General features: G+C 42.2%; 2 protein-coding genes across 3 annotated transcripts; one reads left to right on the forward strand and one right to left on the reverse strand.

Annotated features, from left to right (window-relative positions):
* Window positions 1-12,449: 12,449 nt before the first annotated feature.
* Window positions 12,450-23,376, reverse strand: spata2 (spermatogenesis associated 2). Of its 2 annotated transcripts, none has more exons than XM_060937150.1 (3): window positions 23,291-23,376; window positions 15,043-16,117; window positions 12,450-14,419 (listed from the first exon to the last, which is right to left on the reverse strand). In XM_060937150.1, exons 2-3 carry the CDS (start codon window positions 15,361-15,363, stop codon window positions 13,247-13,249), a joined length of 1,494 nt encoding a protein of 497 aa, XP_060793133.1. In that variant the 5' UTR covers window positions 15,364-16,117; window positions 23,291-23,376; the 3' UTR covers window positions 12,450-13,246. The 2 variants fall into 2 exon arrangements, with proteins under 2 accessions (XP_060793133.1, XP_060793132.1); XM_060937149.1 differs by lacking the exon at window positions 23,291-23,376 and adding an exon at window positions 22,841-22,926.
* A 68-nt stretch (window positions 23,377-23,444) lies between these two features.
* Window positions 23,445-38,963, forward strand: rnf114 (ring finger protein 114). Its single transcript, XM_060937151.1, has 7 exons — window positions 23,445-23,539; window positions 23,756-23,904; window positions 26,122-26,272; window positions 26,611-26,717; window positions 26,806-26,920; window positions 30,242-30,349; window positions 38,176-38,963. Exons 2-7 carry the CDS (start codon window positions 23,762-23,764, stop codon window positions 38,239-38,241), a joined length of 690 nt encoding a protein of 229 aa, XP_060793134.1. The 5' UTR covers window positions 23,445-23,539; window positions 23,756-23,761; the 3' UTR covers window positions 38,242-38,963.
* Window positions 38,964-72,089: the final 33,126 nt, after the last annotated feature.

The raw sequence follows: 72,089 nt of genomic DNA on the forward strand, positions 1-72,089 counted from the left end.
TCCTAGAAGAACCCATAGAGGCTCTAGAATTGGCCTTTTTTGCTCAGAGTGGAATAACTGGAGAACTTTCCATCACTGGGGTTTTAATATTACTGTGTGTCGTTAACTTCTACACTCATAAAACACAAAATATGGGTTCTTTAAAGGTGTATTGGACAATTAAAGGTGGAAACCACTTCCATGTAGAAAAGTTCTACATAGAACCTTTAAGGGTTCTTCCAGAGGTACAACCAAAGAACCCTTAAGGGTGTAGTTTTACATTCCAACCCAGAAGTGGAAAGTAGTTGACTTCACTCTTAGAAGAAAAAAAGATCAAATCTAGAACTTCAATTGTCCCTTTGGGAGAACTGTTAAAGGTTCTATGTGGAACCCTGAAACACAGCATTCCTCTTTCATAAAGAGTTCCAAACTCTGACTACCAAACTGAGGAACCCATTTCAAAGAGTGAATGCTTGAGTATCTCAAGTATTCGGGAGTTGGACACTCTGAGGATAAAGGGTTCTTCAAGGGTTCACTGGAAAAACAAGGGTTCCTAGTTCCTTAACTCTTCTTAAAAGGGTTTAACTTGGAACCCTTTCCGATATGAAAACGCCCAATCTTTACACAGGGCTCATCCGTTTTCAAATACTTCAAGAACCCTTGGGAGAGGAAAACTCTTTGCTGCAGGATTTTACACAGAACCTTTAAGGGTTCCACCAGAGAGCACTTGAGCTACTTCATTCTTAGAAGAAAGAAAGAAAGAAAGAAAGAAAGAAAGAAAGAAAGAAAGAAAGAAAGAAAGCACAACTTCATTCATCACACGCTTGTGAAATTCCTCTCTGCATTTAACCCATCTGAAGCAGTGAACGCACACGCACACACACACACACACACACACCCAGAGCAGTGGGCAGCCATGCTAACAGCGCCCGGGGAGCAGTCGGGAGTTTGGTGCCTCACTCAAGGGCACCTCAGCCCAAGGCCGTCCCATATTAACCTAACCACATGGCTTAGATAGATCAAATCTGGAACCCTTAACGGTTCTTCGATTGTCCGTTTGGGAGAACTGGAGAACACCGAGTTCCCTTTTCATAAAGAGTTCCAAACTAGGACCCTTTTCAGGAACCTTTTTCAAAGAGCGTATACTTAAGTATTATGAGTGTTCTAGCACCCTGGACAACAGGGAGGCGTCGTCTCTCGGAACAGAGGGTTTTTCAAGGGTTCTTAGTTCCTTGAACCAGTCAGAAATAACATTTCATCACAAACAGCTAAAAAGCAAAATTCTCAAACAGGAAATGAGGTCTTTTTTTTTTTTGGACAGAATTTTATTTTTGAAGTTATTTTATAAAATCATTGCTTTTTTAAATCATTTATAGACTTTTATTTATTAGATATTTATACAGATCCATATTTTCACCAACAAACATCTGGAGTCCTTTCAACACACCTCGGGTTCTTCATTACAGGAACACAAACAAGAGATGTGACTCTGTGTGTGTGTGTGTGTGTGTGTGTGTGTGTGTAACATCACAACTAGACAGAGAACCGAAAGAAAAGATGATGTGAGAGAAACACAGATCATGTTCTCACCTGCGAGTTCATCACACGGTCGGAAACGTGTCCGTGTTCCAGTTCCACGTGTGCTGATGTTCACGTCTCACGTCACCGTCGATCAGTGTTTAGGATTTCTCTCAACTTTACAAAATGACTCTTATTATTTTTATTATACGACACTTCTGCTTGGTAAGAATTCTTATTTCCCTGTGATCAGTCTCAGAGAACACGGTTGGTTCCTCACGGGTTCTTTAGAGGGTTAAACAGTTCTAGGTTCTTTTTCCCAGAGACAGAGAGAGAGAGAGAATACACAGGGAGGGAGGGAGAGACAGAGAGAGGTAAAAAGAGAGACAGCGAAAGAAAGACAGCGTGAAAGAGAGAGAGAGAAAAGAGAGACAGAAAGACAGGGAGGGAGAGATAGAGAAATAAAAAAGAGAGACAGCAAGAGAGCGACAGAGAGGGAAAGAGAGAGAGACAGAGAGAGGAGACAGACAGACAGAGAGGGAGGGAAGGAGAGACAGAGAGAGAGATGGGGAAAGAGAGACAGAGAGAGAGACAGACAGGGAGGGAAGGAGGGAGAGAGGCAAAGAGAAAGACAGACAGACAGACAGAGGGAGAGACAGGGGGAAGAGAATGTGAGAGAGAGAGAGAGACAGACAGACAGGGAGGGAGGGAGAGACAGACAGAGAAAGAGAGAGACAGACAGATAGGGAGGGAGGGAGAGAGAGAAAGAGAGGGGAAGAGACAGTGAGAGAGACAGACAGACAAGGAGGGAGACAGAGAGAGAGAGAGACAGACGGAGGGAGGCAAAGCGAGAGAAAGACAGAGACCGATAGGGAGGGAGGGAAAGACAGAGAGAGGCAAAGAGAGAGAGACAGAGGTGGGAAAGAGACAGAGAGAGAGAGACAGGGAGGGAGGGGAAGAAGACAGTGAGAGAGAGAGAGAGAGAGAGAGGGGGGGAAGAGACAGTGAGAGAGAGAGAGACAGACAGGGAGGGAGAGACAGAGAGAGGCAAAGAGAGAGACAGAGGGAGAAAGACAACGTGAGAGAGAGACAGACAGACAAGGAGGGAGAGAGATGGGGTAGGAGACAGTTAGAGAGACAGACAGACAAGGAGGGAGGGAGAGAGATGGAGGGGGGAAGAGAGAGAGAGACAGACAGGGAGTGAGAGACAGAGAGAGGCAAAGAGAGAGAGAGAGACAGAGGGAGAAAGAGACAATGTGAGAGAGAGACAGATGGAGGGAGGGAGAGAGAGACAGAAGGAGGGAGGGAGAGAGATGGAGGGGGGAAGAGACAGTGAGAGAGAGAGACAGAAAGAGACAACGTGAGAGAGAGACAGACGGAGGGAGGGAGAGAGATGGAGGGGGGGAAGAGACTGAGAGAGAGAGACAGGGAGGGAGGAAGAAAGAGAGAGAGAATCACTTCAGTGCTTGATTCAACACTGATGTCGGGGAAAAGTTGAAAGTTTCGCTGTTCACCCAGCTGCAGCGTAAACATAAAAAATAAATCAGAATCAGTTTCATCATTTTAATGCTGGAGCTTCATTAAAACACTCAGACTGAGACTGGGGGGAGGGAGGGGAGGGAGAGGGGAGGGGGAGGGGTGTGTATACGGGCGGCTGATGAACACGGTGCTGGTGAATTGATCAGAATTAACCCCGGACTTCTCAGCACTGTTAAACGGCAATTCGTTAAAACTCGGCTTGGATTAAAATCTGCTTTAAACTTTAACCTGTTTGAGTGAATCGTTGGTGGGGTGAAAGATCCTGAGAGCGGAAAGAAACCTCACTAACATCGCCATCACCATCACCCCCCTCTCGGGACTGAACGGAATCATTTCTTGACTGAGACTCATCGAAAGTTCTCTTGCGTTCTCCACAATGCCGAACCTTCGATCCTGTGGAATCAGTCGAGTGTTGGTGCTGGAGTTCCGAGGTTACAACAACTAACCAATCACTTTGGAATCCCACTCCGTACTCGGATCTCTGAAAGTTCCGAATGCTTTTCTGCCCAGAATTCCAGTCTAGACGTGTTCTTCGGCTCGGAACAGCGCCCTCGCACGCCCTGATGAAGCTCATTTACTGTACATCTGACTAACCTGTGAATTTGAGAAACATCTAAAGAAGATCTACGGTACACGTGTGATTAGTGACCGTACCGTCATTCATCTTCACTCTCACTAAAACAGGGAAATCTGGGAAAATTCGGTCGTGGGTGTCAATCACAGTGCCGCGAGCCAATCAGAGCATCAGTGATGCTTCCACAATGTATGTGGAAGAGGGTTGATAGCACTTTCCTCAGATGCTCCTTTTCGACCCAGAGGGAACGGGTTCTGGTCTTGTTCACGCAAACAAAAACAAAAAGGTTTGGAATCTGAAAAGTTGAAGGAAAATATAGCTTTTTTTCATGACATCAGTGGGCGTGTTATTAGCTTAGAGCGCAGCGCGATGAAGAATGCGACGGAAAAGGAAACCTCTTCAGGAAAAAAGATGCACACAACTCCGCCGTCTTTGATGACTGTTTACTCCTGTTGTGAATTGTGCCACGCCTTTCGTTCATGACACATTCTTGATTACAACGTTGATGGAAAAAAAAAATTGTGAAAACGTGCACCTGGTCACCAAGGTTCAAAGAATTTTGAACGGAAGCGGTTCAAGAAGGAGTATCTGTGTGGAAAAGGTTGGCTTCACGCATCTCCGAGGAAGCACGTGTTCATCTGAATGGATGCTGATCAACTCTCCCACTGCACTTTCTCCGTGTCTGAGATGGTGGTTTTCCGAGTTTCTGCTTGTTAATCCGTGTGTATGTATAAATAAACAAACAAACAAACAAACAATCCTCCAGCTTTGTTCAGCGCTCTGTGGTTCAGACGGACTCTCAGCTGCGGTTTCTGGTTTGTGCGATGAACACTCCTCACTGTGGCGCTGAGGTGACTATCATTTATTTATCTTTTAAACACCGCGCCAGCGTTGACAACGTAGGTGGTATAAACTCAATCCCAGCGTGAACACGGAGGCGGATTTCTCTCAACTGCGCAGGATGATCCTGCACGCCAAACTCCCCGTACACACTGGCTACTTTGGTGTATCATTAATTTCTGAGGACGCAAGCGCGGGATGCACATGGCAGCCATTTTGTGTTAATTTAGTGAAAAGCCCGTAGGAACTAAGTTTCGTACAATGCTAAACCAGATGCTAGTTGATGAAAATCAAAGTGAAGGACAGAAGATCGTCAGTTCAAACGATATTAACTGATTAGAAGCAACAATTTTATTTATAATGTTTTATTAATCCAATAGACCAGGGCTTTTCAAAGTGTGGGGCGCGCCTCCCCTAGGGGGCGCCAGAGTTCTTCAGGGGGGGCGCAATGTGAGGAAAAATAAACCAGAACAAGTTACTACATTTAGCGAACTTCAGCTAGCCTTTGCCAGAGACAAAATGGATCGATTTTTAGTAGCTAAAGCTACAGTGAGTGAGGAGACAGAGTCTGGGCCGAGCAAAAAAAGAAGGAAGTCTGACCACGATTATTTAAAGTTTGGATTTTCATGGACTGGATCTGAAGATGCTCCACTGCCACAGTGTGTTGTCCAGTGTTGGGCACGCTACTTTCAAAAAGTAATTAGTTATAGTTACTAGTTGCTTTTCCCAAAAAGTAACTGAGTTAGTAACGGAGTTACTTTGTCATAAAAGTAACTAATTACCAGGGAAAGTAATTATTCCGTTACATTTTGTCTCCCCCCCCCCCCCCCCCCCCCAAAAAAAAAAAAAAAAATCAAATTCAATTAATCATAATAAAAGTGAATGTTAAATGTGTTTAATGACTGAAATGGACACTTAACAGAACCAGTTAGTAACGTTATCTACACTATATTAATATTTTTGTGGGATAATGTGAGATAAGACATCTATCAAATTTAATATATTTTTGTAGTTATTAAAATTATGTTACTAATTACTGGCCACTGACGAGGACAAACGCTTTGTTCCTCGACATAATGTGCATTGCACGTAAACACTCTTGCCTTTTATTTCAAGTAATGAAAAGTAATGGCTGTATTTCCAGTGTGAAAGCGCAGTGCTGGGCTGACCGCTCGCCATCGCTGTGTCTTCTGATTGAAAGTGTGCGCAGTAGTGCAGTAGGCGTGGCCTACCTACATATGCTGTCCAAATCTACTCCGATTGGCTGACTATGCTGTTGTCTCGCGTCTCCCCGCCCCACACGAAAGCAGAGTAAAGAAAGGCTGAGCGAGCAGCGTGCCAGATGAGAACAGCTTTAATAAAGTAACGCGTAGTATTTTATTGTAACGGGAACGGCGTTATAATGATGTAAAAAGTAATTAGTTAGATTACTCATTACTAAAAAAAGTAACGCTGTTTATTTCTAACGCCGTTATTCCCATCACTGGTGTTGTCTGCCAAGAGGTGCTAGCTAACGATGCTATGAAATGTTTAAAATGTGTAAAAAAAAAAAAAGATGTTTTAAAAAAGCACAGATGTTTTAAATGTGTAAAAGAAAAAAAAAATGTGTACAACAACCATTTTTTTAAATACGAATGGAACATTAAGTATAGCAACAACAAAAATTGTAAGGGGGGGCGCTGTTGTTTATTTGCTCTCTGAGGGGGGGGCCGACTCTCCCACACTTTGAAACCCCCTGCAATAGACCATCAGTTGGGATTAACTGCCCACGATCAGGTCTCCGTCACATGATCTCAACAATCAGGCTCTTATTATAACGCTGGTTTTTTTATTCACGTTGCATGATTTGGATCGGGGCCGGTGACAGTTCACGCTTTTTCACTTTTTTTCCCACCCCAACTCCACCCTCGTAGCTTCAACACCACTCATCAATTTGCTTCGTCCACAAACTCGTATATACGTTGTTAGATCGATGATAAATATTTACACAACTTCATCAGGGTTCTGAACGAACTGAATAGAATTCCTGACGTCCGGAACATCGCGTTTGCACGTTAATAATCATCAAAATATATAACAGCTATTCCACGAAATTGAAATCGAGTCGTACGTGAGCTGATAGCGCTATACACCGTGTATGACGAGATTGAGTGGAATAACTGATTTATTCTATCCACATTCACTGGATTTTGAGAAACGGAGCATTTTATTTTTATGTTATAGTAAATGCGATACAGAAAAACTTTATATAAAATGTCCGACAAAATCGTTTCCACTTAGAATGTAAACAAACTGGCGAAATGACAGGAGCAATTTGTGAAAAATGCAAAAATAATAATTCTTGAAAAAATTTAATTTTAAAAAAAGATGTGTTCTTACCATCAAATACTTTCATTCCATAGTTTGTTGCTTTTTTTTTTGTAGTTTTGGGGTTTTTATTTCGTCCTTGGTTGCTTCAGCAACACGTGCCGCCATTTTGTTTTTCTCTATTCACTATATATGAACAGATATCCTGGCAGTAGAGTAGCCAATCAGAGCACGCAATTGCTCATATCCAGTGAATGTGGATAGAATAATCACTAACAGTCATTATCAGGGTGAAATACAGCTTTATTTTAGACATGTGATATATTTAAAAAAAAAAAAACAAAAAAACCACTTGATATATTAACATCTGCTTAGAAAATTAAATGCTGGTTCATGTTTTGTATTTTTAAAGCTGGGCGATACAATGGTACATCAGAACATCATGATCAGCGATATTGCAATACATTTTTTTGAGATATCGCTGGTATTTTAGTCATTTCATAACAATTACAGGATCAAACTGAAAGCAGAGGGTTAGACGTTAAAGCTTTTGCATTGAAATGTTACAACTGTAGAATTCTACTTATTCTAGATCATACTAAATAAAAACGTGGTCAAATTCAGATTTTCACGCGGCTGACCGTTATCGTGATCCTCATCGTGTGTTATAGAAATGTCCTCTAATACCGTTTTATGATATTTTGCTTGTTTTTGAGATGGTTGATGTTTCGGAATTCTAAGAACAAGTATAAAGTAAAATCTTTACTGATTGAGGTTTTGAAGGTTTCAGGGACGGCTTCGTCGTTAGAAAGTTCTAGAATGAATTATCTGTGAACATGTGAACACAGCATCAGTGCATGATGGTTATGGAAGAAAAATAAAGGTGTGTGTGTGTGTGTAAAGGAAATGTGCACAAACTTTAAATCACTTTGTCATCTACACAGCTGGGTTAATGAAAGAGAGATGAGCGAAGTGTCTGATGGTGAACTTGTCAGAGACGAGTTTCACCCCAATCACAATGATCCAGTCACCGTGGGAAATCACTTTTATTAGCGTCCTGATTCCTTTAAATCATCACTTATTCAGTTTCTGGTCGTATTTAATAAGCCGTCTTGTACGTGTCACGTTTGTTGCTTCTAATCAGTGTGACTTTTGTATGACGGCGTGTTCGAGCCATTTCAGGGAAAATAAATAAATAAACACACACAAATATACATACAGAGCTGAGGGACGGGGTAATATCCCAAGAACAACAAAAAAAACCTCAGAATTTCTGAGATTGACGTCATAAATTTACGAGAAAAATCTTGGATATTCTCTGGGATTATAAAGTCGGAAATGTACATCATCGTCGTCCCACAGACGCCACGGCTGAGCTCAGAGTTACAGGAAATGAAGTCCTTCCTCCTCGATCATGCGATTATAAAAGAATAAAATCACTAAGATATTTAACTCTGTTTCCCAGAACGCACTGCAGCCAGGAAGGCTGCGATTATCGTTTCAGAGAATGTCCGCGTCTTCTTCTCGGACTATTACCCCATCCTCAGCGCCACTTAAAAAAAAACAAAAAACAAAACCTGTTCTATGTTCGCACTTATGCACATTATATAACGAAATATTTTTCCCCCAAAGACGTGTGAACAAAAATTAACTCTCCGATTAACTAATCAGAGATGGAGATGTTTCTAATCCTAGTGCCTGGCTTTTTTATTACACTGGGGAACAATTTGAAAAAATTTTTCTGTTGAGTTAGATTTTTACGCTGATTTAAAACTAAAATTGGCATGCTGCTGATTCCAAAATCGCAGTCAGTTTTTTTCTAGCACGTCAAGTTTTTTCTCCACAGATAAGCAAAATTCCACTGATTAGCTGTAGGAAGACTATTTGAAGGTTATGGAAGAACGTTATCAGGGTAGATGGGATGTACATACTGTATGATGGCTGACTATTGTTGGGGCATCAAACGCGATAGTCCTCAAGTTGAACACTCCAGAAAGAGCTATAAACGTACATTTTTACCTTAACTACTCGCATGGGCGGCACGGTGGTGTAGTGGTTAGCACAGTTGCCTCACAGCAAGAAGGTCCGGGTTCGAGCCCCGTGGCCAGCGAGGGGCTTTCTGTGCGGAGTTTGCATGTTCTCCCCGTGTCTGCGTGGGTTTCCTCCGGGTGCTCCGGTTTCCCCCACAGTCCAAAGACATGCAGTTAGGCTGACGTGGGGCGGCCTTGGGCTGTGCCACCCTTGAGTAAGGTACCGAACCCCTGACTGCTCCCTGGGCGCTCTGGCGTGGCTGCCCACTGCTTCAGATGGGTTAAATGCAGAGGATGAATTTCACTGTGCTTGAAGTGTGCATGTGACGAATAAAGGTTGTTTCTTCTTGCACACACAATTTATAATTCCAGTAGCCAAATCCTTTGTAAAAACAGTGTTAAATAAACATTGCAGTCATGCCTGTTTCTTTCATTTTTTACTGTATGTCAATATTTGTAAATTTTTATCAGACAAGCACATATCTGTTAAGTACAGTATTTAAGAAAACGGGGATCCTATAGTTCAAAAACTTGACGTGATAGAGAAAAACTGAGATCAGTTTTGGATTCCGCACCCAAAAATGAGTTAAAAACAGCGGTCAGACCTAACTCAACAAAAATCGTGTTCCCCAGTGATATCATTATCATTTTGATATTACTCTCTCTGACTGATGCCACGCCCCTCACTTCACACTCCCACACCAACCCGGAGTCTGAGATTAACTTGTTTTTGGAGATAAACTGCTGATGAGAAACAAAAACAGACCGAAGGTGCCGCCTCCAGAGCGCCAGCTTAAACAAAAGCTGCTTCCGGTGATCGGAAATAAAGGAAACGGCAACAAAAGTGCAGAGGAAATGTTCGCTAAGGGATGTGTTCACACCGCCATTTCACACTCTATTAAAGATACCTCTGGAAAATGTGTTCATTTCCCCAGTTATCCCTCGTGATTATTCCTGCTATCGTTAATTTATTGAATCCTCTGGAAGGAGACGGGAGTGCGAGCGGTTCTACCGTTTCTCTTCCCAGCCCTGGCTAGTATCAGCTAGCTAACTGGTTCTCAAGATTAGATTTCGAATTCTTCTCCTCCTCAGGAACGCAGATCAGAAGTAACGATCAGCGTAACTCTACTGATCAGGACGCTGTTTATCTTCTCTTCACATACTGTTATGTCTTTATATTTATTTTAAACCAAACTGGAAAATCTTTTCCTTTCAACATGCTGTACGTCTCCTCAAATTCACTCGCTAACAAACAAGACTCATTTTTCATGAGGAGTTTTTTTTTTTTTTAAATTCATTTGCACCTCAACTTGCAACCTGATTGGTTGGGATGCTTTAAAAAAAAAAAGCACTTTTGGTACAAGCTGAAGTCAGTCTGGGCGATACGATGATATCAAGATTGTGATAAATTATGTCACAATAGACATTTCTGAGATATCCTGAGTACTGCGAGTGTGTTATGTAACTGAACACACCGATCCGATTATCAGCATCTGTATTGATCCAACACCAGGAAAAGACGACGGATCAGATATCAGAGAAGAAACCGGTTGTTCACTGCTGAATATCAGAATTCGCACTGTAATTGTTTACATATAAAAAGACTCGCCTGGTTTTTCTTTTGTTCAGATCAATTTGAATATCTCATCTCATTATCTGTAGGCGCTTTATCCTGTTCTACAGGGTCGCAGGCAAGCTGGATCCTATCCCAGCTGACTACGGGTGAAAGGCGGGGTTCACCCTGGACAAGTCGCCAGGTCATCACAGGGCTGACACATAGACACAGACAACCATTCACACTCACATTCACACCTACGCTCAATTTAGAGTCACCAGTTAACCTAACCTGCATGTCTTTGGACTGTGGGGGAAACCGGAGCACCCGGAGGAAACCCACGCGGACACGGGGAGAACATGCAAACTCCACACAGAAAGGCCCTCGCCGGCCACGGGGCTCGAACCCAGGACCTTCTTGCTGTGAGGCGACAGCGCTAACCACTACACCACCGTGCCACCCCAATTTGAATATATTTATCATTATTATTCTATCCACATTCACTGGATCACGTGCTCTGATTAGCTACTCTACTATAAGGATATCACCTCATATACCATGCATAGAGAAAAACAAAATGGCGGAGCATGTTGCTGAACCAACCGAGGACGAAGTAAAAACTTGACTCGAAAACAAAACCTCAAAAAATAATCTCAATATCCCCCACTGGTAACTCGGCCATAACTCTGGTAAAACGCAACCGAATTTGCAATATGCGTATTAACAACATATAACAAAGAATCCTGCCAAGTTTGGTGAAATTCCTCCAAAAATCGTGAGAGGAGTTTATTTCAGAAGGTGAGCACCCTTCCTGGGACGGACGGATGGTTGGACATCACCACGACATGATCCCCCTTCGGGCCTTTCAGCCAGTGGGGGATAAAATAAACAAAATATGGAATGAAAGTATTTGATGGTACGAACGTATCTTTTTTTTTTTTTTTAATTTTCAAGAATTATCTTCATCGCAATTTTCACAAATTGCTCCTGTCATTTCGCTGGTTTGTTTACATGATTTTGTCAGAAGTTTTGTATAAAGTTTTTATTTATTGAATTTGCAAAAAATAAAATGCTCCGTTTCTCCAAATCCAGTGAATGTGGATAGAATAAAACAGTTATTCCACTCAATCTCGTCGTACACGGATTATAGTTAACTGGGTGCTACGCGCCTCGTCGGCTATCAGCTCATGTATGGAATCAATTTTGTGCCAAAATGTTCATACAATACTTTTGAAATATCAAACAAAAACGACAAATCAAAATACAAAAAAAAAGTCAATTTTTTTAGACTGGCAAACAAATTATTCGTGTAATCGTGCAAAATATCAGTCTGTTACTCTTCAGAAACCTTTTAATTTTTGTTCCGCGTCTTTCTCAGTTTTGTTTGGCGTAATTCATTTTGGTTGCGATTCCAGCTTTCTCGTTTGCGCTCCCTGACTTTTTGCTTGCAGTTTTGGCACAAACTTCCCGTGTGGGCGGGCTGTCCAGGAATGCATTCCCATTGGCTAACTTGTGTTTGACTGACAGCTCCGCTCAGCCATTCCCTACTCGGATTCTGGCGGACTGTTTGACGAGTGAGCGATCCATTGACGGTAAACAAGGATGGAGTGGACTTCAGTGGTGATTATGATATGTCACTCGTCAAACAGTCCGCCAGAATCCGAGTAGGAAATGGCCGCAACAGCCTCCGGGGGAATGGCTGAGCGGAGCTGTCAGTCAAACACAAGTTAGCCAATGGGAATGCATTCCTGGACAGCCCACCCACACGGGAAGTTTGTGCCAAAACTGCAAGCAAAAAGTCAGGGAGCGCAAACGAGAAAGCTGGAATCGCAACCAAAATAAATTACGTCAAACAAAACTGAGAAAGACGCGGAACAAAAATAAAAGGCTTCTGAAGAGTAACAGACTGATTTGTCGTTTTTGTTTGACATTTCAAAAGTATTGTATGAACATTTTGGTACAAAATTGATTCCATACTCATGTACGACTCGATTTCATGGAATAACAAATATTTTATATCATATGTAAAAGTTGAACTGGGAAGTAAAAAGAAAACCAAAACTGACCGGGTGTCCTCTCCAGCGTCAATCTTTAAAATGGTAAAATATTAACAAGGTGGTTTTGATTTATTTGTACTGATTTGATTTTTTTAACCAATCATTAAACACATGGTTAAATTAATGCGTCCTGAAGTACATCAACGATATACGATATGACTTTTCCATACTCGCCCATCCCTGACACACAGAACAGCTGGATACGAGCGTACGCATTCTGTTAGGATTCCACGTAAAAACTGCGCTAGAGCTTTAACAAGCTTACAAAGCTTTAAAGAAAGAAAGAAAGCTCACACTGTGCAGCGTGTTACAGCTTCACTCAAACACAAATCAATCAATGTGATTGGGGCATCGACTTTCTCCACCTGATTTATTTCACAGCAGCATTTTGGACAGCTTCATGGGACACGTGAAAATATTTCTCATCAGAACCGACATTTCACGACGGCGGAACCTTTCCAAAGTCTCACATAGCTCTATAGAATTAAGATTCAAAATATATACTACTGAATTTCCAGTGTTTGTTTTTTCCTTCTCGTGTGTGTGTGCGCGTGTGTGTCTTCCCTTTGTTCAGGTTTGTTCAAGCTTCTTCTTTCCAGAGTGAGGAAATGTGTGTCTTTTACGTTTTGCATGACGTCCGTTGCATATGTCATTGTCCAGTCTGTTGGTTTTTTCTGCTTTGTTCTTCTTTCTTTACAATCCAGAAAGTCAATGCAGGAGAGTAAAGGAGTAAAGGAGCAGGAAGAACGAGAAGATCACATGACCGGACGATGAGGGGACAGAGAACTAAAACCAAACCCAAGCCGGTGAAGGAGAGAGAGAGAAGAGAACGGTAGAGACTGCTGATTTATCGGTACACCAGATGAGAAATGGTGCTGGATTTGTAGTTGAGCTGGTGATTGGGAACGAAATTATGGTGCAGGCTCTTGCGTGTGCACACGTCGCCCATGTAGAGGCCCGTACACGCATCGCATGACACCTTGGAACAATTCACGCACGTGTGCGAGGCTGCGGGTTTGTTACAGAATCCGCAGCGGGATCCTCCGGCGCTGGATGACGCCGCTCCTGCTGCCGAGGACGGCTTGCTCGGGAACAGCTTGGTGCCGATCACGGGCTTGTCCAGAAGAGGCGAGTGGGAATGAGAGTGTGAGAGCGGGTGTGTGTGAGTGTGAGCGTGACTGTGAGCGTGTGGGTGTGAGCTGGAGTAAACCGAAAGCTTCTCCTTGACCGGAACGTAGCTGTCCAGAGGGCGCGAGGAGTTTTTCGGGAAGTCTGGAACGCCGCAGCAGGGAGCCGGGTCCGAGCCGTGGCACGTCGGGCACAGGATGGCGTCGCACCTCTGACAGGAAGAGAGCGTCGGCGAGGTCAAGCTGCAACCCTGACACTTTAATCCGTGACTCTTGGGGGCCCAGGATTCCCACGATTCCCTGCTGGGCGTCCTGGAGAGCGTGTGCCGGCCGCTCATTCCGCGCTCAGTGTACAGATCGATCTCGTCCAGAGAGGAGAGGTGGTACGGGTACGGCTCGGACGGGTAATAATCTCCGACGGGGCGGATGATCTCGTCTTTCAGATCCTCTTCTGCGTCGACGAACAGCGGTTCTTTGCGGAGGCTGAGCGATGTCTTGAGGACGGGTTTGTTGGCTTGGTGCCAGTGACCGGCGCTGTCCGTCACGTCGACGGATTTGGAAGGCCGCCCGCTGCGCCTCAGGTGGGCGCGGTCCGGGTCGGATTGGCGCGCCGATAAGCGCATGATGTCGTCGCCAGAGCTCCTGCGCGCCTCCACGGCCTCCAGCTCGGCGACGCCCCCTCCGCGCTCCCTCAGCAGGCGGCACTCGGCCTGTGCCAGGAGCAGCTCGAACGCCAGCTGGCGGAGGTGATGAGTGCCGGCGCCGGAGTGCTGGTCTCTGATCACATACTGCAGCTCCTGATCCCGAGAGTAGCCCATGGAGCGCAGGACGGAGCGAAGGTCCGAGTCGCAGATGGCCGACTGGAGCTGGTACACGTACGGCCCGGTGAACGTCTGAGAGGAGAACACGCAACAACGTCAGCAAATTCATCGTACGCTACGTCTCCGTGATCTCAAACACACAGTCATTCATTATTAATAACACGTGCGATAAACTATTCACGCTGTAGTCCGCTAACAGTGAGATTTGGTTGCTAAGCAACAGCAGTCCATGCACAGAACAGCAGCTGAAGTGCTACGGATTTGAGAATTTAGCTTTCAGAAACACAACGTTCTACTGATGTCTACGTTCATCAGATTTAAATATTATAAGAAAAACAAATGAAATCGTTGACGTTTTCTTTAATGTGTTTATGTAAGAATTTATGGGCGGAGCCTCCAGAAACGTGTCGGGGGTAAAGCTGCAACTTTAAAGCTTTACACCGTGACAAAGAGACAAACTGTGTATTTGTCTGTTTGTCTTATTAACATCGGGGGGGGGGGGGGGGGGGGGGGGGGACCCACACTGATGAAAGGCGTTTATCGCTGCTATAATTAAAAAAAGTGAGTGAGAACTATAAACAGATAAAAACCGACAAGCTCTTTAATCAATAAAAAAAATGTTCATTGTTAAAGAATTGTTGTGGTGTAAAAAGTGTAACACTCTAAAATCCTGAGCCCCGCCCACTCACACCCACCTTGATGCAGCGGAACTCTTTCTTCCAGGGGCAGAGCAGCAGGTTGGTGCAGACGGTCTCCAGCGTGGCGAAGGCGTTCTCCAGCGCCAGCAGGTTGGCACCCCTCAGTGCTCTTAGTGAATTCTCGACAATGTCGTAAAAGCGGATTGTGCGAAACCGCTGCCCCGCCTCCGCCTCGCAGGCCCCAAGCAGGGCAGTCGCCGTGGAGACGAGCGCTTCCTCCCTTGCGTTTCCCTGAGCGCCTCCCGCTCCTTCTTCCAGCCGCCTCTCCAGGAACGCCACGTACCTCCGGAACAAATCGTCTCGAAGCTTGGCATCCATCGGTGGGCTGCGGGTTTTACACAGTAGTGCGCGCGCACTTATGCATATTCATGAGCCCTTACTGTGATTGGCTAAGACGTTAGGGGACGGTTCAGTTCCACTGGGACGGCAAACCAACACGACGAAGCGTCCCATCTGTGCATGTTAGGCAGATACGAAGGTCGCAGGTAACACGCCTGCAGGTTAAAACCATAAGAAGACGCGTGAGGGAGTCGGACAGGAAGCAGTAGTTCCGTAGGATTTGATCATTTCCTGCTCATGTGTGTTCATCATGGCCATTGTTCACTGGCTCAGGCCGCAGATCTGGAGTTTAATCAAGCTGCATTCTGATTGGTTTATCCAGCTATAACTCACGCAAGTGGATGGAGAAGCTTAAAAAAAAAATTAAATAAAAATAACAGCAAATCAATCCCGTAGCGCTGACGTAAATACGCCACGGATTACATCGTGGTCACTGTTCTGCACTAAACCTCCTTCCTTCCTTCATGTGCTTCCCTTTATTCAAACAAGGATTTTTAATTCCTCAGAATAAAGCGGTGAGGTTTATTCCGTCGCAGCGCTCTGCCTGGAGTTCACGCTTCACGCCTGCGCTGCTCGCCGTCTCTCGAGGCCTCATTATGTGAAATTCCCTGAAGGAAGCAGAACAGGAAGTGGGTGAAGGACCGAGTGGAAAGTCCTTGGAGGGTTTCTCTGAAATTCTTCCAGCTGAAGTGCGTTCCAGGTCAGTGCTCTTGGTGCGTGTGAAGACTGAGAGCTGAAAAGCAAGAAGTAAAAAGCTGTTACGTCTTCCTTAAATTATTATCAAGAAAAAAAAAGTCTAATAAATATGTAAAATGCATCGGAAAAGCTTCACAATTAAATTATAACAACAAATAAATAATAATAAACTACTACTACTGCTAATAAATCATTAAGGAATAATATGAGAAAAGCAGGAATGATGAAGGATAAATGACAGTAGAAATAAAAAATTTTTAAATCTGTCAAGCTGTAAAAAAACAAAATTTAGAGAATTTTTTCACAAGCTGCGCCGAGAGTTCGTTATTGTTCAAACAAAATGTTTTAGAACAAAACCAGTCCTACTGTCAAATTGTTCAGTTTAAATAATTACTGTATGCACAATTATATAAAAATCTCTCTTTTGTTTAATTTTTAACTCTTGTCTCTTTTCTGATTTGTTTCCTGAAGCTTTGTTTTTATTTTCAAGCTTATGGTTTATGGCTCTGAAAAGAGCCTTTTAAAAATTTGTGTTTGTTCTAAAATATATATTAAAATTTAAAGATCTTTGAAACAGAAAACAAAATTTGCCGAAGTTTTTCATATTTTCAATTTTTAAAAATTAAGCACAACTCAGCTGCTTTCAGTCAGGAAGTAATTTTATTTTTTTAATGTTTAAATAATTTCCCCCCCAGTTTGAATTCTGGAGCTTGGGCTGAATATTTATTTTCTACATTTCTTGCTTGATGATTTATATAATTATATAATGTTTACGGGAACCTTTTCCCAAAGAATTCAAGATTTGTTTCATTTTAAATGTTTGCCGAAAACGAACCACATCACAGCCTACAAAAACTCGCCGTCCAACCTGCGGAAGCATATTGAGGGATGTAAACGTTTTATTCCAAGAGAAAGCTTGCAGTGAAGTTGTCTGTGCTTTTAGAGCTAGCGATAACGTTGCAGTCTGGTTCGTCAAATGGCTCTCTGTGGATTTGCCCACCAAGTTGCTGTAGCCTCGTCCACGGCTAACATTTATACAAAGCTAGTTAATTTGGACACTGTTAGTTAGCATGCGAAAACGGAGTTACGCAAACATGAATAACGTTAACTTATCTGAAGTCCTTTCAGAAATACATGTTTTAGCATAATCTTGCCAAATAAACAATGTAGAAATCTTTCTTTACTAGTAGGGTTAGCTACCTGATATGATTTTGAGTTTGAAAAGAGTTTGCTAGCGTCAGGTGGAGCTTCACTGACTAGCTAGCTTAAAGCATGCAGAACCATTGCCTCACTTTCGTTTATAAATGCCTTGAGACCTCAAGAATGGCACAGGAATAGTTTTAAGCGTTAACAATAAATCTAATGTAGTCATTTTTACGATCAAAGTGATTTATATCGGTAGCGGTCTGAGTGAATGACGAAGTCCGTGACGTCACAGCAGGAAGTCTATCGGTCTCATCGCCATTTCCGCTATACTAAAACACAGAGCTGACTGCAACTCCGATCCTCCATTTTGAGCTAATTTATCGCCATGCCACGGAGATGTGTTGCTGGCGGGTGCAGCAACATGACAGGAGGTGGATTTACATTGCATTCATGGCCTAAGAATGTTCAAACTGCAAAGATTTGGACGCGTTTTGCGAGAAGTTCACGGGCATGTTGGGCGCCTACGAAGTGGTCTCTCCTTTTTACTGAAGACTCGTATGAGACCTCTGATCTGTTGAGGAGCGTTGGCTATAAGCCCAGATTGAAAGAGGGTGCAGTATCAAAAATTAAAGGAAAAGAAAACTACAAGAAATGAAAGTAAGTTCAGTTGCACCAGTTCTCCCGGAGCGTGAGCCGAGGGTTGTTGCTAAAACCCGGGATGGGACGGGACATATTATCGCTCGGGCAGTGACCTCCCTGCAGTTGTTGCTAAAACCGGTGAAGTCCCGTCCCAGGTTTTAGTAATTGCCTGAGCCGAGCAGTAATGGCGGAGTACTCAGCATGGAGAATGAGTGGACCAGCCGTCTGATTTCTCCACTGGATATGCTCGCCTCAGCAGCAATATCTCACCCTTACGTGGAAGAAGCGAATGAACGAACAACTGAAAGTCAGATCGTTTCAAAAACAATCGGCCACAAGATCGGCCTTCAAGAAGTGAGAACGCAGACGGGTAAGCTCCGACTCTCGTTTGGATAAAAACAAAAAAACACCACCACGTTGTTTCCCTGCATTTAGATTAATCCATGTAACCTGTATTGTGTGTTTAAGTTAGCGGTATAAAATTATTTAATTTGCTTCAGAATGTGATTGTCTCAGTTCATCTGATTATTTAATGAGCCTTTTACGTTTTATCAGTGAAAATGCATGCATGTACGTGTATGTTGCATAAGTTATAACACCCATCCTGTTTTAATGAGAGTCAACCCACAATCAGTGAAGTCAAATCAGTCTTAGTTGAGTGAGTCGGTAACGGCATTTCTTACTTTCACCAAAATTTTTTATTTATATGACTTTGGTCTATAGCTGTAAAAGGCCTCGGCCTTAAAACCGGTTCCTGCAGTGACGTCATGCGCTCGGGGCTGGCTGGCTCAGCGGGGCAGCGCCAATCACAACTTTGCGGTCGATTTTAACTCTCAAATATATACATTTTTAAATTCCCATTTATGCAGCATACAAGAGTCAAGGATTGAGATGCTCTCCACTCAGAAATGTATTTAAAAATAAAGGCTCTGCGTATCTGCTTTCATGTTAAACAACCATGACGACACAGCATGCGTTCATTTTGTAAATCCAGCCGGTTGATTCAGAGGTGTTAGGTTTTGTCAGCGTTGTGGCAATAATACAACAATGCACTGACAGGAAATGTACTTTTAATACTTAAGTATTTTTAAAAGCAAATACTTCAGTACTTTAACTTAAGTAAAAATTTGACTGGACAACTTTCACTTGTATCGGAGTCACATTTAACCAGCGGGATCTGGACTCTGACTTCAGTAATGAAGTTGGGTTCTTTGTCCACCTCTGAGTACAGGTACGCTGGAATTCTTCAGCGTTTTCCACGCGTTAGCTTCATAGACGTTATCTTAACAAAACACAACCCTTAGATTTGATCATCAATATTTCCTGTTTATTTCTATACCTTATTAACTTATTAAAATATTTTAAAGGTTAAGGACAAAGTTTAAAGATCTAATAACCTGTGTTCAGTCAGATTGCAATTATTTTTTAAAAAGTGTAAAAAAAAAAAGTACAAGTGTATCATGATGTAATTTATTGATATCTTGCCTTATCGCTCAGATTTACCCTCCATGGAGAAGACCGATTCTTGTAGCGCATCTTCTGTTATCATGACTTTGACAGAAATGTTTAAAAACGTGATGAGTTTATAGAAATAACGATTTGATATTTAAAGGTATATTTATAGTAACATGTAGATTGAGTTATTTAAACTTTTTCCCACGCAATGAGTCATTTCACAGCGAAACCTCGACACGGGGCGAGGATTCGGAGGCCTGTTGCCCAGGACAGGTGTGTTACAGGTGTGTGTGTGTGTGTGTGTGTGTGTGTTACAGTAGTGATTGCGTGAATGTTTGCCTGACTCTGCAGTGCTGAGTTTCCCAAAAGCATCGTAGTACAAAGATCATTGCTAAATGGTAGAACAAGCAGCACAAAGAACACTCTCTCTCTCTCTCGCCTAGTAAAGAGCCTCTTAGGCTACATCCACACGACAATGAGATTTTTTTTTTTTTAAATATTGCGTCCACATGGGCAACGGATCAGTAAAATTTCAGGTTCATATGGCAACGCAGCGCTTGCTGAAAACGATGCAATACACATGCCACACCTCTACGTGCGCTGTAAGACGGTCCCATCGGAGACACCAGAACAATAGAAGTAGACGCATGCGCATAAACCCCTTCTTCTGTAGCATCAGCCACATAAAGTTTTGATTATTAATCAGTAGCGTAAAACAAAAGAGGAATGAACGGGGGTAGATAGAAGCCGGTACGCCAACATTCTGAGATCCTCCAGAATTCTTTAATGGTTCGGAATAAATTGAATGCTACACGTTGATGGATTACTTTGTTCTTCTACGCCCTTTTTGAGGAATGTATTGTTGGACTTAAACCAACATCTGAAGAGGTGAGAGCGCTCCTTTTTTTCCCCCTATGTTTGCTGGCAGGATTGTTTTTGGAAAGCGCAAGGGCAGTGCGCAGTTTGGTACTGCTTCCGCAGTGTTTGGACTAAAGACTCTGCCCTAAGGGCTATTCTCTCACTCTCACTTTGCACCATTACACAAATATTCACAGTGAAAATATTTTGTAAGCGCGTTTCATGAACCAAGTTATAGGATTTGTTGACAACTCGCATCGAGTTCGTTACACTTCTACCCGGCGTGAAGCACTGACAGTCATGTGGTTGTGACATCATCGTAAACAAATCCATTCTACTCATCCAGACGACTTCGCAACGGGGCCGTTGCCAGATTTTTCCACTCTGGAACCCGTTCTCAAAAGATTTTGTTGTGGGGCACCCAAAACGCCGGTGCCGTGTGGACGCCAGGCCGAAACGATAAACAATTTTACCAGATTCACCTGAATCCGTTGCTGTGTGGACAGGGCCTTAATGTTAAGAAGCTTTTGGGAAACCCAGCCCTCGCCAGGTGTGTGACCGGTGTGGGTGTGTGTATGCTCTCTGGGACAGGTGTGTGACCCGTGTGGGCGTGTGTATGCTCTCTGGGACAGGTGTGCGACCGGTGTGGGCGTGTGTATGCTCTCTGGGACAGGTGTGCGACCGGTGTGGGCGTGTGTATGCTCTCTGGGACAGGTGTGCGACCGGTGTGGGCGTGTGTATGCTCTCTGGGACAGGTGTGCGACCCGTGTGGGCGTGTGTATGCTCTCTGGGACAAGTGTGTGACCCGTGTGGGCGTGTGTATGCTCTCTGGGACAGGTGTGTGACCCGTGTGGGCGTGTGTATGCTCTCTGGGACAGGTGTGTGACCCGTGTGGGCGTGTGTATGCTCTCTGGGACAGGTGTGTGACCCGTGTGGGCGTGTGTATGCTCTCTGGGACAGGTGTGTGACCCGTGTGGGCGTGTGTATGCTCTCTGGGACAGGTGTGTGACCCGTGTGGGCGTGTGTATGCTCTCTGGGACAGGTGTGTGACCCGTGTGGGCGTGTGTATGCTCTCTGGGACAGGTGTGTGACCCGTGTGGGCGTGTGTATGCTCTCTGGGACAGGTGTGTGACCCGTGTGGGCGTGTGTATGCTCTCTGGGACAGGTGTGTGACCCGTGTGGGCGTGTGTATGCTCTCTGGGACAGGTGTGTGACCCGTGTGGGCGTGTGTATGCTCTCTGGGACAGGTGTGTGACCCGTGTGGGCGTGTGTATGCTCTCTGGGACAGGTGTGTGACCCGTGTGGGCGTGTGTATGCTCTCTGGGACAGGTGTGTGACCCGTGTGGGCGTGTGTATGCTCTCTGGGACAGGTGTGTGACCCGTGTGGGCGTGTGTATGCTCTCTGGGACAGGTGTGTGACCCGTGTGGGCGTGTGTATGCTCTCTGGGACAGGTGTGTGACCCGTGTGGGCGTGTGTATGCTCTCTGGGACAGGTGTGTGACCCGTGTGGGCGTGTGTATGCTCTCTGGGACAGGTGTGTGACCCGTGTGGGCGTGTGTATGCTCTCTGGGACAGGTGTGTGGGCGTGTGTATGCTCTCTGGGACAGGTGTGTGACCCGTGTGGGCGTGTGTATGCTCTCTGGGACAGGTGTGTGACCCGTGTGGGTGTGTGTATGCTCTCTGGGACAGGTGTGTGACCCGTGTGGGTGTGTGTATGCTCTCTGGGACAGGTGTGTGACCCGTGTGGGGGTGTGTGAATGCTCTCTGGGACAGGTGTGTGACCCGTGTGGGGGTGTGTGAGAGAGAGAGAGAGAGAATGCTCTCCTGGAGCTCTTTAACTGACATCATTATGGCTCCATTTCTGACCTTTATTTCTGCCTCATTCTCTCCACTGCTGCTTTTATATCCTTATAAACATCAGCTTTATTCATTACACTCACCTCTATTTACATCACAGAAATTTCATTTTAGGAAATAATAATAATAAAATAAACCTAATCCATGGCGTTAAATCCGAAACCCAGCATTCTGTAAAATAACATTAGCATTACTAATTAAAATCATTAGCATATTATTATATTACACGCAGCAAAACACAATCCCATACCGTTTAACTCAGAGTTTAAAAACTTTCTTCTGTTCATATTTTTATCCCTCGATTTTCTTTTTCCGCAGTCTGTTTCCTCAGCTGTTTTGTAATGCAGCTAGCTAACTAGCTTTAGCTCCGCAATATCGGGCCCCCTTACGTTAGCGTTATTTTTCTCTCCGCCCGTATTCTGAAAAGATTGACACCTAGCTATCCCGCCTCCTACATATTGATTGGCTAAGACTCCCCAAGCCCCCAACCTATTCGCGAAGGATTTAACCTTAACCAATCATCGCAAAGAAGGCGGGGCTATCCAGAATTTGGGTGGGGGGAAAAAAAAGAACGCTTTAGAGACGCCCAACTCAGTAGCTAGTTAGCCGCTTAGCAATGAAGCAAACTAGCCAGCTCGGACATCATATTTTAAACCCTGTGTTTAACCAACGTTCAGTCGGTTAAAATAATTACACAAACAAACTTCCAACACGCATCAAATTAAAGTACAGCCTCCTATTAACCTAAAAATACTGACTTAGTGTTATTTTTTTAGACGCCATCAACAAGATAAGAAGCCCTTACCTTTAACGCTCTGACGGAAACCACCCCCCTTTACAAATGTGCGCGTGCGCATGCGCACGAACGTCTCCGTCAGCATTTGCGCATGTGCGGAACTACGGACAACTCACTTGAGGTATGTCAAGTACGCAGCCTCCATTTTGGAAAGGGGCAGGTTTGATCGCATGCCAAATACAAATTGCATTAACTTCAACCAATTTTCACATTACACGTAATGGAAATGTACTTAAAGTATGTGATAATCTGTATCTATTCCAATTTATTTCGATTAATTCGTGAAAACTGCAAGCAAAGCAGTCGTGTTTAACTTCTGCTGACACCTGCAAATTAAATTTATCGACTCCATTTGAACATAACTGCAATAATATATTAAAAACAAGTAGCGAAAAGACAAGACTTTTAATTTCACGTAACAGAAAACAATACAACTTCTTCATGAAATAAAATACTCACGATGTCAGAAGGGTTAATATTGAAAAGTAATTATTTGTTCTCTTGTTTAGAGGTGTCGTTATTCTTACATCGATGTGGAATTCCCCCCCCCCAAAAAAAAAAAATCTGAGTTATCTTTCCCATCTATTAAAGTTGCCCTTTCCAACATGGAGCGCGCCTTTAACGTGTCCCTTTCCAAGATGGCGGTCTAAGCGCAACGTCATCAAACAGGAAGAGAATTGTCAAGTTCTTGTGTGCTTCGCTGATAAGGTGAGCTAGTTGAGCTAACTAGTTATTTTGTCAACTTTACTTATTAACACGCTTTCAGACTCTGCTTTGGATGTTGTGAAATTAAGTTATGACATTTCCCAGTCTGTTTATTGCGATTATCATTTTGTTTTTGTTGTATTTAGCTTGTTTGAGTAACATTGGCTAGTAATTTTAAGCTTGTTAGGTGGTGAAAAGTCTCTCTCTCTCTTTCATAAGGACATCATGGCGATGCTGGGAAGCTTTGGTGGAACTCAGAGAACTGCTGAGAGCCTCGGTGGTGGAGGAGACGGGGACTTGACCGAGTTTGTCTGTCCGGTGTGTCTCGAAATATTTGACTCCCCGATGATCACAGAGTGTGGACACAAGTGAGTATGAATCTAAAACCTCTTTTGTTTGGGTTTTTCTGCTAAGCCTATGAGTCAGCTGTAAATAGAGTCGAATCTTCATTGACTGACACTTTGGAACAAAGAGTCGACTCCGAAGCTTCGCATTTGGATTTGATTCTGCGGTGTAGACTGAAAGAGAGAGATTTTTTTGATACGTTGCATTTTCTTTCTTTTCCTCATTGACGTTTGCAAGATTCTCTTTTCAAATTAAGTTCGCAGTCGCCATTGAAATTATGATGATTTTTGCGGAGTCGACTCTCAGTATTTGGAATCAGATCCAGAGTCGACTCCGGAGTTGTTTGGAACGTTCCCTGATTTAATCCTTTGTCTTGCAAGATTAGATGTCTTTATTGATGCTGGGAGATTTTATTTCGTGAATACATGTTGTTTTTATCCGAAATCAGAATTTGTGGTTAAAAATAAGATTAAAATTAAAGCACTGGGCTTCACTTTCACTTTTGTTTTCCTTGAAGTGAAGCACTTTCCTCTGGAGAAACAGCTGTTGGTTGGTGTAGACCTCAGACTAGAGCTGTTTTTTTTCTAATTTATCCCTCTCTCTCTCTCTCTCTCTCTCTCTCGCACATATCACACCACACATTATATTGTGTGTGTGTGTGTGCGTGTTCGTTCTTCATTTGTCTATCTATAAAGAATCAGAATTACTTTATTAATCCCTGGAGGAAAATTCAAATTTGCTCCCAAGCTCCTGAATCAGAGAAGAAGTAAACATGTCTAAAAATAGAAGATAAAATAATCTGAAAAAAGAATAAATAAAATAAATTTAAATAAGTTCAATAACTTAAGTAAAAGCAAAATGAAGTGACTTTATATGCAATGATTCCTATATATATATGTTATTTACCAGCTTAAGGTCGGTCCGTATGGTGAAATACCGTGACCGAGGTCTTGAAAGTACTGACCGAGGTCACGGTATTTCACCATATGGACTGACCTTAAGCTGGTAAATAATATTTATTTTTTTCTTTCCCAAATTCTAACAGAAAACGAGAGCGCCCGAAAGGGAAAACCGAGCCGGGCCACCATTTTGAATCCTCATTCACGGCTGTAATGCAAATGGCTTCCTCCTCGGTATACAAGTGCACTTCCATGGCAGGAAAAAAACTACATTTTGCCACCTATGTAGTCCCCTATTTATACAAATAGGAGTCATTCAGGATTCAGCCATGTTTTTGCTCGGTGTTAGCAACAGTTACAGGTTTTTAGCTTTCTCCTGAAATGTTTTCTTTTATTTCTTCTTCCTCAGGGGAGTAAAACTCGCTTTCGCTGTGAACACTGTCGTTATCGCTATCCATGCTGTAAAATTAATGCTGTTCTCCTGAGAAATGTGAAAATAAATGTTGACAAAAAAATGCTACTATGCTTGTTGTTGTGAACGAGCAAGTCGCCAGAGGTCCGTAACTGGGGCTCGCCAGCCAATCAGAGCACAGGATTTGATGGAAACCGGATCACGAAAAAAATAAATACATATATTGCACCTGAGTGAAGGACGCATGGTAAGACAGTGTACCACAGTTATACAGTGGCGTTGTGCAGCTTGACTGCAGCAGGTAGGAATGATTTCCTGGGTCTCTCAGTTGTGCAGTGTGGAAGAATCAGCTGTTTACTGAACGCGCTCCTGTGGCTGATCAGCTCCTCATGGAGAGGGTGGGAAGGACAGGCTAAGATTGTTTTTATTTTGGACAGTGTCCTGTTCTCCAACACCACTGTCAGAGAGTCCAGTTCCTCGCCTACAACATGACCGGCCTTTCTGATGATCTTATTGAGTCTGTTAGTGTCCTTCACGCTCAAGCCGCTGCCCCAGCAGACGACAGCGTACAGGACACCACAGACTCATAGAACATCTGCAGCATCGTTCGGCAGGTGTTGAAGGACCTCGGCCGTCTCAGAAAATAGAGACGGCTCTGGCCCTTTTTGTCCACGTTTTTTGGACCAGTCCAGTTTATTATCCAAGGTGTACATATTATAAAGTGTATAATATTTGTCAGCTAGTTTATCCAAAGATTTCCAATTTTAAATAGAATTGTTTGCAAATCCTCATGTTTGTTCTTCCACAATGTAAAATCTTATGATTTCCTTTGCTTTAGTATGTTTGTGATATGAACGCACAGCGTACGTAGTGTCGCCAATGTCAGAATCATTTCTAATTATAATTCCTGGGTGTGTTTTTAAGAGCAGATACTGCAACAGTTGCCTTCAGGAGTGTTTGCGACCCAAGAAGCCGGTGTGTGCTGTGTGCAGAGCTGCTTTGGAGAAATGGGGGAAAGACAGCGATCTGGAGGATTTAATCCACAAAACAGACAAACCATGCAAGGGCTGTGGGCAAATGGTGTGTGTGTGTGTGTGTGAGACTTTGACATTACATCTCATTTTGATTGAAGTGTAGCATTTACATGTGGAATCGGTGGTTGTTGTTGTTAGCTCTCAATATGAAGTCCACAGCGCTGTCACTTCCAGTGAATCAAACCATCATTAGGCAGAAAAAAAAAATCAAAATGAACCCATCAGAGAGAGATAAAAACATTACACAATAACTACATACTGTAACAGTAACTACACTCACTGTAACACGGTAATTAAGCGTTGTAACGTGCTTGTGTAATGAACTATTTTCCCGCCACGTGTCCAGCCGTAACGCTCTCTCTCTCTCTCTCGTCCCTGTTCCAGATCAAGCTCTCAGAGATGAGGGCTCACATGGCAAGCTGCTCTAAATATCAGTACTACATCCAGGAAGAGCTGAAGAACATCACGCACACTCAGCCTGCTGCAGTCGGGTGAGAACCGGCGTGTGTGCTGCTGTACGGGATTCGAACACATTCCATGTTTCGTAACCTGATCCTGTGCCCTTTCTGCTTCCTTCAGCTCCGTCCCGAACCGCTACACGTTCACCTGCCCCTACTGCGACTGCCCCAACTTCGACCAGGACGGCCTAGTGGAGCACTGCACCTCCCAGCATGCCCATGACCCACGCCATGTGGTGAGCTCTGACCACACGTTATCACGTATTTGGGTAAAAAACAAAACCACAGTCAGGTCTGAACAGGAATTATAGATTAGCAAAGTGCGTGACCTATAGAGGATGTGCAGTCACGTGACCCGCATGTGTGTACTCTGCCATATTGGACGGCATCAGGATTGTTTACCTTGCGCGATTGTAATGGATCCAGGCAGTAATCCCCAAGAAAATTCGGAAAATACCCCATCTACATCGCGCGATATCTTGTCTAAGTTTGTTCAGCGTATTGAAGGTGACGTGAGGCAGCGTTACGTGGAAAAGTGTTCCAGGTTGGGGATTGCAGATCCGTACAACTTGCCGCAATCCTTGTTCAGGGAAATTCGGAGCTGCGGCGCCGGCGATTTGCCCGATCTGGCCTACCACGACATTTACAATTTTCTTGTTAATCGTGAATCGTGTTACAAAGCCTTCAAAGCTTACAAGAGCCTGGAAGCTTATAAATATTTTGTTGCGGGATGGATATCTCAACTATACCTCTGGAAGGTTCCAAAGAAGAATGTCTACTTGATAACCTCACGGGTAAGTGGCATTAAGACGTTTATCATAAAGAGACTATGCAGGACGTTTTATCGTAAGAATGTTCGAAATCTAAACTCTAAAGTATGAGAAGAAAACAGTAAATCAGAAAGCTGCGCATTTGCGCAGCTTCCGCGAAAATGTGCGCAGCTTTCTGATTTACTGTTTTCTTCTTGTACTTCCTATGTTTCATGGACTGTAACGGCATTTGCTCATTTAGTAATTTTAATACAGAATTTACTCTGATGAAATTATTCAGACACTCCAACGCCCCCCCCCCCCCCCCCCCCAAAAAAAAAAAATCAGATCTGCACGATTCAGCTGTGAAAAAGGCGCATCTGCCGTTTGCATCCCTGTTTAAAGGGGTACCAAATATAATATATACAGTTGCTGATGTGACAAAGTAACGTATTCTATCAAATTTATATACTAGAAAACAACGAAATAGCTTGGTAATTGTAAATATAATAGTCGGTACGCTAAACGGCACAAGAGTCGCCATTTTTAAAAGACCGTGACGTCAGCCCTACCCACTGCACTAGGAGAGAAGCGTGTAATCATGGCGTCGGGCGCATCAAGTGAAAGCGACAGCTCTGTCGAATCATACGAAGAGATCCCGCAAGACACACTGCAAGCAGGCTATGGCTTAGAAGGGGACCAGTTTGAACCTAGGAGAGGTACTCTCGACTCCGGTGATGAAATAAGAGAAGAAAGCTCGGATGACGACGAGGATGAGACTGATGCTGACCATGGGCGTGGCGAGCGTGGGGCAGAGCGTCTGCGTGCAGGTGACACGGCGTGGTGCTCGTGCGGAAAATGTAACGTGGAGTTGCTCACGAGTCCAGCAGAATTTATTTGCTGCAATGATATAGGCGTCACCCGTGGACTTGCGAAATCGTCGCAAGAGGCAGAAACAGGTATTTCACACGTGCTATTCCCAACCTCAATGAGCCAACACAACTGGGCACATACATACGTCATGAGTGTTACGCAGAGAAAATGAACGTGCATTCTGATTGGATAAAATTAATATCATGGCGGGCTGTTCAAACTGCGGAAATAGTTTGCTCGAGCTACTTTCAAAACACTATAACTTTCCAACCTTAGAACAAAAAACTTTTGTAAGTCTTGAATAAGGTTCGTTAATGTGTGTTTTTATTGTTATATTTACTCTATATATCGCCCTCTGTTCCCCTTTAAACTCATACCGTATTTATCCTAATAAACGCGCCCGGGCGCGATGCAAAACATGAAGGGGGAGCGTCAATTTCGACCCTTAAATGACAAAAATCGAACATGACAGAATCATTGGAATTTAAAACATTTATTTTGAAACACATGAAAATACAGTTATATGTCCAAAAAGTCAATTAAACAATGTCCAGCTCACTTATAAGGATAACATTGGTAAGTAAACTATTTGCAGTGACGTCACAATTCACGTCATCGTCGATGTTTATGAGCTCACAAAACAAAATGTCGTCCTCAAAACGATCCTTCACCGCTAGTTTTAAGTTAAAGGTTGTAGAACTGGCAGAGCAGAAAGGCAAACACTTAGCTGCAAAAACATTTAATGTTCACCGTAAACGTATACAAGAGTGGTGCAAACAAAAGGTACGTCTCCACCCGTATTGATATCCGCAGCAGAGTGAATGTCCGTATTTTATACTGTCCATGTTTACTAACGCGATTTCCGGTAAAAAAAAATCAGCGGTGAAATTGAACGTCTCTGTTGTGGTTTGTTGGATTTAAAGTTTGTTAAATGAAGAAAATGGTTGGTAAATACTATTCTAGCTCTGAAAATCGTGGAGGCGCGTCAAATAGGGAGGGCGCTTCTATAAGGATAAATACGGTAGGTTAACCGACTTTAACCGGCTAATGAGGCTCGGTGGTCGGTCAAGATTTTTTTTTAGTTTTCGCCATCCCTGCTATGGATTGGCCTTTCAAAGGCATATATGAGCCAAAAAGATAAAACATCATCATAGACTAGGCCAGGGTAGTAGGGCTAGGCATAGCCATTTTAAACGTTAGAGATCAAGCGGACTGACGGCCACAAACACTGTTCTGTCTGGTTTCTAAGTATGCAGTTATCATTCAATCCGAAAATCAACTTAACAGATGTACTAGGAGGATTGAATTAGAAGATTACACCTACCTGATATGAAATGTTCACTACAAATTCGGCTGGTAGAACTGGGGTTCCAGTTTTCTCTTCGCACAGCGGACACCCATTTTGCGCGTCTCTCCTCGTCTGCGGGGAATCTATAAAATGACACGCCCTCCTTTTGGCCCTGTCTATTGGTACAACCAAATGCTGAACAAGATACAACCATTCTCGAAAGATCTACTCCCACACACTTGATAATTAGAACGGGTTCGTCTAAGTTCTACGCGCGGCCTTGCCGTCCAAGATGGCAGATAAACAAATATCACGTGACGTCACGTACACGCTCTCTATACTTGCTACGTACGCCCATCAGAGACGGCACAGATCTCCGCCGTTTTCTTCCAAGCTTTTTTTCTTCCTAATGTCTCTGTACAGGTTTAATGAGACGTCGTACAGGACAGGAAACGTTCTTAGAACCGGCCGGAGTAAAGCTGTGAGCGTGGATCTAAAGAAATATCGGACCACACGTTCTGTAGGATCGATCCGAGGAATTGTTTGAATTTGTAACTCGTTTGCATAGAATTAGAAAACTCCCACTTTTTTTTTTTTTAATAAAAGGAGGACGTGGTGCTGAAGGTTCTGTGTTCATGTCCCTGCAGGTTTGTCCAATCTGCGCCTCCATGCCGTGGGGAGATCCGTCCTACAAGAGCTCAGACTTCTTTCGGCATCTCCGGTTAAGACACACTTTCTCTTATGACACATTTGTGGTGAGTGTGATCTCTCTCTCTCTCTCTCTCTCTCTCTCACACTCACACACACACACACACACACACACACACAGCGCAGATCTCCTGCTATGAGAATTCCTCGCGACGCAGTGATGATTCGACTTGGTGCTCGTACAGGAAGTTGGGTACTGCAGCTGGTTTCAGAGCAGGTTTGTGTAGTTTCAACGACATGCACTTTTTTTTTTTAATGTTTAGCAAAAGTTTGTGCGCCCTCAGGACAAAAACAAACCTGTCAAAGAAATATTAGTTTATGCTTAGAAGACGTTTATTATTGAATTACATTCTTATACACTGCAGCTGTGCTTTAACAAACTCTTACTACAAACTTTCGCATGTAACGAAGTAAGTTTGCGTCCCCGCCTTTAATGACAGAGTTGGAGACTTCAGAACAAAACAAAAAAACGCCATTAAACAAAGACTTAACGAGCCTCGCTTAGGTGTCGATCACTAACAATTATCGAGAACGGAGATCAAAGGATGAAATGACTGCTGACATCATCTGCGATTTGTGTCACATGAATGAAGTGAATGGTGAAGATTTGAAATCAGAGCGAGTCAGTGTTTGGACATCGACAACGATACGATACGGCGGTAACCTCCGTCATTTCCATAACAGACGAAGAAATCAGTCGTCGCCTCCGTTCGAGATCCTTTAACTCAGCCAGTGAACTGTGAGAGTGACTCGGGAGGAGAAATTCGTGATCAGGAGAACGTGACTAAATTTAAAGCAGTCCAGGATTAATAAGTTTCTTCAGGTAGTAAAGCTGATGGGACGCGACTGTAGTATCGGACTGTAAAGTCTGGAGTAATGAGGAAGTGGGAGACAGGTGTGACGGGTCGAGGTGCATGCTTTAAAAAATTTATCTTTACTTTCACTTTTCAGTGGCTTTCGGTTTCACACGCACGTGTTGGGGAACACAGCTCTCTCTCTCTCTCTCTCTCTCTTGTTCCTGTCTGTCTGAAAGACAAACACATTAATATACAGTCAATAATTAGACACGTGTGTAACTCGTCACGTTACCTGCTGGTTGAACCTGACTCCACACCGTTCACAGCCGACGCCCGGCCACGCCCTCACTGCCACACAGACTTTTACTAACCGAAAGTTTACAGTATTCGCCTTATTTTTATGATGTTGAAAAGACTGACTTATTTCCTTTACTTTGTAAATATATAACTGGATTAAAAGTCAAGTTTGTTTGTACTGTATAGCGCTTTTAACAGTAGACATTGTCCCAAAGCAGCTTTACAGAATCTGAATGACCCAAGACATGAGCCAATTTTATCCCTAATCTATCCCCAATGATGAAGCCTGTGGCGACGGTGGCAAGGAAAAACTCCCTCAGACGACATGAGGAAGAAACCTCGAGAGGAACCAGACTCAAAAGGGAACCCATCCTCATTTGGGCAACAACAGACAGCCTGACTATAATATTAACAGTTTTAACATGAAGTCAGTTTCGTTGATGTTATAAACTCTTCATTGATGGAATCTTGAGTGCAAAACTATTCATGACCACTGCAGTCCTAAAGTTAGCAAGGCAACTGTAGTCCTCAGCCATAAAAGCATTACTGTAAGAGTCCAGAGCGTCCTCCAGGTGTGACTTTCAACTGTCCTCACGGGGCCGTCCTCCACAGGAGCGATGTGATGAGGCTCCAACCAGACACAGGGCACCAGGATGGATCAGGCAGGTCCGAGGAGCAGAAGAGGTTCAGCATCTCGATCCCAGGACCGACATGTAACTCAGAGGGACAGATTTGGGGGGGAAGAGAGAGAGAGAACACAGGTTGTTAGGTATGCCCAATGTCACCTGAATAAGTAGGAACAGTATACATATTGCACCGAGTACAAGCAGGGACTCCGGCAACTAACTATGACAGCATAACTAAAAGGGGAGAGCCAGAAGGTAACACAGGCATGAGGGGCCCCGGGACATAAAGCAGCCACTACACCGTCAACAAACTCGAGTGAGCAAGCGAGTGGGGACTGACAGCATCCATACATCCCAGTTTACCAAAACACTCTGTCTGAGGATCCTCCAGATCTACACCTTTACCTCATAAACACCATTAACACAAGGCTTGACTAAACAGATCTGTTTTCAGCCGAGACTTAAACACTGAGACTGTGTCTGATTCCCGAACACTACTTGGAAGGCTGTTCCATAACTGTGGGGTTTTGTAAGAAAAGGCTCCGCCCCTGATGTAGCCTTCACTATACGAGGTACCAGCAGATAGCCTGCACCTTTTGATCTAAGTAGGCGTGGCGGGTCATAGAGGAGCAGAAGTTCACTCAGGTACTGTGGTGCGAGACCATTCAGTGCTTTAAAGGTCAATAGTAGTATTTTATAATCAATACGAAATTTGATCGGGAGCCAATGCAGTGTGGATAAGACAGGGGTGATGGGGTCATATTTTCTAGTTCTAGTAAGGACTCTTGCTGCTGCATTTTGAACTAACTGGAGCTTGTTTATGCACTTATTGGAACATCCAGACAGTAAGGCATTACAATAATCCAACCTGGAGGGAACGAAAGCATGAACTAGTTTTTCTGCGTCATGTAGTGACATTAAATTTCTTATCTTAGCAATATTTCTGAGATGAAAGAAAACTATCTGGGTGATGTTATCAATGTGAGTTTCGAATGAAAGACTGGGGTCAATAATCACTCCGAGGTCTTTTACTGCTGCACGTGAAGAAACAGAAAGGCCATCCAGAGTTACTGTGTAATCAGAAAACTTACTTCTAGCTGCATGTGCTCCGAGTACAAGTACTCCAGTCTTGTCAGAGTTAAGCAGAAGGAAATTAATAAGCATCCAGTGTCTAATGTCCTTTACACATTCCTCAGTTCTATTAAGCTGGTGTCTCTCATCAGGTTTTGCTGAAACATACAACTGTGTGTCATCAGCATAGCAGTGGAAACTAATACAATGTTTATGAATAATATCACCCAGAGGGAACATATATAAAGAAAAAAGCAGTGGGCCCAAGACAGAACCTTGTGGAACACCAAACTTTACCTCAGTACGTCTAGAAATATCCACATTTACATCAACATACTGATAGCGTTCAGTTAAATAAGAGCTAGACGGCCTTTCGATTTCATAAAACCGGTGAAATTTAGTTCCGTCTGAAATGTGGTGATTGTGATATCTGTTTATTTCTGTAATATCTCACAAAATATCAGGCCATTCTGTGGCTGGGAAGTTATTTAATTTGAGGGGATTAAAGCAAATAATGGGCATGAAATCACTTGCTTTGTGCAGTCAAGCAGACAGAGGAAGTCCGTGTGTGCGCGCATCTACAGGTTTCCCTTTGAGCGTGCACTGACAGTTCCATCATTCTGTCGCTAAACGAACAGCTGATCACACCAAGGTGCTCGCTGAGCGCCCATATTTATTAGTTTGGTCCTGCGTTTCCTTTCCTTCGTATAGAACATAACGTCTTTTCTTCTCGCTTTCTTTCCGTTACTGTAGTCGCACTTTCACGTTTCATTCGCACACTCACGTCCTCCATTTTTCTCTCCTGTTTCAAATTTGTATCCCACAATGCCTTGCGTGAACGGGGAAAGCCCACCACGTGATGTGATGCATGACGTAGTATCTTGAATTGGGTCATGGTGAAGCAGGAAAAAATAGCGGAGAATTTCAGGCCATGTGGAGATAAACTCATTCATTGTTCTGTTTAAAAAAAAAACCTAATAAAATTGGAAGTCTGTGATTTAAATTCAGTAGCTTTTGGTCCATTGAACAAAGATAATCGGGTGTCAGGAAAATTCTTTTTATGACCTACACTTGAAAAATCTTAAAGGCAGTACAGCTTTAAGCGTAAATATAAATTAAACACAGTTTGTCTGGTTTTATGTAAGAGTTTGTGTTTGGTGCAACAAGTGCCTCCATTTCACTCTTACAAACTATTCAGACGTCACCTGAGGAGTTCATTATAGTGGGGTTACAGTGGGTGTGGAGTGTTGTTGTTTTTTTTAAATGGATTGTCCTTTTTTTGTGGATTTTTTTTTTTTTATCTTAATTCTCATAATTGGGTTATTATAAGTTAATAGACAAATGACAAAATACAGCATCATTTCCTTTTTCCACTCAAACTTGCTTTATTTGCAATATTTATAATTATTATTATTTAGAGGGTTCAGTTTTATGGCTGCTTTTTAATTTATTTACTTACAAGTAAAAAAAAAATTAGATGTCAATGTAAACATCTAAATGACGTTTATTTACTCATTAGGATCTATCTATCTATCTATCTATCTATCTATCTATCTATCTATCTATCTATCTATCTATCTATCTATCTATCTATCTATCTATCTATCTATCTATCTATCGCTCTTCTTAAATTATTTCCACAAATAATTTTGCCATTTTTATGGATTATCTTTCACATCTTAGAATTCTGTATGTAGGTTAATATAAATTTTTATTTACAATATTTAGTGTTAAATTTTACAGATCTTACTTTGATTTTTATAAAGTAGGACTAAACATCAAGCAAAAAAAAATTAAAGATATTATCAAGGAAAAAAATATTTATTCACTTTTATCTAACTGAATATTCATCCATTTTATTTATTTTCTTTTTATTTATTCTGACCGTTGGGTCTGGAGACTGAGCTGGTTTTGGAAAACTACAAAAAAAAAAAAAATTGTTGGTTCTTTTAAACTATTTTATATTTGAATAATTTTTCCCTTTTGTTGCACATTTTTCACTTCTTGAAATGTTATTTCTTACAGATATAAAAACAAAATAAATGTTATAAAGTTACAAAGTATTTTTCTATCGTTTACTTATAAACAACGGGGGATACAAACTTTTTTGCATGAGCTGTAAATCTTCTATGAACATCAGACCATTTCATCGGCAGCCGTTTTGACTAAACAGAAAATGAAAGTTACAGTTAAAGAAAGAGATTTTATTTTATTTTATTTTTATTGCCTTACTAACTTCAAAAGGGAGAGGGGAAACAAAGAGGCTGATGTGATGGAGTGGAAATTTACAGCTGCTATCACGTGATGTTTCACAAATATTCAGTGTAACTATAAACGGATAAAAACTCTGTCCGTTTTTAATAAATAAATAAAAACTTGTCGTTGTTGATAAGTTGCTGTGGTGTAAGGGGAATAAACAGGGCGTGGTCACAGTGACTGCTTCATCACACCACCCTGGAGTTTATGATTTTACTGTAACTGTGTCACACACGCAGTGTTTAACTCCTTCCTTATTGTTTTTTCCACTGAATAATGCTCAGTGATCAAACATTAAACCAGGCGCGCCTGTGTGTGCGCGTGTTTATTTATTTTTTTACTTTAGAGCAGATGACAGAGAGATAAATCACAGCACAATCACAAACAAAATCTCACATCCTCACGTACATGTGTCTGGAGAAAGTGGGTTCCATCACATCTGTGTGGTTTCTCCATTATTCAGGCACTCCGTCTGTTCTGAGCTGTGTGTGTGTGTGTGTGTGTGTGTGTGTGTGTGTGTGTAAGTTAGTGATGCAACAGCACACACTGTAGCGTCAGCAGAAAACACACACTGCTGCCTCGCCGCATGTCGTTCTGTATGGATGCGAATAAAGCGCCGCCCGACTCGCGCGTCCTCAGACACCTCGGTGCTCCTGCTGCTCTCGCTGACATCATCGCGCATCACTGAGGAACCCGTAAAGCTCCTACAACACCACCACCGTGTAGAACAAAGTCTCTCTGCGTCGTGTTCCTGCTGGAGCTGTCGTACAGAAATGCCGCCTTTCTTCCGATACGGTTGAGTGCAAAAGTTTGTGCACCCTCAGGACAAAATGAATCCGTGAAAGAAATCTTATTTACGCTAACGAGATATTTTCGTGTTTTACAGATGCTCCTTAGTTACTGATCTGTTTAGCAAGTAAAAAATATTTAAAGATCTTATTTAAAATTTCTCTTAACGTCAAGATGGCCATTGAACTTTTTAAATTTTGTTTCTTTAAATATTTTTTAATTTTCGTTTTCTCATTATTAGGCTTTTATAAATTAATAATTAAAATTAATAAATTATTAAAGTTAGTTAAAAACTAAAAGCCCTTTATTCCTTTTTTCACTCTGGGTGCCGTGAACATGATGAAATTCTCTCCAGAAGGAGTCTTTGTGAAAACATTCAGGGTTCTACAGCATGATCAGAAAGAGATCCCGGATTGTAGAACCCTGTCTTGGAAAGCAGAACCTGTAAAGGAGAACCTGGAATTAACCCTTAAAGAACCCATTTGTTTTTAAAGAAGAGCGTAAAAAGAAGAACTGGATCAGAACGGGAAACACTGCTGTAGAGTTCAGCATGGAACCTGTGAGGGTTCCCTCAGAGGAACAACCAAAGAGCTGTTTTATTTTTCTAAGTGTGTGTGATACAAACTATTGCTCATTATGTTCTTCTTAAGCTCTAGAACCTGTGATTTTCACCCCGAGCGTCCTGGTCCTTGGAGTCTACTCTTAGAGAAAAGGGTTCTTTAATTGGATGATCCCTGGCCGTCTCAGTTGTACTGGATAAAGCCATCAGTAAAACGGGTTAAATGGTTCCTTCTCCTGCAGGGTTCCACACCGCACGGTTTTCCGAGAGCGGAAAAGTCTGGTGCAGGGTTCTGTCTGTATAGAACCGTTAAGGTTCCCATGATGAGACGGGAACCCTGTGGGAAGGAAGGAGGGAAAGTAAACGGGGAAGCCGGATTAATGAGGACGCAAAGAACGCCGGGTTTTAAAATAAATCCGGTAGAGGTTAGAGGGCGGGGCCTGGTGGGAGGAGTCAGAAGTGGAAAAAGGACACTGGAAATGTCTCAACTGTGACTGATAGTTATTGTGTGCTAAGATGAATGATGTCATCATGATGACATCACAAAAACAGGATTTATTATGATGTCCAGTTTAATAAGAATTAATTTCTCTCTTATTTTAATTGGATTAAAACTCAAAAGAAAAAAAAATTTGTATGTATTTTTCCTCCTCAGTGAATAATTGCCTTTTTTTTTCTGCACTGTGTTCCAGAAATATTGGCACCCTCTTTTTTGGGGAGTGGACTCGCTCTTTGTAGTTCCTTTGCTTAAACTTGCAAAGAAAATGAGAAATCTTAAAAAAAAAAAAATTTTTTTCAATTAATTTTATTAACTGATGACTGTATTAATAATTTAAAATATATATAATATATTAAAACACGAGGCGGCACGGTGGTGTAGTGGTTAGCGCTGTCGCCTCACAGCAAGAAGGTCCTGGGTTCGAGCCCCGGGGCCGGCGAGGGCCTTTCTGTGTGGAGTTTGCATGTTCTCCCCGTGTCCGCGTGGGTTTCCTCCGGGTGCTCCGGTTTCCCCCACAGTCCAAAGACATGCAGGTTAGGTTAACTGGTGACTCTAAATTGACCATAGGTGTGAGTGTGAATGGTTGTCTGTGTCTATGTGTCAGCCCTGTGATGACCTGGCGACTTGTCCAGGGTGTACCCCGCCTTTCGCCCGTAGTCAGCTGGGATAGGCTCCAGCTTGCCTGCGACCCTGTAGAAGGATGGAGCGGCTAGAGATAATGAGATGAGATGAGATGAGATATTAAAACACACACAAACAAACAAAACCCCAAGATCCTCTTTAATGGCTAATGGTTTCCATCATAGCTTCCTATTTGTATAAAAGGTTCTACACGGAACATTTTGTACAATATTAGCCTAAGCCGAAGAACTCTCTAGGTTCGTGTGTGTTTATTTTTATTTGTAAGCAATGTAAGTCCACAATATGTAGATTAGACAACTCAAATTGTGACATTTTTCTTTCTAACTTTCCCCCCCAGGATTACACCGCAGACGAGGACGCCATGATGCAGGAAGCCATCCAGCGCTCACTCATGGATAACTGAGGGTTCTCAGGTGAACAGGAGAACATGCCAAGTCTGTGGTTTACAGCACAACTCCAATAATCACTCAGCTCCAGGGTTTAAACACCATGTATCCGAAGTGCTTTTTTTTTTTTTTTCCTTTCTCCCTCTCTTTAAATCTGTTTAATCAAATCTGTTTGAATGAGTGAATGAGTGAGCGAGCAAGGAGTGTTTTATCTAGCCAATAATCAACATGTACAGAGTCTCAGATAAATAAATAAATAAATATTCAGCCATAATTTTCTGTCCGTTTTATATTTCGGACTCTGTGTGTGTGTGTGTGTGAGAGAGAGAGAGAGCGAGAGAGAGGTTTTAGCAATCAGACCACAGCTGTATCATGGACTCGGTATCATTAAAATGCAGTTTGTGAGTAATGGGCTTGAAAGTGTAGAGACCTTTTTTTGAGAACTGACAGGGACCCAGTTAAGCTGATAAACATCTTTATTTACTCACTCGTTTGTTTAAAGAAAGAGTATTTCAGTGCCTTTTCCAGTTCAGGTCTTTATACTCCCGGTTCTTGATTTGCATCTTTTATGTACTCGTATATGGATTATTATTATTATTATTATTATTATCTGATGTTAAACAGAACCATGAAGAGCTCTCACAGCTGGGCTGCTGTTTATTTACACTCTGTAGTATATAACAGGAAATTCTGCATCTATAATACCACAAAAAAATAAAATAAAGGTTTTTAAAAATTCCCTGAGCGTGAATGTTTATTTGGGTACTTTTTAAATGGATTTGTTTGTAAGTGTTAATTTACTTCCTGTGCAGTAGGGGGCAGTGTTGCTCCATCACCCGTTAGCATTTCTCTGGACGGTTGTGTGTGTGTGAGAGAGATGCTGATTTCAGTATATGATTTTATGACATCACAATATTTAACATTTATAAACGTTTCTTTAATTGAACTCAGATTTTTAGCTTTTTTTTTTAAACATTCTTCCATCCTTTAAATTTCTCCAAAGTATTGACTCCAGAGTAGAAAACAAACATCTCACTCTTCTTTAATCTCGTCTTTATAAATTTCTATCTGACATTTTGATTAAAAAAAGAAATAAATTCAGAGTCCTGACTGTGGGATTATTTCACTCTCCTGTGTTGTGTTGCGCCTTTTTTTTTTTTAAATCTTTTTTACATTTCCATGTACCTTTTAATAAATCCTACCTCACAGTTAAACCTGGTTTTATGAGGTTCCTTCTATCAGCTCATCATCATCCAGGATGAAAGCACACGCGCACACAGCCTCAGCCAATCAAAATCCAGCCGATTAATGTTATGAAATGAAAATTAATATTTACATTTTAAGTTTGTATTTAAGACCATTAAATATTTAATAATTAACCTGATATGATTGATTATGTATATTTTAAACTCTATACAATAATTTGTCAATAGTAAATTTTCAAAATGAAAAATTGCATATTAAAATTCATATTTAAATTTTATCGCTTTTTATCCTGAGATGAACATCTGCACATGTATGAAGTATATTTTAAAACTGTGTACGATCATTAACAAACCAATTATTAAATAGTTAATCAGAATTAATTATAATTATTATTTACTTATTATATATTTCAACAGATGACATTAAAAACAGTTCCTGACTGTGAACTCGGACTCTTCAGAAAACGTTATTTCAGATGAGGATAAAAATAAATGTCATGCAGGTGAAAATAGAAGTGAATGAATAAATTATGTAAATAAACATGGACATAAACACAGCATTATTTTTTAAAACCAAAAACCTTCTGTAAAAAATCTAAATACTGTAAAAAGTGAAAAGTTTAAAAGATAACGGTTGTGTAAGAGAGTCATGCAGATTAGACCAGAGATCATTTTCTCATCATAAATGATTATTAATTTTATTGCTGCTGTGTGTATCATCTGTATAACAAGCGTAGTATTTAATTCTCCATGCATGCTTACACACACACTGAACCATCTCCTGTTCTGAATCTACTCTGTGATTTGATTAGATTTTTTTTATTTTTATCTTCCCACTCCTCTTCCTCATTTTCTCATTTAACATCTCTCTCTCTCTCATTCCTCTCCTCCTTCATCTCTGCGTCTCTTTTTTCTCCAGCTTGTCACATGTGATGGCTGAAAGTGCTAAATCCTGATAAATTAAAGCTCTTTAATTATTTAAACACCGAGCCCGAGTGATTTATGTGTCCACATGAGGTCGAGAGTGAAGGTGGGGGACGGACGTGTGTTTGTGGCGCTGCAAAGTTGTCCACACACACACACACACACACACACACACACACACAGCAAGGTGAAGCGATGTGCTCGGTGTGTTTTCCAGAGGAACAGAACCTTCACTCTGATGGAGCTTTCTACAGGAGCAGCTCACACACAGCGACTCGTGTGGAGGAGGATTTCTCCACATCATCTCAGACTAATAACAAACAGAATTTTTTTCAAGTGTTTAGGAAAGAAAAAGATATTTGCTGGTGAGATGTTAGAAGATGTTTATTTTACACTGATGGAAGAAGTCTTCAGTGTCGGTGCTTTGTTCCTGGTGAGGGAACGTGTGGTTATATCACTGATGTAAAAGTGAGAAAAGGAACTAACCTGTCTCTCAAATGTTCCACAACATTAAGATGGAGGGCGGCACGGTGGTGTAGGGGTTAGCGCTGTCACCTCACAGCAAGAAGGTCCGGGTTCGAGCCCCGTGGCCGGCGAGGGCCTTTCTGTGCGGAGTTTGCATGTTCTCCCCGTGTCCGCGTGGGTTTCCTCCGGGTGCTCCGGTTTCCCCCACAGTCCAAAGACATGCAGGTTAGGTTAACTGGTGACTCTAAATTGAGCGTAGGTGTGAATGTGTGAATGGTTGTCTGTGTCTATGTGTCAGCCCTGTGATGACCTGGCGACTTGTCCAGGGTGTACCCCGCCTTTCGCCCGTAGTCAGCTGGGATAGGCTCCAGCTTGCCTGCGACCCTGTAGAACAGGATAAAGCGGCTACAGATAATGAGATGAGATGAGATAAAAATAAAGCCGATAGCAGAAGTTTGATATCGGCTTCTCAATCTATCTGCCAAAAAGCTAAAAAAACCCTTACAAAACCTTTCATTTGACCTTTCAGAAGGACCAAACAAAAGCTGCGATAGTCAAAAGGTAACTTTTCTTAAAATAATCACCACTTACTCGATATCGAATCAGTAGCTTTGGCGAACCACGAGGTGAATTTTGTTTGCCTTTTTACAGTATCTGTTGATTATCTTCCGATACTGCCTTGCTTGGGATCACCACCTTAATGTGGTGGGGCAGTTTGCATGTCCCAATGACCCATAGAGCTATGTCGGCTGGAGCTCCATGCTCCTGGTAGGGCCACCCATGCCGTATTGGTCAAGACCAGATGAAGAGTGATCCTCCCCGCACCTTGTCATAGTAAAGGCTAAGGAGTAAACCTGAAAAAATCCAGAATGGAGCCCCTAAGGCGGTTAGACGATGTACTGCATCCCCTTCCGACAACTCCTGCAGCTGAGCTGGTACCAAACTGTACTGGTCCACCCTTTCCTTTGGATTATATCAGCAACGCTGAGAGGGGAATCTTGATGTGTGGGCAGCCCAAGATTTCCATAACCTTGCCCAGGCAACATAGCACATGTGGAGAGGACACGCCATCGATGTCGCAAGATATCGGCAAAACATGGGATGTGGTAATTACCGGTGATAAGCTTCTATTCAATTGGCATCAAGGGGTCACTTCTGACGGTGGAAGAGGTCATCGCATCTCACTGAACAGCTACCGCCCGCCTCAACCTGGGCAGTCCGCAGCCAATAAGGTGCTGTTCCACCACGGTCTGCCTGCTACACTGGGTGCGTGGGGCTTAGAGCAATCCTTGACAAGTAGGCTGCAAATCCACGCCAGGCAACGTCCGATATTACGAAGTTATAACGAGGTTTCTCTTATTTCATTTCTGGTTCTGATTGGTTCCGAAGTTTATCAAGAAGTAGAATGGGTAATCAATCTTGATCAGGATACAGTGGTGCTTGAAAGTTTGTGAACCCTTTAGAATTTTCTTTCTTTCTGCATAAATATGACCTAAAACAACATCAGATTTTCACACAAGTCCTAAAAGTAGATAAAGAGAACCCAGTTAAACAAATGAGACAAAAATATTATACTCGGTCATTTATTTATTGAGGAAAATGATCCAATGTTACATATCTATGAGTGGCAAAAGTATGTGAACCTCTAGGATTAGCAGTTAATTTGAAGGTGAAATTAGAGTCCGGTGTTTTCAATCAATGGGATGACAATCAGGTGTGAGTGGGCACCCTGTTTTATTTAAAGAACAGGGATCTATCAAAGTCTGATCTTCACAACACGTTTGTGGAAGTGTATCATGGCACGAACAAAGGAGATTTCTGAGGACCTCAGAAAAAGCATTGTTGATGCTCATCAGGCTGGAAAAGGTTACAAAACCATCTCTAAAGAGTTTGGACTCCACCAATCCACAGTCAGACAGATTGTGTACAAATGGAGGAAATTCAAGACCATTGTTACCCTCCCCAGGAGGGGTCGACCAACAAAGATCACTCCAAGAGCAAGGCGTGTAATAGTCGGCGAGGTCACAAAGGACCCCAGGGTAACTTCTAAGCAACTGAAGGCCTCGGTCACATTGACTAATGTTAATGTTCATGAGTCCACTATCAGGAGAACACTGAACAACAATGGTGTGCATGGCAGGGTTGCAAGGAGAAAGCCACTGCTCTCCAAAAAGAACATTGCTGCTCATCTGCAGTTTGCTAAAGATCATGTGGACAAGCCAGAAGGCAATTGGAAAAATGTTTTGTGGGCGGATGAGACCAAAATAGAACTTTTTGGTTTAAATGAGAAGCGTTATGTTTGGAGAAAGGAAAACACTGCATTCCAGCATAAGAACCTTATCCCATCTGTGAAACATGGTGGTGGTAGTATCATGGTTTGGGCCTGTTTTGCTGCATCTGGGCCAGGACGGCTTGCCATCATTGATGGAACAATGAATTCTAAATTATACCAGCGAATTCTAAAGGAAACTGTTGGGACATCTGTCCATGAGCCGAATCTCAAGAGAAGGTGGGTCATGCAGCAAGACAACGACCCTAAGCACACAAGTCGTTCTACCAAAGAATGGTTAAAGAAGAATAAAGTGAATGTTTTGGAATGGCCAAGTCAAAGTCCTGACCTTAATCCAATGGAAATGTTGTGGAAGGACCTGAAGCGAGCAGTTCATGTGAGGAAACCCACCAACATCCCAGAGCTGAAGCTGTTCTGTACGGAGGAACGGGCTAAAATTCCTCCAAGCCGGTGTGCAGGACTGATCAACAGTTACCGCAAACGTTTAGTTGCAGTTATTGCTGCACAAGGGGGTCACACCAGATACTGAAAGCAAAGGGTCACATACTTTTGCCACTCACAGATATGTAATATTGGATCATTTTCCTCAATAAATAAATGACCAAGTATAATATTTTTGTCTCATTTGTTTAACTGGGTTCTCTTTATCTACTTTTAGGACTTGTGTGAAAATCTGATGTTGTTTTAGGTCATATTTATGCAGAAATATAGAAAATTCTAAAGGGTTCACAAACTTTCAAGCACCACTGTAAGTGCTGATCAGTTACGAAGTTTCAGTATTGTTACACTCATTCTTACAACATGATGACATCGTGGCTACGGCCTCGCGTCGCCTCTATGAGTTAGTAGCTACAAAAACCACTGAGTGAGTGAGCAACAGTTCTGTGGATGGAAACAAACGCCTTGCTGATAAGAGGGTCGGAGGAAAATGGACAGATTTGAGGCGGCTCGAGCTTTTTTTTTCCCCAGGAAGGATATAGTAACTCATATAATCATTCTTTACAACCGTGGTGATCAGAAAAGCATCTCAGCATGCAACAGTTCCTATTAAAGTGCCCGGTGAGTGTAGTAATGAACAACAACAAATGAGCAAACAACTGTACATGTAGTGCAAAAGATATGATAATGAGCAAAAAAACCAAACAAACAAATCAAGCTACGAGCTGTTAGAGTGTCTTCAGTAACGTTCATTAATAAAGTAAACGTTAGTTTGTAATTGTGAGCAGGTTGCTGTAGTATCAGCGGAATAACACCAGCAGCTTGTCACTTTACCTCTGACACTGGAGACTCCTTCCATAAATGTCTCTTTCATGGTGAGAAAACTTCACCATACAGTTCCCTCTGTGATTATTGCCCTCCCTTGTCAAGGTTATTAAAAAGGGTTAGGAACCAATCCCCCTTTTGGTGAAGTTGCTTCATCTCACACTGAAAAGATGAGAACATTTTTGCTCAACCTTTAATTGAAATGTACTCATTCAGAGAAAAACAAATCCCTCATCAAGAAATATATTTTCAACAAAAACAGATGTGCCACTAGTATTGGCGCCCGTCTTCAATACTCTATCTGATCCCCTTTGGCAGTAAAACAGCACCGAGCCTCTCTGTAACATTTTATATATAAGGTTGGAGATCCAAAGCAGGACATTGAGCCCATTCCTTTTTACACAATCTCTCCAGATCATCCAGGGTCCTCGACCCTTTCTTGTGCTCTCTTCTCTTCAGCTCAGCCCACAGGTTTTCACTGCGGTTCAGCTCAGGCGACTGAAATGGCCAGGGCAGAAGCTCGATCCTGTGCTAACCATTGTTGTGTTGATTTGGACATCGGATCACTGTCCTGCTGGAAGATCCAATGACGACCCGGTTTTAGTTTCCAGATTCTGATTTAAAATGTCCTGGTGTTTCATGGAGTCCATGATGCCATGGGCCTTACCAAGGTTTCCAGGGTCTTTGGAGGAAAAACAGCCCCAAAACACCACAGAACTTCCACTAGTTGGGATCTACAGTACTCAGCGTAAATGAGTGCACCCCCTTTGAAAAGTAACATTTTAAACAATAGCTCAATGAACACAAACAATTTCCAAAATGTTGACAAGACAAAGTTTAATATAACATCTGTTTAACTTATAACGGGAAAGTAAGGTTAATAATATAAACTTAGATTACACATTTTTCAGTTTTACTCAAATTAGGGTGGTGCAAAAATGAGTACACCCCACAACAAAAACTACTACATCTAGTACTTTGTATGGGCGCCATGATTTTTAATGACCGCACCGAGTCTTCTAGGCATGGAATGAACAAGTTGGCGACATTTTGCAACATCAATCTTTTCCCATTCTTCAACAACGACCTCTTTTAGTGACTGGATGCTGGATGGAGAGTGATGCTCAACTTGTCTCTTCAGAATTCCCCAAAGAAAATAATTTCTTTCCACCACAAAGGTGAAGGCTACAAGATGATCAGCAAAGCTTATCAGTCAGAATAATGTAGCAAAAGTGGTACAAAAATTTCAGAAAGATGGAACTGCAACCATCTCACAGAGATGTCCAGGTTGTCCATGGAAGTTAACACCTCAATGGGAGCATCATCTGATGAGAAGGGTTGAAGAAAATCGGCATGCAAGTTCACTACAGTTATCTAAAGAAGTAGAAAGTGAAACTGGGGTGACTATTTCCCGTGACACAATACGGCGTACACTGCAGAGGAATGGCATGTATGGATGCCGTCCATGAAAGAAGCCTCTCCTAAAGCCCAGGCACAAAAAAGCCCGCCTAGAGTTTGCCAGGGCCCATGCTGACAAAGATGAAGACTACTGGGACTCTATACTCTGGAGTGATGAGACCAAGATAAATGTTTTTGGAACTGATGGCTTCAAAACTGTATGGCGTCGCAAAGGTGAGGAATACAAAGAAAACTGCACGGTGCCTACAGTGAAACATGGTGGTGGCAGTGTCCTTATGTGGGGCTGCATGAGTGCTGCTGGTGTCGGGGAGCTGCATTTCACTGATGGCATCATGAATTCACAGACGTATTGCTCTATACTGAAAGAGAAGATGCTACCATCACTCCGTGCCCTTGGTCGTCGTGCACTTTTCCAACATGACTAAACACACATCTAAGGCCACTGTTGGATTTGTGAAGAAGAACAGGGTGAAAGTGATTCAGTGGCCAAGTATGTCTCCTGATCTGAACCCAATCGAACACCTATGGGGAATTCTGAAGAGACAAGTTGAGCATCACTCTCCATCCAGCATCCAGTCACTAAAAGAGGTCGTTGTTGAAGAATGGAAAAAGATTGATGTTGCAAAATATCGCCAACTTGTTCATTCCATGCCTAGAAGACTTGGTGCTGTCATTAAAAATCATGGAGGCCATACAAAGTACTAGATGTAGTAGTTTTTGTTGTGGGGTGTACTCATTTTTGCACCACCCTAATTTGAGTAAAACTGAAAAATGCGTAATCTAAGTTATATTATTAACCTTACTTTCCCGTTATAAGTTAAACAGATGTTATATTAAACTTTGTCTTTTCAACATTTTGGAAATTGTTTGTGTTCATTGAGATATTGTTTAAAATGTTCCTTTTCAAAGGGGGTGCACTCATTTATACTGAGCACTGTAGTTCTTTTCATTATAGCTGTCCTTCTTTTTATTCCAAACCCACCGCGAGTGTTTATTTGGGGGAAAAAACTCCATTTTTATTCCATCAGACCACAGAACATGTTTCCAGTCAAAGTAGTTGTAGCGTTTCACAAACTTCAGGCACTTACGTTTGTGGTTAACTGACAAAAAAGGTTTTCCTGGAACCTTCTGAATAACCTGTTGGTATGGAGGTGGAGTCTGATGGGGGTTTTGGAGACTTTTGGAAACCTCAAGATTTCTCATCTCATCTCATTATCTGTAGCCGCTTTATCCTGTTCTACAGGGTCGCAGGCGAGCTGGAGCCTATCCCAGCTGACTACGGGCGAAAGGCGGGGTTCACCCTGGACAAGTCGCCAGGTCATCACAGGGCTGACACATAGACACAGACAACCATTCACACTCACATTCACACCTACGCTCAATTTAGAGTCACCAGTTAACCTAACCTGCATGTCTTTGGACTGTGGGGGAAACCGGAGCACCCGGAGGAAACCCACGCGGACACGGGGAGAACATGCAAACTCCGCACAGAAAGGCCCTCGCCAGCCACGGGGCTCGAACCCAGACCTTCTTGCTGTGAGGCGACAGCACTAACCACTACACCACCGTGCCGCCCCACCTCAAGATTTCTTTTTCTTGTAATTCACCAGCAGTGATCCTTGGGGATTTTTTTTGTTTGCCTCTCTTATCCTCCTCACTGCACATGGGGCCAAAATAAACTCGGCTCCTCTTCCAGGTGAGTGTGTACCAGTTCCAGTTGGTGTCCACTTTTTTTTATTATTGTCCTAACAGGACATAGGAAATGGACATTTTCAGGTGAGTAGCTTTTTTTTTATAACCATTCCCTGACTTATGAAGGTCAACACACTTCTTCTCCCTCGTTGGGTTTGTGTGTCTCTTATCTTTCCCATTGGTGATGTTGAGGGAGTTTGGTCTCTGTGTCACCTCATATTTGTTCCCCAGATAATCAGGAAGTCATGGATTACAGCTTGAAAGTTCCTACAAACCCCAATCAACTCAAACATGGACAATTTAAATTAGGAAACATGCTTCAGGTACATTGTGTTCACTATTATTATCACTTCCAGGGATGCCAATAATATTTTGTTGAAAATAATTCTTTCTAATGAGGGATTTGTTTATCTCTGAATAAAGGTTGGATTTTTCTCTTATTTTTTTTCCAGTGTGAGATGAAGCGACTTCACCAAAAATGTGGATTTTTTCTCACCCTTTTTACTGATCTTTAGAAGGGGTGCCAATAATTGTGGAGGGCTCTGTATCATGATTACTCATAACTAGCACACTGAGATTTATAGCTGCACTACTGTCTGAGCTGCTGTTAAAGGAAATTAATCAACACCTTGTGACTAATCACAATCCAGAACTCAGTGGTGGACGTTCAGAGAAAATGCTCCTGATGTTCCTCTTGAAGTTCCTGCCTGAGTTTTGCTTCTGTAATTAGTTAAATGATCATCACCAGACCTCTGAGCCTTGTTCTAACTCCAGCTCCAACTTTCTTTATGTTTTTCTTTCTTTTCTTTTTTTTTTTGCTCCTGGCAGCTCGGAAAACTTGTTAGATGCTAAAACACCGCCACAGCGCTCGCAGGCAGGAAGGAAGGAAGTATGGAAATGTCTTCTTCTTCTTCCTCTTTCTGTCAGAGACAGGAGTACAGCAGGAAAGTGAACATACTGAATAAAAATTTCATAAAGTTCGTCTCGTCTGGTCTTTGATGCCGGGATTAGAAAGTGTGTCGAGTCCCGGGGCTGTGGGGAGGCTGTAATTATGACTACACGACCCTGCGGAGAAGAAACGCTCACTGCAGGAGGAGCTGCGTTTCACTCGTGTCACCATCAGACTCCAATTTATCCTCCTTTTATTTTTCACATCGGTATCCAATCTAAAGGAACCTGCACCTGGTGGAAGGCAAAGAGACGAGTCATTTGTCTCTGTGTGCGTCTCCTTGTAAGTCAGTTTCTGATTCTCTTTATAAGGAATTGTAACTTCGTTCTCACAGAAAGGAGAAAAAATGAAGAAGAAGAAGACAGGAAGTTTACAACCCCAATTCCAAAAAAAGTTGGGACGCTGTGTAAACTGTAAATAAAAACAGGATGCGAAGATTTGCAAATCAGTGAAACCCTATATTTCACTGAAAATAGTACAAAGACAACATATCACATGTTAAAACTGAGAAATTTTTATTGTTTTTGTTAAAAATATATGGCCATTTTGAATTTGGTGTCATCAACACTCTTCAAAAAAGTTGGGACAGGGGCGTGTTTACCATTGTGTTGCATCACCTCTACTTTTAACATCACTCTGTAAACGTTTGGGAACTGAGGAGACCAACTGCTGTAGTTTTGAAAGAGAAATGTTGTCCCATTCTTGCCTGAGATACAATTTCAGTTGCTCAACAGTTCGGGGTCTCCTTTGTCGTATTTTGCGCTTCATAATGCACCAGATGTTTTAAATGGAAGACAGGTCTGCACTGCAGCAGGCCAGTTTAGCACCCGGACTCTTTTCCGATGGAGTCACACAGTTTTAATATGTGCAGAAAGCGGTTTTGTCTTGCTGAAAGAAGGAAGGACTTCCCTGAAAAAGATTTTGTCTGGATGGCAACATGTTGCTCTGAAATGTGTTTATATCATTCAGCATTAATGATGCCTTCCCAGATGTACAAGCTCCCCATGTCATGTGCACTAATGCCCCCTCATACCATCACAGATGCTGAATGCTTTTGAACTGTGCACTGATAACAAGCCGGATGGTCCCTCTCCTCTTTAGCCTGGAGGACGTGGTGTTCATGATTTCTAAAAAGAATTTCTACTTTTGATTCGTCAGACCTCGGGACAGTTTTCCACTTCGCCTCAGTCCATCGTAAAAGAGCTCGGGCCCAGAGAAGGGGGCGGGGTTTCTGGATATTGTTTATATCTGGTTTTAACTTGCATTTGTGGATGCAGTAATGAAGTGTTTTCACAGACGATGGTTTTCTGAAGTGTTCCTGAGCCCATAGAGTGATTTCCACTACAGACACGTGTCTGCTTTTAATGCAGTGTCTCCTGAGGGCCTGAAGATCACAGGCATCCAGTGTCAGTTTTCAGCCTTGCCTCTCGCATACAGAGATTTCTCCAGATTCTCTGAATCTTTTAATGATATTATGGACCACAGATGATGAATTTTAGCATTACACAACTTTTTTCAGTCTTTTGTTGCCCCTGTCCCAACTTTTTTGAAATATATTTCTCATCTCATTATCTGTAGCCGCTTTATCCTGTTCTACAGGGTCGCAGGCGAGCTGGAGCCTATCCCAGCTGACTACGGGCGAAAGGCGGGGTACACCCTGGACAAGTCGCCAGGTCATCACAGGGCTGACACATAGACACAGACAACCATTCACACTCACATTCACACCTACGCTCAATTTAGAGTCACCAGTTAACCTAACCTGCATGTCTTTGGACTGTGGGGGAAACCGGAGCACCCGGAGGAAACCCACGCGGACACGGGGAGAACATGCAAACTCCGCACAGAAAGGCCCTCGCCGGCCACGGGGCTCGAACCCAGGACCTTCTTGCTGTGAGGCGACAGCGTTAACCACTACACCACCGTGCCGCCCTGAAATATATTTCTGGAACTAAATTCAAAATGAGCAAATATTTTTCACACAGCAATAAAATTTCTCAGTTTCAACATTTGATATGCTGTATACTATTTTCAATGAAATATAGAGTTTCACTGATTTACAAATTATCGCATTCTGTTTTTATTTCTGTTTTTCACAGCATCACAACTTTTTTGGAATTGGGGTTGCATTTCAACTTTGTTTTAGAAACATTATGACTTTCTTCATAATGCAAGTTATGATTTCTGATATTTTGAGGGGAAAAAAGTAACTTTTTTGAGAATAAAGTCAGAATACTGTGATAGAATGGTGAATATCAGAGCAACAAAAATAAAGATATTCTTTATTCTTGAAATATTGAGACTTTATTTTCATAATATCCAACATTACAACTGTTTTCTCAAAATATCACGACTTTTTCCTGAAATCTTTGACTTGTCTGTTTTTAAACCATGACCCGAAAACACTGCTGTAGAAAACATCTTCACCAGAAGACTGATAAATGAGGCCCAGTGTTACTCAAACAAACATTTCTGCTAAACTATGATGCTAACCTGCTCACTTTGTTTATCCTCAGATCTCTCTCTCTCTCTCTCTCTCTCTCTCTTTGATTTTACTCAAATTCTTCCATGTCAGGAGAAAAACGAGGCCCAAAACGCAGAGCCACATCGAGACATTTTTTTTTGTCTCTTTCAAACCTTTAAACATTGAGCCAGCGGGCTTCCCCAACTTCAGCACCCTATCTGTGCTTTCTTGTTTTCCATTCTCCACCTCCTCGTATCCCTCCGCCCAAGAGCGGGAAAAAACGCTTACCTTTGATTTAATAACGCCTGAAACCATCGTGGTGCTGGATGAGTTCCTGAGAATCAATGAGAGAGAGAGAGAGAGAGAGAGAGAGAATGAGAAAGAGAATGAGAGAGAGTGAGCAAGAAAGAATGAGCGAGAGTGAGAAAGAGAATGAGAGCGAGAAAGAGAGTGAGTGAGAGAGAGTGATAGAAATAGTGAGAATGAGAGAGAGAGCGAGAGAGAGTGATAGAAAGAAAGAGCGACAGTGAGAAAGAGTGAGAGTGAGAGAGTGAGAGTGATAGAAATAGCGAGAATGAGAGTGATAGAGAGAGTGATAGAGAGAAAGAGCGAGAGTGAGAGAGTGAGAGAGAAAGAGAATGAGTGAGAGTGAGAGAGTGAGTGAGAGAGAGTGATAGAAATAGCGAGGATGAGAGTGATAGAGTGAGAGAGTGAGAGAGAGAAAGAGCAAGAGTGAGAGAGAAAGAGAATGAGTGAGAGTGAGAGTGAGTGAGAGTGATAGAAATAGCGAGAATGAGAGAGTGATAGAGAGAAAGAGCGAGAGTGAGAGAGTGAGAGAGAAAGAGAATGAGTGAGAGTGAGTGAGAGAGTGATAGAAATAGTGAGAATGAGAGTGATAGAGTGAGAGAGAGCGTGAGAGAGAAAGAGCGAGAGTGAGAGAGAAAGAGAATGAGTGAGAGAGTGAGTGAGAGAGAGTGATAGAAATAGCGAGAATGAGAGAGTGATAGAGAAAGAGAGAGAGTGATAGAGAGAAAGAGTGAGAGAGAAAGAGAATTAGTGAGAGAGAGTGGGTGAGAGAGTGAAAGATAGAGAGAGAGAAAGAGAGAGCGAGTGAGAGAAGGTGATAGAAATAGCGAGAATGAGAGAGAGAGAGAGTGATAGAGAGAAAGAGAGAGTGAGAGAGAGTGGGTGAGAGAGAGAGTGAGAGAGAATGAGTGAGAGTGAGTGAGTGAGTGAGTGAGTGAGTGGGCGAGAGAGAGTGAATGAAAGTGAGAGAGAGTGAAAGAGAGAGTGATAGAGAGAGAAAATGTGGGAGAGAGAGGGAAAGAGAGAGAGTGAGAGATGAAGTGAATAACCTCGTGGTGATGGTGATAGAGAGTGCAGGGTAACAGAAAAAAATAAATCTCCCTTTAAAGGACGTTGTGCTTCTTTGCTCTGATTTCCGGATCTCACCGAGTTCAGACGGAACCACAGTGAAGGAAAGTCATTTTCTCTCTGGACTTCCATCAGAGGAGCTTCAGGCTGTAATCAGACGCAGAGAGACGCGATCAGTCCTCAGTCTGATCCACAGCTCACACGCCAGTCTAATCACAGCTCTCTTCAAAGGAATCAGATGAATGAATCTGAATGAACTGTTGAACTGAACGATTCGAATCATTCCACTCGACTCACTCAAAAGTTTTTGTTTATGTGGAATCTTTATGGAATATCAGGCTAAGTGTGTGTGTGTGTGTGAGAGAGAGAGAGAGAGAGCTACTCTACTGTGGAATAAGTAACAGGATAAGAGTGCGTGTGTGAAAGTGTGTTAGCGTGGAACGGCCCTCGGTTATTATCCCCACATTAATTTTTCCATTTGAATTTTTTTTTAAACGAAGCCTCAGTGGGGAAGAAGTTTGTGAGCTGAAAGGAGATGGCCGCGGAGACTGTCGCATCCCACACAGGAGGCAGTTTCACTCCCCAAACAGCCTTTAATTACACACACACACACACACACACACACACACACACACACACACACACAATCCTAGGTAGAAATGCTCCTCTCTTTCCAATAAGCGCTCTGCTCCATGTTACATAGAAAACTCCCTCCAGTCCTGCTTCCAGTCTCTCACACACACACACACACACACACACACACACACACACACACACACACACACACAGAGTTCCTCTTAATTAACTCTCAATGTTGCAGAACATCTCCTTTAGTACAATATTTGTCGTTGTTCCTCTCCCTGCGTCTTCCAGCTCGTCGTGGAGCTACAACTGGATTCTGCTCGAGTTGTGGATTGTCACAGCTCGTTTTCTTTTCTTCGGCCCTTTTACGCCCAGCTCTTTTTTAATTTTTTTTTCGAGGGGTAGGTAGGGGGGTGGGATAAATATCTGGTGAATATCAGTGTGAGGACAGTATGGGAACGGAGAGGAAATCAATCACTGGCTCCATAAAAAAAGGACGCTTTGAGCATAATGTTGTTGTGTCTGTCACAAACCGGATTAGGCCAGACACGTCGCAACTGTTGATGGATGACAGTGAGGTGGTGTTTTTTTTTTTTTTTTGGTACGTCTCTGTTTCCTTCAACATGAGACTTTAAGACACACTCACACACTTATGCAGGACTTACTTATCCACACACTGTCCTGTTTATGATGTATTACTTACTTAAAGCTTTGGGAAAACACACAGCGAGCATCTCACCTCTCTTCTCAGTGAATGTGTTCGGCCAAACCCTTGCTCTTTTTTTATTATTATCTCCAAATGAATACTAGCTTAAAATGCTGCTTTGAACAACCTGTGTAAAACCTACGACGAGCCACACTCCTCGGCCACTTTAACAGGAACTTCTTGTTGATTCTAAGATCCCTGTTCTTGGCTGCAGGAGTGGAACCCAATGTGTTCTTCTGTTCTGCTGTTGCTTTTCTGCTGAGATGCTTTTCTGCTCACCTCGGTTGTAAAGAGTGATTATATGAGTTACTGTATCCTTCCTGGAGAAAAAAAAGCTTGAACCACCTCAAATCTGTCCATTTTCCTTTGACCAAATCACCTACTGTTCTGTTTGATGCGGTTCTCTAATCAGCCGATTCCTCGATGCATCAAATCACGCAGATACAAATCAAGAGCTTCAGTTAATGATCACAATGTTCAAACATCAGAATGGGAAAAAAATTATGATCTCAGAGTGAAGTGTGACTTTCTATCTTTCACTGTGTTGGTTTGAGCCAGATGAGTATCTTTCTGTGATTTCACCACACAACAGTCTCAACAGAGTGTGCAAAAAACAGAGAAAACACTTCATCTGAGAATCATGATGTTTGATGTGATCATTGATGAAGTATTGAGTGACAGATTTGTGTGGTGTGTTGTTGGGGGGGGGTGAAGACCCATAACGCCTTGATTAAGTATAGAAGTAGGGTCAGAGATCAAGGAAAATGGACAGATTTGAGGTGGTTCGAGATTTTTTTTTCTCCAGGAAGGCTATAGTAACTCATATAATCACTCTTTACAACCGTGGTGAGCAGAATCGCATCTCAGCAGAAAAGTAACAGCAGAACAGAAGAACACATTGTGTTCCACTCCTGCAGACAAGAACAGGGATCTTAAGTACTTGCAGTGTAATGGAAGGTGATGTGAAGTTAATCCAATCACAAATTTCACAAATTTAACTCAACGCTAATCAACAGGACGCAGTAAAATCAGGAAGCAATGATGAACAGTGTGAGGGAAGATGCTACTGTTGATGAAGACGTGCTGTATAGATGTGTGTTATGTACGGAACTGAAGGACGGCGTGTTTTTCTCGGTAATTGATGTCATGCTGTGGAGATTCGTGTGAATCTGAGAGTTAAGGGGCTTTGACAGGAGAGGAGGAGAGGAGGAGAGGCGGCCATTGTCTTCCAAATGAGCTTCCACATCAGCGCTGCTGTTCCGTACCTGTGCGTTAATGATTAAGCTGTGTGTGTGTGTGTGTGTGTGTGTGTACGGTCACTGACTGACACACCAGCTAGCCGTGGCACTTTTTCTTCACAATAGAGGAAATGCAATCAAAAAGACAGGAGAGGTAGAGAAGGCCATGGTGTGTGTGTGTGTGTGTGTGTGTGAGAGAGAGAGAGAGAGAGAGAGAGAGAGTGTGTGTGTGTGTGAGGGAGTGAAAAGAGAAAAGAGGTGTATTAATCTAGATCAGTGTGTACACACACTCAAAACATTTCCCTTCACTGAAATATTCCTTCTTTGCACAGCTCAGACATTGAGTAGGCGTTGATCATCATTGTAAACGTCTGTGATAATTAAGGTGCCAATACTTAAAAAAAATCTTCTCAAGAAAAACTAAATTATAAACATCTTCAAGTCCACAGTTTGAGGCAGCGATGTGATAAAAGTCAAACATCCAAACTGGGAGATCGATATTTGCCATTTAAAGGACCCATGGCATGGTGGTTTGTTGATGCTTTAAACAGGCTCGTGGAGGTTTCCGGATGTTATATCCGCAGCCTTTCTCGAAATGAACCCTCGGAACGTAGATATAGCCTCCTGGGAGAAAGCCCCATTTCAGCGCTTTTCCCAGTGCGTCGTTTTGCTAATGAGAAGCATGGAGGCGGGGAAGGGTAGAGGGTGGGGGCGTGCAATGGGGGGAGGGGCTGCCATCTACCTCCCAAGCCGGCCGAAAGCGCTCCTCATCGGGCACAGCCAGGCGGGCGAATGCCCTGGTCCGTCCGCCCTGTCTAAAAAAATGGTACAACTCGAGCCCATGGTAAAACTGGGACTTTGTCGGTTTTTTTTCAGCCTGAGGCCCATGGTAAAACTGAGCAGTTTTACCATGGAGGAGTGGGGACTTTGCCGTTTCCTCCCCCCAACTCGCCCCTGGGAGAACCGCTGCCTCCACGGGCGGCCGGTGCGGCTGGAGGGCCGCCCGCGCGACCTCGGCTCCCGACAAAAGATTGGATCTAGGGCTGACTTTCAATGGATCGCAGCGATGGAGCTGCTCTGCCACTCACGACACCCCGGCCCAGAATCAGGGAAAAATACCGCGCGCTGACGTCATTAGGTGCGACGCGAGGAAATAAAATAAATTCAACAAATCTCATCTCATCTCATTATCTCTAGCCGCTTTATCCTTCTACAGGGTCGCAGGCAAGCTGGAGCCTATCCCAGCTGACTATGGGCGAAAGGCGGGGTACACCCTGGACAAGTCGCCAGGTCATCACAGGGCTGACACATAGACACAGACAACCATTCACACTCACATTCACACCTACGGTCAATTTTAGAGTCACCAGTTAACCTAACCTGCATGTCTTTGGACTGTGGGGGAAACCGGAGCACCCGGAGGAAACCCACTCGGACACGGGGAGAACATGCAAACTCCGCACAGAAAGGCCCTCGCCGGCCCCAGGGCTCGAACCCAGGACCTTCTTGCTGTGAGGCGACAGCGCTAACCACTACACCACCGTGCCGCCCAAATTCAACAAATGTTTGGGTTTTTACTGAACAAACAAACAAATAAAATGAATGAGTGACTTAAAAAAAGAATGTGGGTGTCTTTGTAAAAACTGTTTTGATTGGCTATTATAACAGAGGTAGCGCAGAGTACCTGGCTAACTGCAGGAAGCGGTTAGCTGCACAGCTAATGTAGCCATTGCAAACGCACCGATTTTAAAACACGGCAAAACGACTTAACAGTTATGCACTTACTTGTTCGGTGTTTGTGGCTGATGCGGCAGGGATGCTTGGTACGGACCCAGGCTTCAGTGACAGTTGATGTGCAAAACCTGCCCTGTACTGTCCCAAGTTGTGGAAACATTCCTCAGGAAAATGCTTCCGACAAACATACACCGTCTTAGGTAGACTCGACGGCGTATTATTGGAGTAAATAAAATTAAGCCACTGCGTCTTCAGGGGCTCTCCCGTCGGCAGTAAAAACAGACTCCTTTCTGTGTTGTCACATCCATGTACAGCGCAATTTCCATGTTTTGCTCGCTTAGGTGATGCCATGTTGTTGTGTCCTCTATGGTCTCCTCACTACAACTGGGCGGGGCAATCCATACAGTGGGTGGGAATCCAGAGGGGGGCGTGGGGATCATCTCCCTTGCTGACGTAGTAAAGGGAAGAGCTTATCAACGCGCCGTTTTGACGCGCCATTCTCAAATGTTGGGCATAGTTTGGTTTACACATTATGAAATTTCTAGCCACTGGGGTGACTTAAGAAGGTCAGAGGAACTCATTTTAACGTTAAAAAACCTCAGAAAGTGAAAATTTCATGCCATGGGACCTTTAACAATATTTATAATCTACAGCGCTGTCCCAGATTCCGGAATCTGGATTTCTGCAAATCACAAATTTACAGGTTTGTAATAAATAAATAAATAAATAAATAAAAAATCTTGTTTCTATAGCAACAGCTCATTCACGGGGATGTGTACAGAAGATGCTCCACGTAAATGATTTATTTATTTTTTTTGGTGAGGTTTTCTGTAAAGTTTATGGAAGGAGTCTCCAGTGTCAGCATTTTATAACAGTCAGAACTAAAGCTGGAAATTTTCCCAAAGTTTTCCGACATCTTCAGGATGGAGGAGTTTACACTTCTTTACAGTTTCTCGGTAATATGCGTAACAAGCTGCGTTTAAAATTGTTTTTTCCATCTTATGAGCTTCAAGAGAGAATAAAAAGAGTCTGGTGAGGGAACGACTGTTTATAGCTGCTCTAGCCTCAGTGAGAACAGGAAGTAATCCGTTTTACAGACATTAAATGTAAAGAATAAAGAAGTATGACGTGTTCATTAATAATTAATTAAAAAAATGCTTCACTAAACAGAATCTAACTGGGTGAATGTGAACTCAAGAACTACAGTAGAAACAAAGAAAACTGAAAAATTTGGGGAAAAAATAATAAACTAGATAGAGACTGTGACTAAAGTCACAGTAATTTGTGCTAGCTGACCTTTGTCAATTGAAGGTCAAAGTGGAGGTCATATTGCTGAATGAAATGAAAAAAAAAACTGATTGAAAAAATCATTAAAATTGACAGAGTTATAAGGGATTGAAAAAAAATCCTGTTTTTCATGGATTATTCTGGTTCAGTGATCCAGATCAGCACCAAAAGTCATAGCAACATAATTCAGCCCAGAGGGATTCTTCATGTGAAATTTGGTGATGATTGGTTGAAAACTGAGAGAGAAATAGCATCCAAAAAACATTAGGATAATAATACTAATACTACTAATACTAATACTACTAATAATAATAAAGTAGAAAGATCCTGAGTGAGAGTAACAATTTGTGCCAGCGCTGCTAGCTCGAATTAAAAACTGGTGTGTGTGTGTGTGTGTGTGTGGTTTATACTGAGCGGTGATTGTGAGCAATTATGGAATCTGGAATCTGTGTCGTTTTACTGAAGCGTGTGGTCATGTGACACGCTGAGATGAGCCAGATATAACAGGAATAAATCATAAAACATTTGGGGATGTGCCGTAACAGGAAAGTAATCAACAGTGCTGAGTGTGTTTAGATAAAAGTTCTGGGATGAGCAACAAGATCGTCTTTACGATCACAGCAGCATCCAGGTGACATTCTGGAATTAAGAGTTTGTAGGAAGTGCAGATCTTTAGTGCAAGGAGATTCAGATAAACTTCATGAACATCTGGCTTCGTGAAATTAACTCCTTCTACATTTCTGTAAAAGTGACTCACAGGGCTGAAGAGTTACTGTAACCGCTAGCGATTAGTTCACGACTTGAAAGATCAATTCGAAGTCTTTTGTTTTTATAAATGGTGGATTGTCACACGGTGGTGTAGTGGTTAGCGCTGTCGTCTCACAGCAAGAAGGTCCGGGTTCGAGCCCCGGGGCCGGCGAGGGCCTTTCTGTGCGGAGTTTGCATGTTCTCCCCGTGTCCGCGTGGGTTTCCTCCGGGTGCTCCGGTTTCCCCCACAGTCCAAAGACATGCAGGTTAGGTTAACTGGTGACTCTAAATTGAGCGTAGGTGTGAATGTGAGTGTGAATGGTTGTCTGTGTCTATGTGTCAGCCCTGTGATGACCTGGTGACTTGTCCAGGGTGTACCCCGCCTTTCGCCCGTAGTCAGCTGGGATAGGCTCCAGCTTGCCTACGACCCTGTACAGGATAAGTGGTTAGGGATAATGGATGGATGGATGGATGGAAGTTTATACACCTGCATGAGGTGGATTTTTAGACAAGTCAACAAAGAGATGTTTCACCAAATTGAAATGGACAGATATTTTTCACCTGGAACAGTGCCAATACTTATCACCATGTCAATAGTTATCAGGGCTTGGCGATCCGTCACCATGTTTAATTGGAACGACGATCACGAGAGAAAAAAAACAGCTTTAATCACATCCCGTCACTCAGTAGAAACAAGTGCGTTTTATCAACTTCTTTTTTTTAATCACTTCTATTTTGCGCAAAACTCCAACAGATGGACTGATGGACCCGTTTACAGATTCCCACTTTTCGCTCATCTCCAAACACTATGTTTTGTCATTTCTGTTTTGGTTGTAATTCTGCGAATATTATGGACAGAAAAAAAAAAAAAGAAATAAAATGTGGATGTACTGAGGATCACACAAATCCAAAGAACACTTATCGAGACAGTTCAGGAGCGATGATTGAAATTCATTAAGAAAGACGGCTTCGAAAAATTCATACTGTGCGGCGAGATTGAGGAGAAGAAAAGCCACGGAAGACGGAGAATAACATTCACCAAGAGTCTGAGAGAATACACAAACAATGAACACAGAGTTCATACACTGAGCTGATGACAGAGAGGACTAGAGGGTCATGATCGTCCATGTCTGCTCCAGACCTGACACATGAAGAAGAAGTAGTTTTGGTTGTGTCTCCGCCCCCTGTCTTGTCATCGGCGTATTATCTGATTGTATGGTTTTGCACACGGGTGATTGCTCTAAGACAACGAGGGAGGCTCAGCCTCCTCTAAAAATGACGAACATCGTGTAGGATGAATTGCGCTAGGCTTATGTTATAGCCGACCTTATAACATTGCTATTTCAGATCCAGAATCATAGAAATATATGTGCTCAACCCAACTACAGTGCAAAATCATTCCCTTATAACTTTCCCCAGTTCGCCTAATGTGTGCGTGAGTTTTTCCCCCTCGTGACAGCGCGATGCAGCCCAGCCTCAGTGCACTTCAATGGCATTTGGGAGCTTTTTGGGAGCTCTGCGCTTTTCAATCTCAAAATGTAAGACGATTATTGGACAAATACTGCGAAAACGCCCACCCACGGACTCCCAGCCTCACAGTGGGAGGGACATGACAAAGCTTTCCGCGAGGAGACTGGTGATTGGTGAAAGCGGCCGGATATTTTCTTTGATTGACAGCTCGTTTCAAATATAGACAGGCAGCGATGAATCTCAGTTCAGTCCCATGCGGATTCGCAAGTGGTGTGGTGTATTGTAAGAGATCAGCTTACATTTCGATTTCATTCATTACATACGGTTTCTACCAGCTTTTTTAGTTTGTATATATTTTCATTGTAAATAAAGTGTAAATATAGTGTTGTCAAGTTTGCTATCTTAGTTCCAGAAATTTCGTTTATTTGAGTGACTGAACTTGAACTTGAGGGGGCTAGTCAGCTAGCAAGAAAGCTGCGCACGGATGCCAAGCATTGCTGATTTAATTTTGGCGAAGCCATTTGCCAGTCTTCCTTTCGAGGAAAAAATTAAAATTAAAGAGCAGGGTAGACCAACGCCTCAAATTGACTTGGTGAAAAAGGTCGGGAATAATACTCGTTCCTTTCAGCTCTCCTGGTACGAGAAAGTGAATTGGCTAACAGCAAGTGACCCACATCAACAACAGTAAATAGGCTACTTTAGTAATATGTCATGGATGGACCAAAAATATAGAATCTATTTAAAATGTTTATGCTGAGTATATTATATTGGAATATATATTTTTCTGCATATGAATTAAACACAGCTACAATTTGGAAAACATTTTTAAACAAAAACACAGCAGAGAACATTTCACACTACAGACCTGGATTAAAAGTGAAGGGTTATCAAAATTGTCAGTAAAACATTTCTCAGTCAAAATAAGTAAAATATAGGGAAAGTGTCATTGAATGAAATGTGTGGCCCCCAGCTCTATGTTTGGCTCCCCAAGGTCAGTGCTTGTGCCTATTCCAGAACACTCTGCTGTTACTGCTGAGGTTCCTGACAAAGAGCTGCTTTCAATAATGATCAATTTTTAAACAACATGCCACAATTTTAAAATATAAAATGTTAAAATATACCCCCCCAACACCACCATCATGTATATTGGACAGTAGGCTAATGGGCCAAAAGAACCTGTTATTTCACAGTTTGTGACGCTGCCAACAATCAGCCAGATCAGAGGCAAGAGTATGGGCAAAATTGATGTGTTTTTTCTTTTTTCTTTTAAAATCTGGAAATATCGTAACCGACCAGCCTCCCCTGTTTGAAAGACTACCAGCCGCCACTGGTTTTGCAGGAGTTCGTGCTTTGTCCTTGTTGTGTCTGCAAAATGTTGATGTCGAAAACTGTATTTTATTTACCTTGGAAGTCTGATTTCGGAATTGTGTCATTTTCAAGTTCGGAATGTTCTGGAATGTTCGAATTATAAACCGGGAAGAGATAAGGATGGATCCATGAGAGCATGTGATTTGTTCACTAATATCAGGATCAGTGATCATGGGTTTACGGTGCACACATTACTGATGGACTGATCGATAATAAATTATACATTTCTACAATTAAATAAATAAATAGATTTTATTTCCTGTTGACGGTGTGAGCCGCCATGTTGACATGATGTTACGTGTGTTTTCTTTGGACTTTTTGTACTCAGAGTTCAGATCACGACATTATCCTGCATCGTTTCATTAAGTTTCATTTTGTTTCCTGTATCTGTCTAACAGTAGCAGTCAAAAGTTTATACGCCCCTACTCGACTCATTCATAGTGTTTCTGTATTGTGACTATTCTCTACAAAACTGAAGACATCAAAACTATGAAATAACATCTGGAACGTGTATGGAATTACTGTATGTGGTCAACAAAAAAACGTGATAAAAACACAAATATATCTGATATTTTAGATTCTTCAGCGTATCCAGTGTTTACCTTGATGACACTTTGTACACTATTGGCGTTATCTTAACCAGCTTCATGATGGAGTCACTGGGAACGCTTTTCAATTCACAGGTGCATCTCGTCAAAAGGTAATTAGTGGACGAGTTTCTTGCCTTCTTAATGAGTTTGACGTCAAACAGTAAATAGAGCGGCGGCTACAATTATCGACGCCTTAACGATCTTTTGGCCGTTGCAAAAGTAGAAAAGATTTTCAATACATAAATTGTGCATGAATAATTACTCAAACTTCCACTGGAAAAAAATGAGTTGATTCCCCATTACTTAGCGTATCAGATCATGTGACACTGTTCGACAAGTATTGACATCTTTGTCCACAGTTATCGACACTGTTCCACAATTATCAACATCCAGATGATTATTTATAAAAAAAATAACTGGTGTGTGGTATTAACAGAACATAGTTTTTATTTAAAATTAGTTTTCCATAGACTTATATTTAGTCCAAAATATCTTTTATATAAATATATGGATGTCGGTGTTTGCGTAAATGAGGAAGTAATTCTAATGTTTGTGAACAAATGAAGTGATGATGTTTAACCTGCATCAGAAAATCTTTTTGTTCCACTTTCTACCCACTTTCTAAGTATTTCTGTAGATCACATTTTGTTAATTAATCATTGTTGTTTGTATAATTTATAGTTTTGTAGTTTACTAATAAATATCAACAGGCTGTTGAGATTGTAACCACATGAACATCCAGGTCAAACGTCGCATTTAATTCCTCAGACCAAAATATAAAATGTCTACTGATATTGTAATATGTGGTAGATATTTACAACAAACTGCAAAAATAAAAATATTGTCTGAATGGAATTGAAAAATCTGAATATTTCAATCATGTAATTTTTTATATGTTAGGAATTTAATTCTGGTCTAATATTGCAATCGGATTCCAAATACTCAATAAACATTCCATTCTGTTATGAATCAGAAAAAAATTATTATAAATCACAGCACTTTTATTTTTTTAAAGTACTTCATTGTTCTACTTCAACAATGTTACACAAAGATCGATCCATAACAGTTGTAAATGTCACTTAATCCCACAGGGTGTCAATAATGGTGGACACCGTTAGTGGAAAGTGATCACTATTATCGACACCTCACGTGAGTGACTTCTCAAACGTGCGTTTAGATACAAAATGGCGGCTGTCAAATGAAAGAGTCAGAAACAAAGTAGGTTTCGACAAGGAGATCATGAAATATCAGTGAATTTGATCAGTAAAAACATGTCCATGATCTTTCCACCATGCTCACCTGCGATGATAACGTCCGGGTTTTACGAAAAATTGTTGATCGTGCTAAAAAAAATTTCCATCTCTGGTAACGAGCTGTGTCATGAGACAATAGGATCAAAGGGTGAGGGGAGGGTCTTCTGGCTGATTAATTAACCAATAATAACTGTTGGAACCAAAACTCACCTTTGTAAAATTGTTTTTTATTGGTAAATCTGAAAAGGTGTCGATAATTATGGACTGTTGATAATTGTAGCTGCCACTCTAGTAAATAATTAAAAATACAAATCATAAAATCGCCCTATTCCATCTACAACTTCAGTAATCCGTACAGTATTATGTCAAGAACCGAACAACTAAGTAACAAGAAACGACATCCATCGTTACTTTAAGACATGACGTGACTTTTAATTAATTTGAAGGTGTGTCCAAACTTTGGACAGGCACTGTAGTTCCATAGTTTAATTTATGTATATAAAACTCTGTGAAAACTTTCTTTCTTTTTTGATGAGCTGCTTTTAGCTAAATAATTTAAATAAATGCATGTGATTGGATAAACCACAACAGAGATGTGCTACAGGAGCAGCGATGGATCGTATTTAGAAAAGTTGCTGAAATACATGCAGTGTTTTTCATCCATTTAAAAAACTCATTCAGCTTCTGTATTTTTTATTTTTTTGGTACGATCCACTAAAACACTTCTGCTTGCATGACTTGATTTCAGGTTTGAATTTTCCCCAAACTATTCTTTGTGTGCATGCAAAGTCACACTTATTTTCCAAACCAGAAGTCGGCCATGTTGGATGATAACAACAACCAAGATAGCAGCGCGTCATGTGTGAGCTGCTGCAGCACATCGTGATTTTCTTTTGATTTCATTGCCTTTGAAGAAAGACAACGCCTACTTTACATGTGGGATATAATTGCGGTAATAATGCTACTCATCACAAAAAGAAATGGTTCTTCAGAAGAATTCCCAAAATAACAATTCCCAAAAACAGCGACAGATAAAGAGCTGTCCAGAGAACGCCGTGTGTACGCTGTGGTTCAAAAACATACATCGTAAGGACTTAACTGAGGAAAAAGCTAATTACACTCATGTGTGTGTGTGTGATGACCACTTTATATCTGCTAAGAGTTCATTGCTAATTAAAGCTGATTAAATTGAACTTTTAAGCTTTAGCGTGAACACTCTGCTTCTTACCTCGCAGGAGCACCGGCAAACCAACGAGATAAAACAAATCCAGATTGGGCACCAACACTCACATTAGGACACGATCATTAGGCTCAAGACGAAAACTCATCTCGCAGCATCAAGAAGCAACAGGAGAAATGAAAGATCTGCCAAGAAAACCAGTGTGTACCACCCGCTGGAACACAAATTGGGGGTCATTAGGACTGTACACCACAGGGATCAGAACATTCCTACAATGGTAGAGGGAAAAGAGAAGGAGCAAAAACACATCAAGGAAGCACTTCAGAAGTGCAGGTATCCCAACTGGGCTTTCATCAAGACCAGAAAAAGAAACAGGGAAGAAAACAGCAACAAACGCAAGAACATTGTCATTCCCTACATTTCTGGTCTATCTGAGAAACTCAGGAGGATCTCTACAAACATAACATTCCGGTACATTTCAGACCCAGCAACACTCTGAGGCAAAAACTGGTTCACCTTGAGAAGGGAATACCCAAACACAAACAGGACAACATAGTGTACACAATTCAATGCAGTGAGGAATGCACAGACCTGTACGGTACATTGGGGAAACGAAACAATCGCTTCACAGGCGCATGGCTCGACACAGGAGAGCCAGTTCCTCAGGCCAGGACTCTGCAGTCTATCTTCATCTCAATAACAAAGGACACTCGTTTCAGGACTGCGATGTATGCATTTTAGCCAGAGAAGACTGGTGGTTTGAAAAAGGTCATCCTGGTCAACCTGTAACGACCATCACTGAACAGACAAGGTGGTCTGAGACACCACTTATCAGCCACCTACAATGCAGTCCTTGGCACACTTCTCAGAAAACTGAGTACACATCCACACCAAGACTCAGCTGACTTCAATGACTCACAGGATGACACAGAGAGAGAACCAACGACCCACAGATCACCCTAACAACCCTCTAGGCTGCAAACGCCATTCACACCTGGCCCCCAGTGACCCTAACACCTACAGGATGACGGAGAGGGTCAACGACCCATGTGACCTCAATGACTCTCCTTAGGGTTGCTTTTGGTCCACTAGAAGATAAATACCTGGAACTCCGCACTAGTCAGACAGAACTGAAGAAGGCTTCCGGATGAGAGGTGAAATGTCTTCAAGGATTTCAAGTGAGTCCAGTTGCCTTCTTTAGCACCTACGGATTATGATGACCTGGATGACTGAGAACCTTCACAGACAAGAAAGCCAGATTAGAAGCAGCGCAAGAAACCTTAGTCAGTTTGGATACACAAGGAGAACCATGTGGGTCGGCTTTACCGAGTGAGATATTAGCGACGCTGTTCCAGTAACCCAGTAGCTTTGGTTTACTGTTGCACTTTTTGTTTTACAGATGTACCAGAGTCAAATGAAATTGGGCCTGAAACCCTCCCAGCAGCTGAAAGTGGTTTCCAGATGGAACTCACTGGGTTACAAATAATATCTCAAATGGAGCAGAGCGATAGAGAGATGACTTGTGAACTGGTGGAATTTAAGAAAAAAATATTGGAAGCTGATTTAACTTGATTGCCAAAGTACGCTGTGCCTTGTGTAATTTATCTCCAGCGATTATTCCTTTTGATTAGACTGATTTCACTGTCTATGAAAAGGAACTAGAATTAGCATAAAATAGTACTACTTGCTCAGCGATGCTTTTATTGCATGCTTTTCGACTGTGTTTGTGCTCTATTTGTCAAAGATCTTGATTGTTTGAAATGTAAAGGTTTGTTGGGTTAATAATATAAAACAAAAACAATTCGAATATCAAAATACGTTCATAAAATACACTACTTATTGACATGTCCTTGCATTCTGGAATTGTATATCATCCAACATGGCGGCGGGTGCACACGTCACACTGCTTTTGCCACGTGAATTACAGCACAGCTGATCAGATCTTGAATCTAGTCAAAATGATCAATCATTTCTGAGTAAAGTATTACAATAAACCGAATATATGATGATTAAACCTACTTCTGGACACATTTTACTGAACCAAAAAAACATTCGGTCCCGGGGAACACAGTTCACAAATATTCTACAGAACAATCCAGATACAACTTCACTCAACCAAAATGAAAAACCTAATCGCAGGATGTTTACATCTCAAGCAGGAACTCTTTGGAACGCACCTCCAACACTCGTACAATCTGTATCCGATATTCAGAAAGGAAGTAAATCGATTTCCATTGTATGAGGAATTTTAAACAATTCCGACCTTAGATGCCTTTTAATTGACACCTCTTTAAATTGATATAATGTAAACTTTGTGTCTGTATAGGTATGTTTTGTGTATTGTGTGTACAACCCCGATTCCAAAAAAGTTGGGACAAAGTACAAATTGTAAATAAAAACGGAATGCAATGATGTGGAAGTTTCAAAATTCCATATTTTATTCAGAATAGAACATAGATGACATATCAAATGTTTAAACTGAGAAAATGTATCATTTAAAGAGAAAAATTAGGTGATTTTAAATTTCATGACAACAACACATCTCAAAAAAGTTGGGACAAGGCCATGTTTCCCACTGTGAGACATCCCCTTTTCTCTTTACAACAGTCTGTAAACGTCTGGGGACTGAGGAGACAAGTTGCTCAAGTTTAGGGATAGGAATGTTAACCCATTCTTGTCTAATGTAGGATTCTAGTTGCTCAACTGTCTTAGGTCTTTTTTGTCGCATCTTCCGTTTTATGATGCGCCAAATGTTTTCTATGGGTGAAAGATCTGGACTGCAGGCTGGCCAGTTCAGTACCCGGACCCTTCTTCTACGCAGCCATGATGCTGTAATTGATGCAGTATGTGGTTTGGCATTGTCATGTTGGAAAATGCAAGGTTTTCCCTGAAAGAGACGTCGTCTGGATGGGAGCATATGTTGCTCTAGAACCTGGATATACCTTTCAGCATTGATGGTGTCTTTCCAGATGTGTAAGCTGCCCATGCCACACGCACTAATGCAACCCCATACCATCAGAGATGCAGGCTTCTGAACTGAGCGCTGATAACAACTTGGGTCGTCCTTCTCCTCTTTAGTCCGAATGACACGGCGTCCCTGATTTCCATAAAGAACTTCAAAATTTGATTCGTCTGGCCACAGAACAGTTTTCCACTTTGCCACAGTCCATTTTAAATGAGCCTTGGCCCAGAGAAGACGTCTGTGCTTCTGGATCGTGTTTAGATACGGCTTCTTCTTTGAACTATAGAGTTTTAGCTGGCAACGGCGGATGGCACAGTGAATTGTGTTCACAGATAATGTTCTCTGGAAATATTCCTGAGCCCATTTTGTGATTTCCAATACAGAAGCATGCCTGTATGTGATGCAGTGCCGTCTAAGGGCCCGAAGATCACGGGCACCCAGTATGGTTTTCCGGCCTTGACCCTTACGCACAGAGATTCTTCCAGAGTCTCTGAATCTTTTGATGATATTATGCACTGTAGATGATGATATGTTCAAACTCTTTGCAATTTTACACTGTGGAACTCCTTTCTGATATTGCTCCACTATTTGTCGGCGCAGAATTAGGGGGATTGGTGATCCTCTTCCCATCTTTACTTCTGAGAGCCGCTGCCACTCCAAGATGCTCTTTTTATACCCAGTCATGTTAATGACCTATTGCCAATTGACCTAATGAGTTGCAATTTGGTCCTCCAGCTGTTCCTTTTTTGTACCTTTAACTTTTCCAGCCTCTTATTGCCCCTGTCCCAACTTTTTTGAGATGTGTTGCTGTCATGAAATTTCAAATGAGCCAATATTTGGCATAAAATTTCAAAATGTCTCACTTTCGACATTTGATATGTTGTCTATGTTCTATTGTGAATACAACATCAGTTTTTGAGATTTGTAAATTATTGCATTCTGTTTTTATTTACAATTTGTACTTTGTCCCAACTTTTTTGGAATCAGGGTTGTATTATTTATGTTGATGAACCCTGAAGATTAGCCTCGTAAAGGGCAAAAGGGTATCTCAATAAACTCATGAACTCAACTCATTTTTAAGCTTTAAATTTTAAGCCTTCATTTGTAGAAAGAAGAAAACTTACAGTGTCTTGCAAAAGTATTCATCCCCCTTGGTGTTTGTCCTGTTTTGTTGCATTACAAGCTGGAATTAAAATGGATTTCTTGGGGGGGGGGGTTAGCACCATTTGATTTACACAGCATGCCGACCACTTTAAAGGTGCAAATTGTTGTTGTTTTTTTTTTAAATTGTGACAGAAACAATAATTAAGATGAAAAAACAGAAATCTGGAGTGTTCATAGGTATTCACTCCCCTGAAGTCAATACTTTATCGAGCCACCTTTTGCTGCAATTCCAGCTGCAAGTCTCTTGGGGTATGTCTCTATTAGCTTAGCACATCTAGCCACTGGGATTTTTGTCCATTCCTCAAGGCAAAACTGCTCCAACTCCTTCAGGTTAGATGGGTTGCGTTGGTGTACAGCAATCTTCAAGTTATGCCACAGATTCTCAATTGGATTGAGGTCTGGGCTTTGATTAGGCCATTCCAAGACATTTAAATGTTTCCTTTTAAGCCACTCCTCCAGTGTAGCTTTAGCAGTATGTTTACGGTCATTGTCCTGCTGGAACGTGAACCTTCATCCTAGTCTCAAACCTCTGGCTGACTCAAACAGGTTTTCCTCCAGAATTGCCCTGGATTTAGTGCCATCCATCTTTCCTTCAGTCCTGACCAGCTTTCCTGTCCCTGCAGATGAAAAACATCCCCACAGCATGATGCTGCCACCACCATGCTTCACTGTATGAATGGTGTTCTCAGGGTGTTGGGTTTGCACCACACATGGCGTTTCCCATGATGGCCAAAAAGTTCAATTTTAGTCTCATTTGACCAGAGAATCTTCTTCCATGTGTTTGGGGAGTCTGCCACATGCTGTTGGGCAAACTCCAAATGGGTTTTCTTAAGCAATGGCTTTTTTCTGGCCACTGTTCCATAAAGCCCCGCCCACTCTGTGGAGTGTATGGCTTAAAGTTGTCCTATGGACAGATACTCCCATCTCCGCTGTGGACCTTTGCAGCTCCTTCAGTGTTATCTTTGGTGTCTTTGTTGCATCTCTGATTAATGCCCTCCTTGCCCGGTCTGTGAGTTTTGATGGGCGGGGCCTTCTCTTGTCAGGTTTGTAATGGTGCCATATTCTTTCCATTTTGCTATAATGGATTTAATGAAGCTCCGTGGGATAGTTTTTATGACCCAACCCTGATCTATACTTCTCCACAACTTTGTCTCTGACCTGTTTGGAGGCTCCTTGGTTCTCATGTTGTTTGCTTAGTCGTGTTGCAGAGTCAGGGTCCTTCCAGAACAGGTTGATATATACAGACATCATGTGACAGATCATGTGACACTTTGATTGCACACAGGTGGATCTTAATCAACTAATGATGTGACTTATGAAATGAATTGGTTGGAGCAGCTCTTAGGGGTTTCATACGAAAGGGGGTGAATACTTATACACACTCCAGATTTCTGTTTTTTCATCTTAATTGTTTGTGTCACAATAAAACAACAATTTTCACCTTTAAAGTGGTCGGCATGTTGTGTAAATCAAATGGTGCCAAAAATCCATTTTAATTCCAGCTTGTAATGCGACAAAACAGGACAAACACCAAGGGGGATGAATACTTTTGCAAGACACTGTATCTGTGAATAGAATAAGAACATCTAAAAGTTTTTTAAAAATAGTAAAATACAATATGTCTAGAAGTAGGTTTAATAATCTTAGTGAACATTATAAGATGTAATTTTTTGCAGTGAGCTGTTCAACTCATCACATAATCACTGTGTTTAATTCCATTTTATTTCCTGTGAGCTGCGATGGTGAGAGACAGGATTCTCCGACCAATCAGGATGGAGCATCATCTCTCTGAGAACAGGCGCATCAACGTAGAGGTTTGTGGAGATTTTTATTCCTAATTACTAGCATCTTGTTAGCTCATCCGGCCAACAGGTGATGAGTTTAATGCCATCATGTGTTGTCCATCGTCCATCTGGCATTGTCCACATTTCACGAAAATCGCTTCTTCTCTCTCAGTTTTTCACTGATTTTTATTCTTTTTGGCAGGAAGGTAGATCTGCCTGGGATGCATATAGCTTCTAGCCATATTTGCATAATTGCAATTAATAATGAAGATATGGAGTAATTAATCAATCCCTAATGAGCAGTTTCCACACAAATCGCTTCTTCTCCCTCAATTCTTCACCGATTTTGATTCTTTCTGGCATGAAGGTAGGGGAACCTAGGGTGCATAGAACTTCTACCCAGATTTGCTTAATTACAATTATTAATGAAGTAATGGACTAATTAAGCCTTAATGAGCAGTTCAACAAAAAAATCACAGTCAACTCCTCACCGTTTTGGATTCTTTCTGTTAAATAGGTTGGTATTCCTAGGGTGGATATCACTTCTATATATAGCTTGTATATAGTGTATATAGCCTGCATAAGGTGGCTAGATCGTTCCTTCTGGACTAGATGGGGCCGGAGTGAGCTACGCCTTCATTGTCGGTCTTGTTTTAGTCACTTTCAGTCAATTTGTCATGAAGGTATTTTATATTTCTGTTATTAATCTGGTCAGATTGTTTAATGGCGCCTTAAATGATTAAAATAACAAATTCATTGAAGGTGATTTAATGCTATATGACTGATATTCAGAAGACTTATAGACAGACGTCACCTAAACAGCCTGGAAAAACAGAATCAATATTGTCTTCACAAGATTTTGGGTATCCGTTGGCAAGATAAACGGACTAGAAGAAGCAAACTGTTCAAGTATCAAAACTATGATTATCTGCAGCCCGTTGCGCTGGGTAGGACTATTCCTATGTCTAGATGCCTAATCATCGTTTGCTGAAGCAGCTCCTGTATTCCCAGTTGCAGGATGGCCAAAGAACACAAGGTGTCCAACGCAAGCGTTTTAAAGACAATTTTAAATCTAATCTCAATTGATGTGACACTGACATCGACAGTTGGGAACACCTGGCTTTAGACCATCCTGGTTGGAGGCACCTAGTGGCAGTTGGCACCCAGGAAAGCAGCAACAACAGAGCAGCAACAACGCTTCCCTTCCTCCAAGGACCACTACAGCCTGTCCACACTGCTACAGGACTCACAAGTCTAGGATTTGCCTCTTAAGTCATCTGCGGGTCCATAAACACCAGGAGAACCATCCTACTCGTTCAAGTGATTTTAATTAGCATATTACGCATATTCTATTACGTAGCAGGAAGTGAGTCCTGAGTTTAGGAACCGTGCTGCCTTGCAACCTTTTTTTTCCTCCGAACCTCATAATAAACAACTTCTCAAGATGGAAGTAGGAGTTTATATTTCTGTCCTAAGTGAAGTTAGAGTTTCCTAGAAGGTCTAGAAGGTCTGATTATATGTTTAGAGCATGAAACAAACAGGTGCTGAGATCAGCAGCATCCCTCAGGGCTCTCCAGCGATGAATAGACCGTCACGTCCCACTAATTAACCATGACTACTTTCCTTCGCTGAGGTGGCGCCTGTGTTCTCCCTTTCTCTCTCTGTCTCTTCCTCCTTTTCAGAAAAGATGATGCAGGCAGATCTGTCAATCTTCTCTTCTCTGCCTCCTCCATCCTCCTCCATCCTCCTCCATGC

This window comes from Neoarius graeffei, chromosome 13 (assembly GCF_027579695.1).
Source record: "Neoarius graeffei isolate fNeoGra1 chromosome 13, fNeoGra1.pri, whole genome shotgun sequence".
Classification (NCBI taxonomy): Eukaryota; Metazoa; Chordata; class Actinopteri; order Siluriformes; family Ariidae; genus Neoarius; species Neoarius graeffei.

Coding starts and splice junctions, on each gene's coding strand:
- spata2 (XM_060937150.1), bottom strand. CDS start 15,363: ATGGATGCCAAGCTTCGAGACGATTTGTTCCGGAGGTACGTGGCGTTC. Junction 14,420..15,042: donor AAGAGTTCCGCTGCATCAAG/GTGGGTGTGAGT, acceptor TTCTCCTCTCAG/ACGTTCACCGGGCCGTACGT.
- rnf114 (XM_060937151.1), top strand. CDS start 23,762: ATGGCGATGCTGGGAAGCTTTGGTGGAACTCAGAGAACTGCTGAGAGC. Junction 23,905..26,121: donor ATCACAGAGTGTGGACACAA/GTGAGTATGAAT, acceptor TTTTAAGAGCAG/ATACTGCAACAGTTGCCTTC. Junction 26,273..26,610: donor GCAAGGGCTGTGGGCAAATG/GTGTGTGTGTGT, acceptor TCCCTGTTCCAG/ATCAAGCTCTCAGAGATGAG.